The following is a 60,948-nucleotide window of genomic DNA, read 5'->3' on the forward strand; positions in this document are numbered from 1 at the left end:
ACGAAACACGCAATGTGCGCATGCGTAGGGTTAACTCTATTGCTAGACGTAATAGAGTTAACTCTTCATAGAGAGTGACAGTTTTCAGCCACAAATAAATTAATCCGCGAATATGCATGAAATGGCAATTTTCGCGAAATATAATACAAATAGAAAATACATTGAGGTCGGACTTTTCACTAGATGTTGCCTTTATTGTAAATGAATAACGAATGAATCCAGCCAGCAGTATGTCAGTCCTTCTATACTAAAACATTATTCCGGTAATTTCCACAAAAACAGCATTATTAGTCAGTTGCTAAAAATAGAATATTGCGTAATAACTGAGTAAGTGAACTGTGTTAATAAAGAAACAGTATAACTCAACCATGGATTGCGCAATACTACATCAGTTATTTAACTATTGCGCAACATGCATGTACAAAGTTAGCAGTCTGATGCAGATTATATTGACACTCCTTATTTATATAGGCTACATATATTATATATTATTATACATATTATTATATGTATATTGTTACGTATTATATATAATACATGATATATAATATATATACATATATACGTATTTATATTAAAATTTATCATTCGTGGAACTCAAACCACAGTATTCAACATAGAATGGAGTTTCGTGGGCAGTCATCAGGTAGACTGTCTACTGTCAACTCAACTGTAGACCTGAGATATACAGCCTGTGTGCATGCGTGTGCGTGCGTGTGTGTGTCCCAGGACAAGGTTCAATGTACTAGAGACTTTCAAGATTTTCAACTATTGAGTGATTTTCAATTTTATTTAAATTAGTGAAATATAATCAGATAGATCTCGTACTTCTTTTGGGTGGCAGCATTCCTCGAGTATACTGTAGAAGCCAAAGCCTTTGTATTCAATAGCAAGAAGGTTGTGTGTGGTCAAGATACAGAGATGATATTAACAGATATGGTAGTAAGGTACCAGCACCCGACTATAGCAGTAGTGATAGATCGACTACCAGTAATAGAATGTGATGCCAGCAGTGGTTTGGAGTTGTACTCCTAAAGGAGAGGAAAACTTATTTATTTTGTATCAAGAAGTCTATTCAATGCAGGGACTGAATACCCTACATTGAGGTCAGAATACTTAGCTACTTTATTTTCCTGTTAAAAGTCTGACCTTATTTGACTCTAGAGACTCAAGTCTGTAGTGAGGTAAGAAATGACACAATAACTGGTGAGACAAGAAAAAAGCAGATCGCAGCTTTACAGCTTTTACAACTTTACAGAGTTTCTGCGTGCATGTATGTTTCCGTGCATGTGCATGTGGGTGCATGTACGTGTGCGTGCATGTACGTGTGGGTGCTTGTGCATCTGTGTGCACGGACGCACACACAAGCGCACTTGAAAAACCAACATATTCGGATGGCAATGTAAAAATATTTCTTTGCTCGGCACTAATTAAGAGTTTTGTTGGTGAATCAAATAGAGACAAAAAAGCAAAAAAAGCATAAAACCTTTTTTGGCAAAAAACTGCTACATACTATCAAAAATTGCCACAAACTTCAACAAACTGCAACAAATTGTCAAAAACTGCATCAAACTGCAACAAACCATTAAAAACTACAACATACTGCAACAAATTGCAACATGTGTGAGTGAGAGTGTGCGGTGCGTGTGTGTGCGCGTGTGTGTGTGCGTGCGTGCAAGTGTGTGTGCGTGCATGTGCGTGCGTGTGTGTGTGTGCGTGCGTGAGTGAGTGTGCGTGCGTGTGTGTATGTGTGCGTGCGTGTGTGTGCGTGCGTGCGTGCGTGCGTGCGTGTGTGTGTGTGTGTGTGTGTGTGTGTGTGTGTGTGCGTGTGCATGTGTGTGTGCGTGTGCGTGTGTGTGCGTGTACGTGCATGCATGCGTGTGTGCATGCGTGCGTGCATGTGTGCGTGTGTGTGTGTTTTATTTCATCAATTAGTAGAAATATAACATTAAGCAAAAATGAATATATGGTTATAATATTGATTAGGTTAAACAAAATAAATGAAAGCTTAGTTCCTAAGTGTAAAGGCATGATGAGGCCCACAAGTGCAGTAGCACCGCAGCTAGTCGAGGGGCTGCGACCACAGGAATTGGCAAACTCAAACAGCAGGTCTGGATTAATCTAGGCTTAACAAATGGCTTTTAACATCAACTCTAAAACTAGTAAATGCAGAGGTTTTGCGTCAGTCAATTGGAAGACTGTTCCATTGTGATGGTACTCTGTATTCAATTGTTTTTTGACCTGAAGTAGTATAAAATAAGGTAAAGGTAGATTGGTTTCTAAAAATCTGGTGTTGTAGTGTGAACTTTTTTTGGTTTTGTCATCACTTGAATAAAATTTTACATGAGCTATCAAAAGAGTTTTATACTGATATATGGAGAGGAACTTGCTGGAAAGTGTATCAGCTGAGTATTGCAAGTGATTTTTGATTATCAGTTATTTATAAACTAGCAAAACTTCAGATTAGTCACGTTTAATTTTCAAAAAATCATTTTGTGAGAAGACCTGCGCATTCAGCTGGTATGGACAATAATCAGTTTCATTTTAAAAGGCATTTGACGGTCGCATTTTTTGTTATTTAAATTGGATATTCGATAATACAAGTTCCTAATTCAATGCCATTTCAGTGAACACTGGTGAACATTCCCACTACAAGTAATGCTATTGCAGTAACTATTTTATTTGAAGCAGAAATCTCTGAAAATTATACAAAGACTATCCACAACTACATCCCTTCATCAGTTGAATGTTATTGCAAGTTTATTTTCAAAAAAGTGGCTTTTCACTTTTTATATGTCCTTATCTCAGCAGCGCTTTTATGTAAACACTAACCAAAAAGCGGGCGTTGCACTGGTATTAATATTAATATTTTATGCTTTCTAGGGCTTTCTTTTTTCTTTTTCTTTTTTAGGGCTTTGTTTTACTTGATCATGCCGAGCACAACAAGGGGGTGGCTAACAAGTTGTCCGTTAATCCCAAACAGTCGCTAGTCATGCACCATAGTCTAGTTTATCACTGGCATATTGTGAAGTTGTCTTGTTGTCAGATTTCCTCTGGCACTACAAATCTGGTAGCAGAGTTAGCGAACAGATAGGAGAAGAGTTTAATTGTCTTAACCTTCTTCTTGTAAGATTATCTGGAGTAGATTATCTCTATGCCAGTTACCATCTATAAATAATTCAGTCTATACAAAGTGAATAATGTAGAAATAATATTTCTGTATTATAGGAACTAGCTGTTAACTATATCTATATCACTAAAATACCCAGTGGACAAGCAGGTAAAATTCATCCTTTTACTTGTTACTATTATTTTTAGATTGTTTATAATAGTCTAATAATAATGAATTCTTTAAAGATTGACTTGCAATAAAATTCAAATTACAGTCATTTGGTATCAAAAGATTCGCCATGTCTTACTCTGTTGTGTTGTAGGTGCCAAATATGTGAGAATGTTATTAAAAGCTCTTAAAAGCTCAAAAACGAACAGAAAATCGCAGCCACACGAGACCGTCCTAGTTTGGATTCGTTTTCCAAAACGGCTAAAATGTGACGTAGTTGTGCGAGATAGTTTATGTTAATACTTTCATGCATCCTTATTCGTCAAAATATTTTCACAAATATACTTCGCGCTTGCAATAAAAACCATGTCTATTGTTCTTACGCGTCTATTTTATCGGCATCGTAATGCTGCAACTTTGAGCAGTGATATCTCAAAACCTAGCATAAAAATATGTTTAATTTTTTAAACTTAGCTTGAACGATTGCATATCATCTTCTGACAAACATGATGAACTTTTTGTTTCGCTATGATGGTCAAAAAATGCTGTAGAAATTGTTCGCGCCATATGGCAGGAATTGTAAATCACATGATCAGATAATGTTAGTCTCAGTTCCAGTTTGATCTATCGCAAATAACAGACAGGCTTTCTCGTATTAAACTTGTTAATTTCAATTCGTCATAATGTCTAACGCGCCACATTGTGTTTGTGCAGCTGGCAGGCTGAGAAGCACCTTTTTTCTTGGCCAAGAGCAGAGAAAAGACCAGACCATCACCGGGCATAGAGCAACTGGGTGAAGCTGGATGTGACAAACTTTATTTATTCGCCTGCTTACTCTTACCTTTGTTTTCGCCATTTCAACGACGACATGTTTTCTAACCTGTTTGCATACTCCACATATCACCAAAGCACGTGAGTAATTTATTTTATGAACTACTTGTATTAGTAATAGTAACTCGGGTTATTTTCTAGTATTATCCTAATACTACTGTATTAATCTATATTTAATATTACAATATTAATGTCATTTAATTGTAATATGATATTATTAGTATTTTATCTTTTTAATTTTGTGTATTATTCTTATTATAATAACAAAACTAATTCATACTAATTCATAGATAGACATAATCTATCTGTAAAATATAAATATTAATCTATAATTGATAAAATAATGTTATAAGTTTCACTTGTACACTTACTACAGTAGAGAGTGTACTAGTTTTATGATTTTATTATATAAAGATCGAGATTATTTTGATGATCAGCAATTATTGTTTTTCAATAATTGTTTTGGTAGATAACCTATTCCCATTTGGAGAGCCATCGCCAAATGCTCGGAAAAGGTTGTGTGCATACCGCAAGCTTGTGTTTTGGCTTATGCCGCAAATTCGTTGCGGTGAGCGACGGCCTTTACCTGCCTGCTTGGTGTCTAAGATTCGGGGTCTTTTCCCACCAACGGATGATGAAGAAGAGTTTGCAGACTTGCAAACAAGATTTGCGGCATAAACCAAAACACAAGATTGCGGTATGCACACAACCTTTTCCGAGCATTTGGCGATGGCTCTCCAAATGGGAATAGGTTATCTACCAAAACAATTATTGAAAAACAATAATTGCTGATCATCAAAATAATCTCGATCTTTATATAATAAAATCATAAAACTAGTACACTCTCTACTGTAGTAAGTGTACAAGCCAAATATAACAATTCTCCTTGTGTTCCACGAGTTCAGAATATGTGTGTTCAACCGATGCATTAAATGTGTAACACAAGAGTTGTAGATAATGCTTGACACATTAGCATAGCTTTGGTGTTATTGGCATTAAATGAAAATCCAACTCACTATGATATCGCAGGTAATTATTCCACCCCAACTCAAGGGGTGCAGGCGCCACAAGTTCATCCACACCAGGATGCATACACAGGCATTCGTGCTCCCCGCGGTCATGGAGACGATGCGCAAACTCAGCATCATGGCAGCACAAACATTCAGGAAGAGATGGCATGTCTTGACACCGCTTGCAGACACACCACTCTGTAGCCGGTGGTGTTAGCTCTTAAAGAAATGAACAGATATATCTATGCAACCATAGCTAATACATCAGGTCGATGTTATCCAACAGTATATCAGTGCAGCACTAGATTTAAATATTAAAATTGTTAATGTTGTCATTCGAGAAAAATCTGTAATTATTTTTTCGCAATATGAAGCGATAATTATCATCATTAAAATCATATATATATAATAATATTCGTTTAATCACTCTCTAGCTAAAACTATTACTACTAGCTAGCTTGGTACATAAGAGCTGGCTAGTGGCGGTGCTTACTTGCTGAGAGGTTTGATTCTGTTGAGGATCTTCTTCAGATAGAGCGTCAGGCTCGAAACGCCAGGGTCTTAATTCTTCAGAATTTGACATTTTTTATGATCGCAACTTGGACATGTACACGTATGTTGAATTGTCGGGCGGAATGGCCAAGCTGAAACTGTAAAGTAGCGAGCATCTATATTTGATACGGGGTCTTAGGTAAGACCCGAAGTGTTTGTCATAAACTATTGCTACGATAAGTTTTATATTGAGCTTTTTATTGGCCTTTCAATTCACGCGAGAACATCACGTGACAAGACAATAACCAAACTCCGCGGATACGTCATCGAAATCAAGAGATTCCAATCTACGGCGGCTTTTCGTTTTTGAGCTTTTAAGAGCTTGTAATCACATTTCCACATATTTGGCACCTACAACACAACAGAGTAAGACATCTCGAATCTTTTGATACCAAATAACTGTAATGTGAATTTTGTTGCAAGTCAACCTTTAAGGTAACGCCCACAGAAATCGTAGGCAGACAAAATCCTTCGCAAATGTGTGTAGATTTATTTACTATTGAGCAGACCCTACAAACAAACTTAATCTAAAGACTGCAGCTCTGCAACTCACAACTCAACTCTGGCTTCTCTCCACTGCTTTTGAACATACAACAATTGATGAACTGGCAGGTGTTTCTGCTACCTGCAGAGGAATGGCGGGTTACTTGAACTATTCAGGGCCAAAGTGCTAAGCATTTTCGAGTTTAACATCTGACGTTTGTGGCTTGTCTGGTCACTTGACACGTACCAGAATGGTTGTACTACTCATGGGCTACTTGCTCTGTGTGAGACAAAAGGAATACAGAGGAACTTCGCCATACGATTTTAATTTGTTTCAGTGTTGGCATTGTAAGGCAAAAGCTATGAAAGTCATCAAAGTTTTATATACGTATGATGTATGTACATATTAAAAATAAGTAACAAAATAATATGTTAACTTTAGTAACTATAGTTACCTACAGTAACTTTAGTGTAATTAGTAGTTATAATATGCGATAAAATATAACATTACAATGTACTACATGCAGTATGTACCATAGAGTTCTTACCTTTGAGACAGATGTATAACATAAACGTTGAATTTAACTTAAGTGAATTGAGCTTACTAAACACATACTTGAAGTTAAGCTTTAGTCTGTATTTTTCTAAACTTAACTTCAACTTTGTCATCAGCTAAAATGTTATCACCAATATATTTCCGCTTTCGCCTTCACTATAACTTATAACAAATAACCCTGAGCTGAGAGAGCGCGAGAATCGTATTTTTTTCATGCATTGTGGGAGGGATTTCAGCGAATAGCATATCGGCAATCTCGTTATTCCGACGCGTATTGTACACCGACTGCCAATCTTGAACTTCGTAAAAAATTTTGGTTGATGGCGAAAAAATGTTGCGTGGCAAGGGCGAAAACATCGTGTTTCACATCGTAAGGCAAACAATATGTATAACAGGGTCATCGTACTCGAGGGTGCTCTGTACACATAATTGCTCTTTTGTTTATGAGGCAGTTTAATCTATGATACTGATGGAAATACCCGGATTCTGGAAGTTAAGCCTAATTAGTGGTTCTGCTAGAGCGTCAGGCTCAAAACGCCAGGGTCTTAACTCTTCAGAATTTGACATTTTTTATGATCGCAACTCGGACATGTACACGTATGTTGAATTGTCGGGCGGAATGGCCAAGCTGAAACTGTAAAGTAGCGAGCATCTAAATTTGATACGTGGTCTTAGGTAAGACCCGAAGTGTTTGTCATAAACTATTGCTACGATAAGTTTTATATTGAGCTTTTTATTGGCCTTTCAATTCACGCGAGAACATCACGTGACAAGACAATAACCAAACTCCGCGGATACGTCATCGAAATAAAGAGATTCCAATCTACGGCCGCTTTTCATTTTTGAGCTTTTAAGAGCTTATAATCACATTTCCACATATTTGTCACTTACAACACAACTGAGTAAGACATGGTGATTCTTCTGATACCAAATAACTGTAATGTGAATTTTGTTGCAAGTCAACCTTTAAAACAACTTACTGACAGAAGGACCTCCTATATGCTGCCATGATAACACATTTTAAAACATGTCTGCTAACCCTTAAATAAATAATAATGTGCTAAAATAATGAGCTTAAATAACATTAAATACTATATTTATAGGATGTTAGTTCTCCAGGTTACATGCAGTTCTTGTGAAAGGTGGCTAGTAATTTCAGTCAATTCTAAAATACTTGAAGTTACTCAATATATCCCCATAATCTATAGTCAATAATATTAATATTGATGAACAGGCAATAATGACACACAGTTGATCGGATTTCTTCACAGTGGTAGAAGTACTCAACCATTAAAATATTATATCCTTTTGAATTTTTCAACACAGACATGGTTTATTTAATAACAATGCTTGCTTTGCAAATCTTTACAAGTATAACAGCTGCGTTCCTCCGTTTGTTCAAAGCCATGGTTAGAAAACTCTCGGCTCTCAGTGTAGTAGATCAACGCTCTGTAAACAGGGCAACCAACTGCACTGATCTACAATCTACCGCTAATAATTGTACAGATAGTTATTAGAACTGATGATCTCTTCCAGTACTCTAGACTGGCAGGGTGCTAGTATTTATAGCTCTACACTGGCAGGGCGTTAGTATTTATAGCTCTAGACTAGCAGGATGCTAGTATTTATAGCTCTAGACTGGCAGGGTCCCAGAATTTATAGCTCTAGACTAATAGGGTGCTAGTATTTATAGCTGTAGCCTGGCAGGGTGCTAGTATTTATAGCTCTATACTGGCAGGGTGCTAGTATTTATAGCTCTAGACTGGCAGGGTGCTAGTATTTATAGCTCTATATATAGACTGGCAGGGTACTAGTATTTTTAGCTCTAGACTGGCAGGGTGCTAGTATTTATAGCTCTAGACTAGCAGGGTACTAGTATTTATAGCTTTAGATTGGCAGGGTACTAGTATTTATAGCTCTAGACTGGCAGGGTGTTAGTATTTATAGCTCTAGACTGGCAGGGTGCTAGTATTTATAGCTCTAGACTAGCAGGGTGCTAGTATTTATAGCTCTAGACTAGCAGGGTGCTAGAATTTATAGCTGTAGACTGGCAGGGTGGTAGTATTTATAGCTCTAGACTGGCAGGGTGCTAGAATTTATAGCTGTAGACTGGCAGGGTGCTAGTATTTATAGCTCTAGACTGGCAGGGTGCTAGTATTTATAGCTCTAGACTAGCAGGGTGCTAGAATTTATAGCTGTAGACTGGCAGGGTGCTAGTATTTATAGCTCTAGACTGGCATGGTGCTAGTATTTATAGCTCTAGACTAGCAGGGTGCTAGTATTTATAGCTTTAGACTGGCAGGGTGCTAGTATTTATAGCTCTAGACTGGCAGGGTGCTAGTATTTATAGCTCTAGACTAGCAGGGTGCTAGTATTTATAGCTTTAGACTGGCAGGGTGCTAGTATTTATAGCTCTAGACTAGCAGGGTGCTAGTATTTATAGCTTTACACTGGCAGGGTGCCAGTATTTTTAAAAAGTACTACTGATATTAGAAGAAGAAACTTCAGCTAAAAAGAAACAATGTGAAGATACACTCCCATTCATCAAGTTCAATGTCGTGAGTAAAAGACATCTATGAATGAACATGTTAGATAAGGAGAGGCTATTTTTACTAGGAGTTGTTATTTCTTGGAAGAATTAATTGGACTGTTTAAAAAGAGTCCCACACCACTTTGGCTAGTTCTTATTTTTATAAATGTTTGCAAGTTGAACCATGTATAATTGGATTTAAATGTAGCACTGCAGCTAATCAAGGCGCTGGGCCCACTGGAATTGGCACACTCAAACAGCAGGTCTTGATTAATCCAGGCTTAACAAATGGCTTTTAACATCAACTCTAAAACTAGTAAATGCAGAAGTTTTGCGTCAGTCTATTGGCTGACTGTTCCATTGTGATGGTACTCTGTATTCAATTGTTTTTTGACCTGAAGCAGTGTAAAATAATGGTAAATTTAGAATGGTTTCTAAAATTCTGGTGTTATAGTGTAAATCTTTTTTCGTTTTGTCATCACTTGAACAATTTTGATTGAGCTATTAGAGAGTTTTATTTTGGTATATGGAGAGGAACTTGCTGGAAAGTGTATCAGCTGAGTATTTCAAGGGATTTTTGATTATCAGTTGTTTAGAAACTAGCAAAACTTCAGATTATTCACGTTTAATTTTCAAAAAATCATTTTGTGAGAAGACCTGAGCATTCAGCTAGTATGGACAATAATCAGTTTCATTTTAAAAGGCGTTTGACAGTCGCATTTCTTGCCATTGAAATTGGATATTCGATAATACAAATCACTATTCCAATGTCATTTCTGTGAACACTGGTGAATATTCCCACTACAAGTTATGCTATTGCAGTAACTATTTTATTTGACGCAGAGTTTTCTGAAAATTATGCAAAGACTATCCACAACTTTGTCACTTTCCTAAAAGTCAACTCTGCCAGTGCTTCTCTCGGTGTTTGAGAACCTCTGATATCTGCTGGCCCAGTACAAACAACAAAGTGTAGCCATAGTGTGTTCAAAAAGTCTGTGTATTTAATTAAATGTTATGGCAAGGTTTTTAGTAGTTTATTAACAATTGATTGCCTTCTTTATCACAAACCCTCTCACACTTTATGTTCAATAAAAACTTCCTTGCTGAAAGCAATGTCATAATACTGTAAAGGTCTGTGCGACCTTCACTTTCCTCCACTAGTACAAGACTCGTGCATGAGTACAATGCAAATATTTCTGCTTAGTTCATCAAGGTGTACAAGAAAGAATCAAGTAACAGGCAATGAACAGGCCCAGAACAGCTCTGCTCTTCTACACAAATGTTCGAGCTTATATAGCTAGTAAGCTCTGCCTCCGTTCTACTTGGCTGGACAAGTAGAACGGAGGCATGGCTCCGTTCTACATGGCTCGGCTCAGCTCGGTCTTAACTCGGCACGGCTCTGGCTTGGCTTGGCTGAACTCCGACCTCATTAACACGCCTGACTGAACACAGCTTGGCTCGGCTTAACTCAGCCTTATGCTCAGCTCCCAGTGGACCCCATTCCACAACAATACTGCCATAGTGACAACTGTTTCCAGCCAGGGTTCCTGTCATGTGGTGAGAGTAGGTGCTCTGTAGAATGCAATAGATTATAAATGAGTTGTATCTTATTAAGTAAAGAACAAATGGAACAAATGGAACAGTTGAAAAGTAAAGAAGGGTTAATCCAATGAATACGAGTTTATATGACAACTAATAGTTACAACTGTATATGGGTAGCAAGCATGCAGCATCTAGAGAGTCGTTCTTGAGATTAATGGAATAGCTAAAAGCTACCACACCATCGCTAGCCTGCTGTTTGCAACCTTTCTAAAGTTCTGTAAATACAAATTTCAACTCTGACAGGTAAAGACAATCTTTGTAAAAAACCAACTGGATCGATAATATTCTAATCTTTAATATTTAACATTTAGTAATGTTAAATGTTTAACATTTTAACAACTAATAGTGAAGCTATAATTGCCACGTTTTTGGCACCTTTGTGTCTGCTTGCCACAGAGCAGAGAAATGTATGTGAAACATTCATCCCAGTAACAATCTGACTGAAGTGACATGCTGATACTCTCTGTTTTCCTTTGATATGTGTGCATTGATAAACAAGTAATGTGTCTGTGTTTTCAAAGCTCCTATTGTCTCCTCACTTACCCTCGTTCTAAAACCAAGTTACAATTCATAAATGAAAATTTGCTTAAGATTTAGTGAGTAGCTTGTTTTATTCTGGTCTAAACTAGAGCATAAACATTGTGAGTTTTTTTCTTTGTTGAATATAAAAAGATTCAGCTTATTAAAGATACGATGCAGATACGAGTTTTACAATTGCTTCCAACCTCTCCAACTTTTATGCCACACTATTATTCTTTATTTCATATTTATAATTCATAACCTCCTTTAGCATGGCCCAGTAGAACCCTGTGTAGCATTAAAAAGATTCCTGTCTGATACTTTTCCTGTTTGTCTTCTACAGATGACCTAGATAATTGTTGTAGGGAGTTGTCTCCCTTGAATAATGCAAAAGCGACAAATTTTACAACTTTCACGTTACTAATATTCCAAAAATAATATACGTGAGCAGGGTGCTAACAATATTGTTGAATAATAACAGGTACATGTATACCTGGTTGAGTGTACTGTGTACAAACAAGGGTTGTCTGTATATCTGGTAGAGTGTACTGCGCGATTGTGTACAACATAGAATGACTGATGCCAAATGATTTCCTTACCAGTTTTGTATTGACTGCTGACGGTAGGAAACTCAATAGAGTGATTGATTACTTAGCAATCCTAGGTACTTAGGTAATACCTACTAGGTAATACCTAGGTAATACTTGTTTTTCATTAAGTTATACATTTTGACCATGCTTTGACAACTCCTGTCACAAATACAGTTTGTCGCAGTTGGAGGAGCAGGTAAGAGTAAATTATGTAAATTGAACTCAATCCAAACAAGTAGTACAAGATAAATTACTAGAATTCAATTAGTAACTCTAGTTTTTATTATAAGAATTTATACTCAATTAGTGAAAATAAAATCAACAGAAAATAAGTGATGTTAATCAGGAAAAGATACAAATTAAAAGCAACTGCGAACTACTAAAGATTTGCTATATCGATCGTAGTTAATCACAAAAATATAGGTTTTGCAATGACCAATAAAATAGGAAGTCTTTGCAGACAATCTGAGCTAAGCTGGTAGGCTTTTTAAAGTCCAACATGATTCAACTCTCGAGCGAGCTGGCACATCGTGCATTGAGCACAACAAAGGATTGAGCAGTAATCACCGCAGATAGAGCCCTGCAAGTAACAGGTAGAGTCAGATTTTGCCTAATTTAAGAACTGCATATGTACACAGGGCTCACGATAATCAACTCTCTATTAATAGTCAATAATATTAATATTAATGAACAGGCAATAATGACACACAGTTGATTGGATTGCTTCATAATGGTAAAAGTACTCAATCATTAAAATATTCTGGCTTTTTGCACTTTTCAGTCAATACTGGGAGGAACTTGCTGAAAAGTGTATCAGCTGAGCATTTCAAGCGATTTTTGATTATCAGTTATTTATAAACTAGCAAAACTTCAGATTAATCCGTTCAATTTTCAAAAGATCATTTTGTGAGAAAACCTGAGCATTCAGCTAGTATGGACAATAATCAGTTTCATTTTAAAAGGCATTTGACGGTCGCATTTCTTGTTATTAAAATTGGATATTTGGTAATACAAATCACTATTCCAATGTCATTTCAGTGAACACTGGTGAACATTCCAACTACAAGTAATGCTATTGTAGTAACTATTTTATTTGAAGCAGAATTCTCTGAAAATTGTACAAAGACCATCCACAACTTCATCACTTCATCAGTTGAAAGTTATTGCAAGTTTTTTTAAAGTTCATTTTCAAAAAAGTGGCTTTCACTTTTTATATGTCCTTATCTCAGCAGCGTTGCTTTTATGTAAATACTAGCCAAATTCCCGGCATTGCACGGGTATTAAAAAACAGCTTATACACAGTTGCAGGAAATGTAGTTGCTATTAGTTAATTTGAGTTAGCTAGTATACATATTGCTAAACTTCCTAATAAGAACCGTGAAACTATGCTCTAGTAACGTTGCGTGTAACGCAGAGTCGCTATGCTTATTTTAACCTAGATATTGGCTATCTGCCAAATGAAACTAATGTATCCCGGGTAGCTTAATGGACTAGTTTGTCACTTTGTGAATGGAGTGTTCTGAGATCAAATCCTCTGCAATACAGATTTTTCAGTGATAAATTTTAATCACTATAACAAGACATAAGGTGTACAAAGAACAAACACTGAGATTTATATACGAGCATATAAAGTCCTGGATTGGAATTCTGAACTTGCCACTTTGATAGATACATGTATAAGCAACGGCTACGCAGATCGATTTGTGTATCACATGCACACTTCAGCCAATAAAACATTCGATATGACTCATGCATTTAGAACATAGCAGCAGTTGATTTGAAACTCCCAATCCATGAATGTTTGCATAAAAGTTTTAAATCAACTACTACTATGCTCTTAGTGCATAATGCGTATCAAATGTCTTATTGACTAGGATAGTCTAGGATGGTTGTCATGGCACATTTGCTATGATGAATAGACTGCATTATGTACGAGCCTACCAACTAGTTCACCTCTTTTCTTAGAAAAAAGTTTTTCAAGCATAAATAAACCGAGTTTGGAAAGGGACTTTTTTTCTTAGAAACCACCTCCGAATAATATTCATTAATTTTAAATATTATTAAACATCATGATGTTTATAAAAAATACATAAACAAATGCAGCAAGTAAGCTAACAAAACTCCATTGAAATGTCATAAGAAAGATCCGGAATGACTGAAGAAGAAATGCAGCATACCCATAACTCCTTTCGCTAGGGGAATTAGCAGAGGCAGAATTAAGTTCGAGCCTTTTTCTAAGATTTAAGAATTCTGAGAATGAAGAACATTTTTTCATCGGTTAACTTTGACCTTCTAGATGTTAGTATTATGACACTATCAAACTAAAACAAAAAATTATCAGTTCATGTAACTGTTATAATCAGTTCATGTTACTGCTATGATCAGTTCATGTTACTGCTATGATCAGTTCATGCTACTGTTATAATCAGTTCATGTTACTGCTATTATCAGTTCATGTTACTGCTATTATCAGTTCATGTTACTGCTATTATCAGTTCATGTTACTGCTATGATCAGTTCATGTTACTGCTATTATCAGTTCATGTTACTGCTATAATAAGTTCATGTTACTGCTATAATCATTTCATGTTACTGCTATTATCAGTTCATGTTACTGCTATTATCAGTTCATGTTACTGCTATTATCAGTTCATGTTACTGCTATTATCAGTTCATGTTACTGCTATGATCAGTTCATGTTACTGCTATTATCAGTTCATGTTACTGCTATTATCAGTTCATGTTACTGCTATTATCAGTTCATGTTACTGCTATTATCAGTTCAGGTTACTGCTATGATCAGTTCATGTTACTGCTATAATCAGTTCATGTTACTGCTATAATCATTTCATGTTACTGCTATTATCAGTTCATGTTACTGCTATTATCAGTTCATGTTACTGCTATTATCAGTTCATGTTACTGCTATTATCAGTTCATGTTACTGCTATGATCAGTTCATGTTACTGCTATTATCAGTTCATGTTACTGCTATTATCAGTTCATGTTACTGCTATTATCAGTTCATGTTACTGCTATTATCAGTTCAGGTTACTGCTATGATCAGTTCATGTTACTGCTATAATCAGTTCATGTTACTGCTATTATCAGTTCATGTTACTACTATTATCAGTTCATGTTACTGCTATTATCAGTTCAGGTTACTGCTATTATCAGTTCATGTTACTGCTATTATCAGTTCATGTTACTGCTATTATCAGTTCATGTTACTGCTATGATCAGTTCATGTTACTGCTATGATAAGTTCATGTTACTGCTATTATCAGTTCATGTTACGGCTATAATCAGTTCATGTTACTGCTATGATCAGTTCATGTTACTGCTATGATCAGTTCATGTTACTGCTATGATCAGTTCATGCTACTGCTATGATCAGTACATGTTACTGCTATTATCAGTTCATGTTACTGTTATTATCAGTTCATGTTACTGCTATTATCAGTTCATGTTACTGCTATGATCAGCTGATCTTCCTGCTATGATAAGTTCATGTTACTGCTATGATCAGTTCATGCTACTGCTATGATCAGTACATGTTACTGCTATTATCAGTTCATGTTACTGTTATTATCAGTTCATGTTACTGCTATTATCAGTTCATGTTACTGCTATGATCAGTTCATGTTACTGTTATGATCAGCTGATCTTCCTGCTATGATCAGTTCATGTTACTGTTACATGTTACATGTTACATTTTACGAAACATATTTAACAGGAAAGTCATGCCGCAAGACAGATTTCTGTCAAGACTCGTGATTTATGTACAAGAAGAAGTTTGGATGAATAATAGTGGATGTGTTAAATGGATTATCATAGGGCAGGCATGTAGGCAGATACTACGTAAATACCAATGAATTGAAACAAACATCTTGTTCCAGAAGATTATCAGAGCGATGACAATTTGGATGGGGAAAAGTGGAGCTTTGTGATTGATCCATCTCATGTTGAGTAGGATTACTAGCATTTTGCTATTTTATAAATATATCCTTATGCATCATATCATTTGGCTTTTTTACCGTAATTCAAATCTGTCTAGAATTCATGCCTTAAAAAGAGTCAACCTTGTATAAGTCGATAATGGATTTTTGGAAATGGATTCTTGAAATTTGGTGTCAAGTTTTCGACTTGTACGCGGGAACTTACAGCAAACTCTAAACAAGAGGCATAAAAATGGCAATGTATGACAAAGTTAATTACAGCACAATTTTAGACGAATGATGTCTTTGCTATTTGCTATATGAGTATAACGAAGAGTGACAATAAAGATGGACAGATGGACAGACGGACAGACGAATCGATGTAATAATGGCTGGTAATAGAGTAACAGATAATAGAGTTTACTATACATACATCGATATTATACATGCCTCTAACTTTCGATCTCATAGCGATCCATGTAGTGGGGGCGTAACAACAACCAACACAGCAGCAGCAATCCTCTCCCATCTTACTGGCTACTTGACAACCCAAGCAAGTGAGGCAGAAAAACCCACAAAGACCTATGAAACAACCGGCAAGCTTGCAGAAACATAAAGTTTTGGTATTTCAAAGAATCCCACATATATTCAAGGAAACTTGGCTAAACAAACAAACTTAAACAAGCAAACTTCATATCATGAAAAAAGTGTTTTTGTCCGTTCAAATAAACTAGGAGAAAAAACGAAACTACGGTAAAGGAATGTGAAATGCTAGTAATAATGGTTAAATAAAGTCTGTTTTGCTACAATTACAATGAAAAATTATTTGTTATACAATAATAGGATTTTCATTCACTTTTAGTGTTATCATCGCCAGGCGGAAATGTCGTATAGAGTGGTATAGAAACCAATAATAATTATCTAATGCAAACACCCTCTAGTAAAAATCATCAAAATTTTATATACATACTGTACATATTAAAAATTAGTATCAAAACAATATGTTAACCTTAGTAACTATATTTACCTACAGTAACTTTAGTGTATTTAATGGTTATGATTTGCAAAAAATGTAACATTACAATGTACTATGTGCAATACGTACCGCAGAGAGTTTTCACCTTTGAGACAGACGTATAACATAACCGTTGACTTTAACTTAAGTGAAACACATACTTAAAGATAGGTTTTAGTACGTATTTTACTAAATTAAACTTCAACTTTCTCATTAGCTGAAATTTTATCACAAATCTGTTTTTGGCTCGATTTTCACTAAAACTTATAACGAATAATTGTTATTCATTCTAAGTTTAGAACTGATATAGAAAACTGAACTGATTAAGAGCTGAACTGAGTAAGCATCGTATCTCTTTTCAGCGTTGCGAGAGGGATTTTGGCGAAGAGCATATTGCCATTTTTGTTATTTCGACTCAATCAGCACACCGATTGCCAAATTTCGATAATTTTAATTAATAGAATTAATTTTTAATTTCAATAAAAGTTTTTGCTAATATCGTATGACGGAAAAAAGTCGAAAAAATTTGTCCCTGTATGGCTAGGACAGAATATACTTCATTTTGTTTAACTATTCTTGCAGTTCAAAAACTGATATCATGTTTCGGGTAATAATGATACATAAATTGAAAAAAAACTCATTATGCACAATTATATTAAATTATTATGTAAACATTTGAATGTAAAAACTGAATGAACAAATTAATCATCAATAAAAAAGAGGTTTTTATTGTGACTTTGAATTTATATTTAGGACATAGTAGAGATATAGGTAGAGATATAGAAACAGCTACTCTTAGATATCTTTATAACTAAATATATTAAATGATTTTAACACCGATTGAAGACGTAGAAAAAAGACTAGTATTTAACAGTAATTGAAAACTGCTGAGAAAAATTCATGGGAACTAATTTTTAACCTTTTTGGTGTCTATCTATCAATGTCTTGTGTAATCTAGATATTCATGTACTTATACTTAATGCACACAGTTAATTGATATCATGCTAGATATATAATTGTGACTACATAAATCAGATGAAGAACTGCAATTGCAGAGAAAAACAGATATGTTAGAAATGAGTACATGTGTACATATGTAACGATGTACATATGTACTTACGATGTACATATGTACATCATTTAAAATAGATAAAACATTGGAAAAGCAATAGTGATGTCTCACAACATTACAAGAAAAAGGCTGAAATTTGTGATTCACTGAGCAGCATTTAAGCTCCATCCTATATTCGATGAAAAAAAGATATCGTGAGTCGACTATCTTGTCTTACCAACAATTAACAAGGTAGTGAAAAGTTGTGATGACAGAAAAACAAGTATTATTGGTTACAAGTTAGTCAAAATATGATGATGCGTCTTCCAGCTTTTGAAATCCAAATTTTAACAAAACATCACAGATTTGTTGGTAAAATGGCAGAAATAAAAACTATAATTAAAAAACAATAATAAATATACAAAGTCAACTAAATTCAATATCTAGTGTAAGATAATGTAGATTTCACATATTTCTGCTATTCACTTGATTGGTTAACGAATGCAGTTGAACCAGTACATCAAAGAACAATCAATTACAGGTCACTAATCTCATAGATGCATCGCAGCCCGAGGAATAGTATGAGAGACATTTTTACATTAGTCTTCTTTCTAAAAAAACTTTCAAAGAGAGTTTCTCACCTCTGATCAGATTTAACAAAATTAATTCTTTCATAAAATTAACTCTATATTAGCAGAAAATATTCTTTGTTAATTAAAGATATCAAAATTGATGCATTTGTCGTTAGCAACAGTAAACACTGCTTATATTATATATAACAATAAAGATTGCTTATAACATACATATATCATATATATTATATATAACCATAATACTTACAGATGCCGCAGTCAGCGCAGCAGTCACATAAGCCAGTCATGAATACCCTCTTATGCTGTTGTGCAACTATTACACCCGGATGATGTTGTACAGGCGGCGGTACACCCACATTTGTATGTACATTCACGAAAGCCACTAAAGCACAACGGCGAGATGACATGTATGCAAATATATCAAACTTACATTTCTAAACATTTTTGTTTTTAATATACTTAAGAGGCAGTTGTTCAAATAAATGGTGTCACATTAAAAAACTGAGAGCTCAGCTAATTATATGAATGAAGTTAAAATGATACTCAAGCTATAATAAAAAACAACCTGCGATTGTAAACATATAGTTGAAAATTGTAAGGGATTAAATGAATATCTAATCAGAATACTTGCTTTTTAGATTTAGTGGATGTTCCTGTGTGCCACAATCAACCTGCTATGGCTCCACCTTGTCTTACAATGCCGAGTTGGCCAGCATTGATCAGAGCAACATCATTATTTGGAAACAGCCGGTTTCTCTCAAAAGGTAGACAGCCAAATCTACTGAAAGAAACATTTAAGAATAATTCAATTTATTCATGAACAAAGGTGTGTATTATTTTTTAACGTAGTTGTAAATATCTTATTTAACAAAAATTGATAAAATAAATTGTAAATTTAAAATAAATCTGAAAGCATTTCTTTGTTAAACTTGAGTAAGGTGATATGCTAGGTAACTTATTATACAGGACAGTATTCATTAGATTATTAGATATTTTCACTTTAATAAGTTTGAGACCTTTACTTGTAAAATCATGTTTTACTTAATTAAATCTTGTTACTAAAAAGCCAAAGTTTTTTTCTGCCAGCCCACGGTTTTACTATCACCATAGGCTATAGCTGTAGTAATAGCAACTAGTGTTAGCCAATCACAAAAATCTTGCAGTTTACAAATTAGAATTTTCAATTTAAAAATGCTCTCTTAACTTTAGTTTGAATATTTTAAAATATTTTGTGTTCTAAATATAGCTATTTAATTGTTTTAGCTATTTAATTAATGTTAAACTGAAATATTTAAAACTATTAGCCAATATACATTCCTCTACAAGTATTTTCTTTCTGTAGTACTAACTATCCGGTGTATCGGCCATAATATTATTTTTGTCCCGCGCCACCCATCGAGTTATCTTCCCCTAATACATTACAACATTAATAATTATAGTTGTAATGTATGAATTAACTTAGTAGTAACAACTGTCTGAACTAGTTATAGTAAAGTATTCAAACCCTGTGGCAGTTGTTTGTAATGAATGAGTTTTCACTATTGTACATTGGCAGTATTTGGCTTGTAGGTCACTCCCCTTGATGCTTGTGCTAACTAATAAAAGGCCTAGGTCTATATTTATTCAGAGGTCTTCATTTTCAACAAAGCTTTTACTTGACAATTTAGTGACAATCATATGAAGACATCATTGCATACATATTTGTATTGAGTAATTTGTCCAGAGCACAAAAAAACAAGATGGCCGCTGCGCTTTCATGGCAACGTAGCAATATGGCGACGTGTTATCACTCTAGGAGAAGATAACTCTATGGTGCCACCAATGATATAAACCTCCCCCCAGGATAGGCGACGACTATCATTTGGGCGGGTTTAATGCTCGAGGTCTGTTGTGATGAATTCGCACATAGCACCAGAACAAAAAATATGCTGAATAAAGCCCCTTGCAAATTTACAAATATTATGAGCAATGGTGGATATTTTACTGATCTATTGGTTTCATTTTGTTGTTAAATAAATATAGTTGCCCAATATTGTCCCAGTTATGATCAGTCAGTTGCCATTCACAAGCATTCGTTATATTAATAGCCGCCATTGTGAAATAGCCCAAATTAGGTTTTATACATTTAGATTTTGAGTATGAAAACTACACTCCACAGCTTTGCCTGCTGTCCCATCTTATTGGCCAGGTAAAACAATGTGACAAGGATGAAAGACTGGCATTTTATATTAGGGGTGGCAAAATATTAATACCAGCATTTTAAACACCCATCTGATTAAAAACCCAAGAATGTAGTATTGTATGTATTAAGGACACATTCCCTCGACGTATGCACTCATGAATTGTTGCTCTGAAAGCAGTGTATCAATTTACATTGAAATATTACACCCATGATGCGAGCTATCTGTTTTTGAATAAAAAATCTCAGTATCGAGCATAATGCCAGTGCCTGATAATTTGGTAATGCTATCTTTCTATTCTAATCTCTTAATAAACATTTGTATGAAAGTTAAATGAGGTACATTTATTTGCTCAAACAATATGCGATGTGAGATTTTGACGAGATCTTGATACTAACAAGTGAATTTTAAAGGTAGCAAATAATGACTGCCTGACGTAAGTATTTTCTTTATTGTACAATTACCGAGCACTTCAAGGTGGGTCTGGTCAAACAATACCAGTGACAGTTGATAAATATCTTCTGATAATCACTTGCTGTTAATTGTAGATTCGCTGAGAATACTTCTTCAGTTTTTGAATTTTTTTCATTTAGTATCATATGATGACTTGAACAGCCTTTCTTAGTCATCAACCCACATAAATAATTTTTCATTTTTCTACGACCAAACACAAGCAGAGCGATTGTTTGGGAGATTTATGATAAATGCATGTGCACACAACTCATGAAAATTATTCATCAACACCGTCGCAAACCCTTGTACAGAAATCTCATGAGCAAATTTAACCATTTTTCAATGGAGTCGTTTAAGTATAATAACGATACAAAACACATATAAACCTATTTAAATATGTTACCAAGTCTTTGAAAATTGTCGACAATATCCTCAAACTTACCCATCTGATCAGATTATACACAAATAGACAGATTAATTTGGCCTGAAATCGTTATTAAAACTTGACAAGCCTTATTTTTATCAAAATTAAGACTGGCAAACGAAACGTCGAGCGACAGAGAATAGAACGATTAAGTCGTGCGCATTTCACAAAAAAAATTGTTGTATTATGGGATTTGTTAGGCTCAGGCTATATTGGTGTCTGAGCTCAAGGCAGTACAGGTGGTATTGGTAATTGTGACCCAGGCAGTCAGAATGTACAATCGTGCTAAAACCACATTTTTGAGTTATTTAAAGATTTAAAATTATCAAATTCTGAGGATTTTAATGCATTTTAAATTTTTTAAATTGGGTTATTTATGCCCAGGTTATGCAAGATTTAGTAGAGAAGGTCTCGTGATGAACTAAAACTGTTGTTTTGAGTTTAAGCAGGATAAAGTTGGTGCACTCACCGTAATTATTACGGTGAGAGCATAAAGCTGGATAAAGCTAGTGGGTAAAGCTAGTAGATTAGCTAGTGTAAGGCAGTATAGGGGAGGATATAAGGAAGTGTAATGCAAGGGCTCCTTGGACTTCTTCACATCAGTACATGTAAGTACATTGATTTATACAACAAATTTGCGCATTTCACCAGTCTATAGCATTGTCGAATTGCTGAAGGTTTCTAATATTTTTCTGTTTTTAATATCTTGCTAAAATATTTAATTATAAGAATAATTATTCGATTTTATAAAATTATCATAAGAATAATTATTCAAATTTATTTGTCCGAAGGTTCCTGTAATAAACGTAGACCGTTTGAGGCGTAGACCGATTTACAGGTACAGAATTGTGGTACACAGTCTATCAGGCTATGATTTTTCCCAATTACCGAAGGTTTCATTAAATTATTTAAAACGTTAGCCAAAATTCTTTACATCTTATGTACAAGCTAGGGCCGAACTACAACGCCCCTTTATGACAATAACATTTTTTTATTTTGCTCCAGTTTGCAGAGAACTTCCAGACGTGTAAACGCTCATACTTGCTTTCTGCTAGATCGCTATCAAAACCATTCTACATTCAACACAACCAACTTTCAAACTGTATATTACACAGCAGCTTGCCATTTTACTTCTAATATTGCATTTCAGAGATATAATAAACATATTTCCTTATTGCTGTTGTTAAATTACATACATTACAGTAGGTTAGGTCTACAGCTTTAATTAATATTTATTTTTTGTTGTAAAACATAGGTTTGAGATAGTAGTAGATTAGGTGTGAATTTTTTACAACCTTTTGTTTTGCATAATTGACTTTTGAATTTAATTTCAAAACAACTTGACAACTACCATGGACATACAACTTCCCAGAACATCACTTCGTGGCTGACGCATTGGCCGTCCACGTGTCTCTCAATTATTACAGCTCAATAGGAGGATAAATAGAAAGTCCTCGCAGCAACCAGCAACATCAAATGCTAATGTTCAACAACACTCTACTCAAATTAATAACAACAACTCATCTGATTCAGAGAATTCTTTAGTAGGTGTTGCAGGCGATGTAAGTGACATGGACTTGGCAGCCCCTTTGTTTCCAGATGATAATCATGATTTTATGGACATCATTGACCATGAAAATATTGAACAAAACAATATTGCTCCTCCCAATGCTGCCTCCCTTCATCGCATTCCTGATTTTCAATCTTTAGATTGTCCTGATTTTCAAGAACTGCGTAACAACTTTCTAGGCAGACTGGACAACAACATTTCACAGCTCACATGTACTAGATGTAATGAGAAACATTTCATTACATACAATGCTCAAATACAATTATGTCATACTTGTCAATGAGTTACCCTGTCAAATTCCTAGAGTACTAGATTTTCCTTTTTGAAGTCGTGCTCCCTCAAATTTATTTTATATCATCTCGAACAACTCTCATTTACGCTATACTCTGTCAATTCCTGCTGACAACTACTTTTTCAACAACCAGCAGTACCCTTTCTTTTTTCCATTATCACTTATTCCATCATCAGGTCGTGGGCTGTATGACAGGGGAATTTCTAGTTTATATGGATTATTGATATAATTTATATAACGAGTTGCTTCTGCATTTTTATTACATGTTTCAAAATCCTGTGTAAAGCAAACCAAAAGTATTTGGATTTACCTCCCCACACATATGACTAACATTGTTATTCCATAACACCAACAAGCTACATCCACCATAGTATGTTTCAATTTAGTAGCTTTCTGTTACTACAACCTACCATTCACTATCCTGACTCCACCACAATACTATTAGATTACTAACTTTTAAAACACGTTTGTTCAACTCACTCAATAGTTCCTAACTTCTGTATTTTTATTTCAGCTTTTAGCATGTGACGAAACACATCAGTTTGTTGATGATTACGAATGCGAATGAGATATTATGCATGTATACAATGTAATGTTTGTTATCATGTACTTATGACTAGTAGGTATCAAAATGAGTAAACTTTGCATATCAATGTTTGACTGCACATTTATTTTAGTTTGATGTGTATGTAGTTGACTTTTAAATAGAATTGCCCAATATTGGCTCTTCATTTTTATTGGCTACATTTTATTGACTAATGCCAAGCTTAGACCAAATGTACAATATTTCCATGACACGCATGATTCGCAAGTTTGAACCAATCCGCAAGTTAACCACATCATGGAAACTGCATAAATTCACAAGATAAGCGAGTTTTGCAATTCACAATTCCAAATTCCAGGTTAAATGCAGTTCTTGTGAAAGGTGGCTATTAAGTTCAGTCAATTCTAAAATACTTGAAGTTACTCAATATATTCCCATAATCTATAGTCAATAATATTAATGTTGATGAACAGGCAATAATGACACACAGTTGATCGGATTGTTTCACAATGGTAGAAGTACTCGACCATTAAATTATTCTGATTTGAATTTTGTGGGTGGGGGTGTGTGTTTGTGGTGTGTGCGTGTGTTTGTGGTGTGTGGTGCGTGCGTGTGTGTGTGTTTGTGGTGTGTGCGTGTGCGTGTTTGTGTGTGTGCGTGTGTTTGTGGTGTGTGGTGCGTGCGTGCGTGTGTGTGTGCGTGTGTTTGTGGTGTGTGGTGCGTGCGTGTGTGGGTGTGTTTGTGTGTGTGCATGGGTTTGTGGTGTGTGGTGCATGCGTGCGTGTGTTGGTGTGCGTGTGCTTGTGGTGTGTGGTGCGTGCGTGCGTGTGTGCGTGTGCGTGCATGTGTTTGTGTGTGTGCTTGTGTGTGTGCGTGTGTTTGTGGTGTGTGGTGCGTGCGTGCGTGCGTGGGTGTGCGTGTGTGTGTGAGTGTTTGTGGTGTGTGGTGCGTGTGTGTGGGTGGGTGTGTCCCAGAACAAGGTTCAATGTACTAGAGACATTCAAGATTTTCAACTATTGAGTGATATTCATTTTTTTAATATAGTGAAATATAATCAGATTGATCTCGTATTTCTTTTGGGTGGCAGCTTTACTCAAGTATACTGTAGAAGCCACAGCCTATGTTTTAGAGAGCAAGAAGGTTGCGTGGGGTCAAGATATAGAGATGATATTAGCAGATACGGTAGTAAGGTATTAGCACCTGGCTATAGCATTAGTGATAGACCGACTATACCAGTGATAGAATGTGATGCCAGCAGTGGTTTGGAGTTGTACTCCTCCAGGAGAGAAAAACTTATTTATTTTGTATCAAGAAGTTTATTCAATGCAGTGACTGAATACAATCCATGGAGGTAAGAATACTTAGCTGCTTTATTTTCCTGTTAAAAGTTTGACCTTATTTGACTCTAGAGGCTATTGTCCGTAATGAGGAAATAAATGACAAAATAACTGGTGAGATAAGAAAAAAGCATATAGCAGCTTTACGGGGTTGCCGTGTGTCTGCGTGTATCTGCGCGTGTGTGGGGGCGTGTGGGTGCGCGTGTGTGAGCGCATCGCCATCGGAGCACTACTAAATCTAACAGAAGAACCATTCTTCAGTGCCTTAATAGCTTCTCGACACGTGAAGCGCAGATGTACCCTGACAAACTTCTTTGCCACATGATGGCGAATGATGACGGCAGATGATGGCAGTGTGAGCTATGTAAGTGAAGTGTAAGTACAGTGCAAATGAAGTGTAAGTGCAGTGTAAGGGAAGCAGTTTTTTGTACTTGCAATTTCAACTCTGAGCTGTACGGTTCTATTATTTATATTTTTTGTAAGTAAGTAGTATTGCAATATATACTTAAAACATTTTAAGATAACGCTTTAATTGCAATTGCTGCTTTACTATTGCTTGAGCTGATAAGTACCTTGCGTACTTGTGAGACTGGCAGTTTAAGGAAAAACATTCTCATACTGTATTGGCCAGTATTCATATGAATATTGCCATCAGCCACTATGTTGTTATATCTGTTGACTGTTTAGCAGCAGCACTTAGAGTTTGTACACAGATGATAAAACATAGAATTACTCTAGAAAAACAAACCAATAACTGATTGAAGATACAAAAGCTAACAGATTCGAACTATATACCAATTTAAGTAAGACGTCGGCTTTGACTTGACCTTTAAAAGGGTTATCTTGTCTTAAATTATAAAATTATTGGCATCGTATTGTAGGAAGTTTTCCCCTCTTTCAAATGATATAGGTATTATAATCCATCCATCAACTTTAAAGCTATTCCAAATGGGAAATTTTTGTTTGTTAATATCGGAGCCTCCCACTTATGTAAAATAGTGGGGGGTTTTTTCTCTTGTTTGAAAACTAGCATTATTATTGTCGATATGCGACTCTTATACACAAACCCGGACTGACGATATTATACATTCTGGGCGCAGAATCTCTACTACATTCATGCGAGTAAGACAGAGTGTTGGTCCCCGAGCTAGCAATTAATATCCGCTCTTTTTGGCCGAAAGTAAATATTTAAATGTTATTTATCTTCTATGGCAATAACTAGCGAACTCTGACGTCTTATCGAACTACGTTATAAGCTTAATGCTCTGCGAATTACGTTTGGTGAGCAGAAATACGGCAACAGGTACATTAGACTCTTATGCAATAGTATCTCACGCTGGAAGGAAAAGGGTTTGCACAATTTTAATAGCCATTCTAAATTCAGGTTTTTTCAATAAATAAGTATAATTTGGTTATATACAAAATCTCAAACGATAATAGATTTCTACTGCAGATCTTGGGCCAATCGTTTTTTGTTTATTTTATTTGGTGAAGGAGGTAACCAACACCTCCTTCATTAAATGAAGGAGGTGTTGGTTATTTTACGAATACCTCCTTCATTGAATGAAGTTCCTGAGATATTCGTCAAATACTATTTATCTGCTTTCAGTTTATAGCTTTGAGACTGAAGTCACTGAACCCTTTAAATCTTGGATTGTCTAGCTTTGATCAAGTAGTTTTATGCACGACTTTTGTTATTTGTACAGTTGACTTCGAAAGTTAGCACATATAATTTTCGCGCTTAGGCCGAACGATTAGGCCTAAAGCTGCATAAACAATCAGATACTGCATATCCAATTTTTCTCGTTGGGCTATTTTTGGGTAAGTTCTAAATGCGACAAAAAGTGAAAGTTTTGGTTGTCGAAATACAATAAAAATCGTTTATCTCTGGCTAGGATTATGAGTTGATTTGAGAGAACCAGAAAATTATTGTGAACTAGTATAGCAAATGCTATGAATGTGTAAATGTTGCAAATCACGGATGTTACGTGCGTTGCGAAAGGCGGTAGGGGGGAAACTTCTTCATTGCTGCCTTTTTAGATGCACGTTGTGCCTGTGTTGCAAAAAGTTCTTAATACAGTGCATCCCTCCCCTCCCCATACGGCATTTATTCGTTCTGATGTTGGCATCATAGGGCGAAAATGTTGGATAGAGGGGTACAGAAAACCATAGTAATTATTTAATACAAATGTCCCGAGTAAAAAGCATTAAAATTTTATACACGTAGGCTACTGTAGGCTACATATTAAAATTTAGTATCAACATAGTATGTTAACTTTAGTAACAAGTTACCCACAGTAACCTTAGTGTATTTAGTGATTATGATTTGCAATAAAATGTAACATTATCTTGTACTATGTGCAGTATATACCGTGAGGAGTTCTTACTTTCAAGACAGTAGCATATAACATAGACTTTGAATTTAACTTGAATGAATTTAGCTTACTAAACACATATTTGAAGCTAAGTTTTAGTGTGTATTTAGCTAAATTAACTTTAATTTTGTTATCATCTAAAATTTTATCACCTATTTGTTTCCGGTTTTGTTTTCATTATAACTTACAACGAATAACGCTGAACTGAGAGAGTGAGCATTGTCTCTGGTTCAAGCGTTGTGGGAGGAATTTCGGCAGATATATCAGTATCTTTGTTATTCTGAAGTCTTCTGCACACCGACTGTCAAATTTGAAATTCGAGAGAAACTTTTGTTCATGTCATATGGCAAGAAAAATGTCGTATGGCTGAAGCGAAAAACTGTCAAACATTGACACTGTGACTCGGGAGGTGCTTTGCAGTGACCTTAGTGGCCAAACACGGTTATGTTATGGTTGCGAGCCTAACAATTTGAAGTGTTCATATACCTGCTTCAACTTCGCTATTAACAATACAGACTACGTGTGATATACCATAAATCGATTTACACAATAAGATAAAGCTTCAGCAGCTCTGTATGACCGATTTTTATCACCATGATTATTGAATGTATTATTTATATTAAAGGTTTACTTGCAACAAAATTCACATTTCAGTTATTTGGTATCAAAAGATTCACAATGTCTTACTGTGTTGTAGGTGCAAAATATGTGGAAATGTGATTACAAGCGCTTAAAGCTAAAAAACGAACAGTTTTTCGCAGCCATCACGAAAATGCTGTAGATTGATAACCCTTTCCAAAACGGCTCAAATGGATGTAGGTGAACACCATGACTTCTGTTTACACGTTCATGCAACCTCATTCGTCAAAATATTTTCACAAATATACTTCATACATTCAATAAAACCATGTCTATTGTCATTAGGCGTCTATTTTATCATCGTTGTAATGCTGTCACTTTGTGCACCAATATCTCAAAACCTACCATAAAAAATTGTTTAATTTTTCAACCTTAGCTCAAAGGAGTGCATATCATCTTCTGATAAACACAAGGAGCCTGTTGGTCAACTGTGATAGTTGAGAAATGCTGCAGAAATTGTCTGCGCCATTTGTCAGGAAGTATGGGTCACACGACCATATTACTACTAGACGATTAGACCAAGCTGAAACGAAACTGTAAAGTAGCGAACATCTATATTTGATACAGGCTTTCCGGTAAAACCCGAAGTGTTGGTCATAAACTAGTGCTATTAGGCGTTTTATCTTGAGCCTTTTATTGGTCTTTAATTTTAAGTGAGAACATCACGTGTCAAACAATTATCAAAATGTTTGAGAACTTCATCAAAATAGATTCCAAAGTATGGCGTTTTTGTGATGGCTGCGGTTAACTGTTCGTTTTTGAGCTTTTAAGAGCTTGTAATCACATTTCCAAATATTTTGCACCTACAACATGGCAGAGTATGACATTGTGAACCTTTTGATACCAAATAACTGTAATGTAAATTTTGTTGCAAGTAAACCTTTATATTATAAATGTAGTTTTACAATTCTTTAATATCCTAATGTGGATTTTGGCAGAGACTGCATATACTGGCACTAAAATGCACTTTATGGGATGCTGTGAGTTTGTTACTGTTACATGTGTACTACTTTTACATGTGTACTACTGTTACATGTGTACTACTGTTACATGTGTACTACTGTTACATGTGTACTACTGTTACATGTGTACTACTGTTACATGTGTACTACTGTTACATGTGTACTACTGTTACATGTGTATTTGTAAAGCATTTTAAAACTGCAGATGACTGATTAAAGAACAGGAAAGTATCGAAGTCCATCATTGGATTTATGTACGATTTTTCTGTTAGGTTTGCCTTTCATTACGAGAATAATTTATAGTATAAGAACATCAGTTTGTAAACTATTGTGATCTGTTAGTATTCCATGTACTGCATGCTATTGTGGATAGACAACTTTTAGACCAGTGGTTTTTAATCTTGTTGGACATACTGAAGTCCACCAGTTTCATATGCGCTTTCACTAAACCCTTTTTTATTGAAAAAATAAAATACGACTTTTCTTGGCATTCAAGGCATGTACCGGTATATGTTTTACTGGTGCACAAAATGAATTGTGTATTAACATGACTGTGTTCAAAGAACGAAACCAATATAATGTATGAATTCACAACAAATTACATATCTTTTCATAAAGACATGACCTCGTAAATCTGTGTAATTTCTGCTGTTACCTTTAAGAGATCTCCACCGAATCCCTGAGACTGTCTGAACACCTAAGGCTTGATCGAGCCCAGGTTAACAACCATTATTCTAGAGGTTTTAACAATATTAAAGCTCGTCCATATAGATTTTTTTTGTAAAATACCTCTTGCGAGCTGTGGTCATATTTTAGCTAGTGTTACCATTGCACATGTGTAAATTGGAGAGTTTATGTTGACAGTCTTGCACTAAAGACTGCCCAAATTAGAATTGGTCTTCAACTTACGTACTTACATAGACTTACTTTTATGTTCCAGCAAAATAAGTAGCTTTCATGTTTCAAATTTTTTGTATAGCTCCCTAAAAATTTGTGTTCATAAAAATACAATGTAGGTTTTAGTGTGTTTTCGCTGGCTAGTGCTGTAAATTTGTTGTAATTTTTCTTATAAATGTAAGGGACTTGTGTGTACATCAAGGCAGCACCGCTTGCTGCCCGTGCAGTTAAACCATAACTGTCACGAACAACGTTTATCGTATTTACTAGGTAAATCAGACACGCTGATTCCGATTTTGTACTCAAAATAAAGATTAGTCCACTAACCTTCAAAGTCATTTAGGCTTTTTTAAAGCGTTTCAATATCCGTTTCAAAAACAACACAATCGGCATTACAAGCTCCGCCCCTAAATATGTGACGAAACCTAGCTTTTTCAGAAACGGAAGTTGGGAATGTTTAGTCCGATTGAGAATAATAGAGATGGGTGTCTTAAAACCCATTATTTTCTAAATCCAGCCTGTAAAATAGTTTCAGTTTTTTATGAAAGGGGTATAAACTATTTAAAATTGCTCGCAGCTTGTTACATGACGTTTAAATGGGCTGGACGCCGAGAAAAATGAGCTCAAAAAGCGCGGTTTTATCACAAGCTAGCGTTGTTATTGCGCTTTTTAAATATGCAATGCTAAATAGCTTATCTACCTTTCAGAAAAGACTGATATTATTTTTAAGGCTGAATTTAGATATTAATGGATTTTAAAACACCCATCTCTATTATTCTAAATCGGTCTAAACATCCCTACGTAACTTCTGTTCCTAAAAAGCTAGGTTACGTCAAGTATTTATGGGCGGAGCTTGTTATGCCGATCGTGTTGTTTTCGAGACCGATATTAAAACGCTATAAAAAGTTCTTCATTACTCTGAAAGTTAGTGGCCTAATCTTTATTTTGATTACAAAATCGGAATCAGCATGTCTGATTTACCTAGTAAATATGATAAAAGTTGTTCGTGGCAGTTATGGTTTAAGATCTAATATGACACTCTATTATGCAAGATTGGCGACCTCTTATCACCTGTCTTTAGCTCTGTCATATAGTAAATTGCAAGGCGTGCACGCAAGTGTATAACAACTGAGTGAATTGATTATATATACAGGTTGTTAAGGTTGAGCTATCAGTCAGGGAAGCATAAGTGGTCATAGAAGGCACGGATGATGACAAACCAGCACAACAGTAAGTCATATGATAGGAGCTCTAGCTGTAGTTCTTGTTTGGTGCGTCGGTGCTTGTTCAGGGTAGCCTGCGAATCAATGTAACTTTCAGGACTAATTTTTTCTGTGTCAAGTGTGCCATTCACTAAATGCCAGGAGCAGTAGTTTCTATGTAGTTTGAAAATGTCGATAGCAAGTCTCATGACAACAGCTTTTGCCATTTTGGTATAAATCTTTGACAAAAGCAGTAACAAGCTTGGTTTAATGGATAACAAGGGAACATGCATTGAACTCAAATTTTCTTTTCATTTTGTAAGTTCTGTGGCAGCCATTTGAATACCAAAGATTAGGTGCCAGATGAATTATCTATGTATTTGGGAAATGAAATACGAGTGAAGATTTATAGATAAATTGGATAGGCCTCCAGAATCCAGATACTGCTAATGTATTTCTGTTGTGTGGGCTGCTTGATATGAGAATCAATTCAAGGTATTATTCTCTAATGGTTCAATTTTCTTACGGCTCATATTCCCCTTGTCTAGTGTGAACACAACTAGATATAATTCACAGCTTCCATATTCTCAATATATCATGTTTTGTCTAACACCGAGCTGTTTTTCTGTTACACGCTATATTTTCCAAGTGTTTTCTCATCACAGTAGTCATAACTCATGTATGATCCTGTAGTTTGGTGTTCATAGCTGTTCATAACTTATGTATGATCCTGTAGTTTGGTGTTCATAGCTGTTCATAACTTATGTATAATCCTCTAGTTTGGTGTTCATAGCTGTTCATAACTTATGTATAATCCTCTAGTTTGGTGTCCATAGCTGTTCATAACTTATGTATAATCCTCTAGTTTGGTGTTCATAGCTGTTCATAACTTATGTATAATCCTCTAGTTTGGTGTTCATAGCTGTTCATAACTTATGTATAATCCTCTAGTTTGGTGTTCATAGCTGTTCATAACTTATGTATAATCCTCTAGTTTGGTGTTCATAGCTGTTCATAACTTATGTATAATCCTCTAGTTTGGTGTTCATAGCTGTTCATAACTTATGTATAATCCTCTAGTTTGGTGTTCATAGCTGTTCATAACTTATGTATAATCCTCTAGTTTGGTGTTCATAGCTGTTCATAACTTATGTATAATCCTCTAGTTTGGTGTTCATAGCTGTTCATAACTTATGTATAATCCTCTAGTTTGGTGTTCATAGCTGTTCATAACTTATGTATAATCCTCTAGTTTGGTGTCCATAGCTGTTCATAACTTATGTATAATCCTCTAGTTTGGTGTTCATAGCTGTTCATAACTTATGTATAATCCTCTAGTTTGGTGTTCATAGGTGTTCATAGATGTTCATAGCTTATGTATAATCCTCTAGTTTGGTGTCCATAGCTGTTCATAACTTATGTGTAATGCTTTAGTTTGGTGTTCTTAGCTGTTCATAACTTATGTATGATCCTGTAGTTTGGTGGTCTTAGCTGTTCATAACTTATGTATGATCCTGTAATTTTGCTGTTCATGTCTGTTTTCCTCTACTAGTCATAGGTATTCTATTTAAAAGCTTGACTGATGAGACCAGAGCTTACTGAAAGTGAAAATTCATGCAAAATTTTTCCTTAACATTTTTGCATACCAAAATGTGTTGTAAATGGACTAAAATATAATAAAATATGTTTTTTATTTGTTTTCAAGTATTATATTTTTCCTGTAGTTTTGGCTTTTGATTTATCAATTTTTTGAGTATTCAGTTTTACTTGAAAATAAATTGTTTTTCTCTGATGTGTTACAAATCAATTGTAAAATATAACAATGACAATCAATGAGCCAATCACGCAAATGTAGCCGACCTGCATAAATATAACACACTGCTAAATAACTAGCATTCATTTCCACAGCATCAATTATACACGTGTACAGTTCTCTGTATTTTCCCAGAGCATCAATCCACATGTACAGTACTCTGTACTTTCCCACAGCATCAATACACGTGCACAGTACTCTGTACTCTCCCACAGCATCAATACACATGTACAGTTCTCTGTATTCTCCCACAGCATCAATACACATGTACCGTTCTCTGTATTCTCCCACAGCATCAATACACGTGTACATTTCTCTGTATTCTCTCACAGCATCAATACACATGTACAGTACTCTGTACTCTCCCACAGCATCAATACACGTGTACAGTACTCTGTACTCTCCCACAGCATCAATACACGTGTACAGTACTTTGTACTCTCCCACAGCATCAAAGTATTCATGTTGCTGGTCATTTGGTGTTAGATTAGACATAAAACATTCATCTGAGTTATTGTTACCTGCACTCTGCCTTACAGTAATCTAAAGCTATTTGCGTCAAAGTCTTTCTGTTTAATAAATACACCGCCCAACAACCGGTATCTGATAAGCTTTATTGCTAATATTTGAGAGGTGATGAAGAAAAATTGTATCCCTAGCCTCTATATTGATATTCTATTCATGGGCAATTGTTAAGCTATTGAGGTAAAGCAGGGATACGGTGTCACAACACACGGCCGCGTGTTTACCTTGTACACATTAGCTGTGTGTGCTTTCCACAACAAATAACATTTGCTTTGAACGGATCGATAGACTTAAATAAAAGATGAGGCATTCTTGTAGAGTTCACCAGTAATTGCCTGCTTGTTCTATTCAATTGTGTTTAGTGCAGCAAGGACTCCCAACTCATGTCCATGTAGTTTATGACATATTCAACTAGGATTATGAATGCATTGCGTTGTTTTATGGTAATACAGTAATAATAGTGATGCTCGTCTGTAATAAGGGCGTATTTTCATTAGTAAAGGCTGGTTTACACTATATCGGTGTTGACCTCTCGCCGATTATTCGTCAACTATACGCAGCCTAAACTGAAGGCATCGTTGAGGCAACACGGATACATCAGGACTGCTAGCAGGAGTCAAACTTTTCCGATAGACTGCCGAGCATTTACTACAGCCTACGCTATGTGTACCACTTCGGTGATTGGGATTGGTCGTCACAGATTGCTCAATCCATATTTTCTTTTATAACAGTTACTGCGGGACTAGTGTTTCATTGTTTCCATAACCACATTGTACAATGAGAGAACTATACTGTGGACATTTCGCTGATATAAATGCAGATAGGTTTGTGATAGTGTGAATATTGTTATTACGGAAGATCGTCGAAGTATTGTGTGTTTAACGCTGACACACAGCGATATAGTTTGCACCAGCCCTAAGTCCCCTCAGTCATTCTACTCCCAGTCCCGTCAGTCATTGTACTCCCAGTCCCCTCAGTCATTCTACTCCGTATGACTGAATGAATATGCTGCTAGGTCTAACCTAAAAAGCCCAGTTGTTTCACTCATGGATAAATATCAAGGTTTTCATAAGGCTTAATTATGAGTGTGCAGTATGCGTTGTGAGTGTATGCTGTAAACGTATGATGCACGTGTACGTTGTAACTGTACAGGGTGAATGGGGGCTGTAGTTGTGCACTGCAAGTGTATGCTGTGAGTGTACGCTCTGAGCATACACTTTGAGCGTACGCTATGAATGTACGCTATGAGTGTACGATGTAAGGGCACAGTGAGAGTGTATGCTGTAATTTTACAGTGTGAATGTACCGTTTGAGTGTGCTGTACATGTTTAGTGTGAGTGTACTTTGCGAGTGTACAGTGTGAGTGTACCTTGTGAGTGTACAGTGTGAAAGTGCTGTGAGGGTTTTTTGTAGTGACCTCATCAGACCAGCTGGTAGCAAGAGCTTGAGATTGTAAAAACTGCCAATGGAATCAATAAATAGAGACTTGCGCACACACGCATGTGTCCAAGTTGTACATCACTCCATACGCTGATTATATACAGTTTATTGTCTCCCTTTATCCATGTGATAGTAGCTCTCTGTTCACATAGTGTTGATTCAATTTCATATACAATGAATGAGTAAGTGCCTCATCCTTCATATCTTTAGATATTTTATAATTTGTGAAGCTGTCATTTAGGCAAATCAAAGACTGTTTCACTGCTTATCTTTTCAACAAGTTTACATGTTTTGCCAACAGATCTTTACCAGAATATTCAGTTATATTGTTTTTCTCTTTTCTTGTTTGCTGTTTTTTACTTTTTTTTATTTTATGACCATATATTAATCATAATATTTAGTATGTAATGTCAGGGCTAGTGTACAACATAATGTTTAAATAGCCTGAGAAACCAGCTTTGAAACGTAAAAGCCATTGAAGGGTGGGTGGTGTTGTCTGGGTTATCTCATCTGTAATAGCAGAGTTTTACCTAGTAATTTAGTATGCCTTTCCTGCATCAGCTTGCTGTGTTTAATCTATAGTCATAGAGGTGTGTTCAGTGTTGAAGCATGTGCGATCAGTGTTGGCAGTGTTACTGAGACAGCAAAGAACAAGACTCCTAGGCTGACCACTCTTTCATGGCTGTCTCAGGTATTGTTAATAAATGTGGTTTAAAGTGGAATCTACAACACACCATAAAGTAATTTGATCTGAAAGTCGCAGTAAAATAATATAAAGCAGATAAAAATAAAAACTGTTGAAGAGTACACACAATGAGCCTTGTACTAAATGTTGGCGTGTAAAACTGAAAAAGACAAGAGATTTCACAAACTGTCCACCTCTCGTTTCCTTTGCAGAACGGCTGCTGTAAAACTCCTAGCATCTCACATCTCCTTTTGTTGTTTTTTCCATTCTTCAGGACCAACAATTATTCCTGCTAAATAACGTCTCTAGTTATGGAGTGATTCTGTAATCCTAGCATAGAGTTATTATCAATCATCTTCATACTCGTGCAATGTACGCTGTATGTATAACTTGTATCTGTTGTGCTATGGAGTATAAAATGTTGTAGGAATATTGTTTTTCCGCTTGAGACATTGGTCATGGTCATCAACGTTCATTCGTAGAGAAATCATTCTATTTCTTATGACTGGTGTGCTACAAACATATCGAGAGATCAATTAAGTTGTTCTAGCTCTGATGGTGTTATTGTAGTCTTATATTGATGTATCTGTGTAACCAGCCATCGCAGACTTACATGTCAGGCCACGATGCTGTTGATATAGTAAATTATATTGTTGCTACAGGTGCTTGTCCTTTTCAATTAGTGGTAGAGTTCACTGGAGACCATGACCTTGTCGTGATCTTGTCAGCCCTTCTTTCCTTCTCATGATTTGTTCATTCTGAATGCTCTAGTCGGGTCAACTGATGGTATCTATAAATGGCATAATGGGGTCCTTTGATCGCTGGTTTGTGCATGTATTTGTATTTCACTATATAAATCAAGATGTCTATTTGAAACAGGTGTCGCAGCAAAGTCCATCAGCTACTAAAAGCTTTACTCTTCAGATTTACAACCAGTGTTGATCGATACGAAGATTAAAATCTACCTATAATCTATACCTATAATCTATATGCATTGAAAGTCAAAATACAGGACTTTCAATATTTTTGTGCAGGTACAAGCAAGAAGTTTCTGTATTCTGATGGCAAGAAAACGCAAGAAGAGGAAATAACATTTCACTCAAAGGGTTATCACCCACTCGGAGAGTCCCAGAAATGTTAGTACCCAAATGTTACTATGAATATCGCTTATGATCGTAGAGTTCTGTTCTCTATCATTAGTAGTCAAGAGGAAGAAGTAGGATGCAGATATACTGTATCGTATATGACTTATTTCATGGAGTATAATTATTGTATTATCCACAACGTAACATTATAGCACTGGAAAGACAACTTCTGTCTTCAAGGCTCATTTATGTTGCGTTGTTTTAGCATAAATAGTTTTGATATTTGAGGTTTGAGTCTCATCAAGGAATCGGATTAAATGAACAGTCGCAAGGAAATCATTAGAGTTTGCACGGGTTTTTGACCAGACAGTGACTAAAAATATTGTAATTGGAGTCATCTCTCTTGTTCAGTTGAATAATATTATTAATCACTTGACATTGGGAGGGAAGATAACTCCAGGTGTGAAGGTACTGGATGATTGCCCTTGGTGTCATCCTGTCAACGCCATGTCGCAGTTTTTTACTGGTGGACAGATATCAGGAGGGAACCTGAAAGTACTCAGGGATTATGTTCAAACTTTTAAGTGTTCCAACAGTACAAGAGCAAATAATCTGTAATATTATTTAAACTGGATATTTATCAACAAGGATTATTATACAATGGAACCTCTACATATAAAATACTATATACAAAATATTCAGTTTCGAAAAGTTTATCGGTAGAAATTTTGCGTCGACTTATGAAAGATGTTTCTAGGTCTGAAAAACTTTTCATACAATGGCTCAATTGTTAGCTGTGTGCATTTGGCGCACTTGCTTCCCATGGGTACCACTTGTAATCTGTCTCACTCAGTTTCTTTTACTAGCAAATGTCAATAAATGATAAATGCTTTGTTTTTAATCATTGTATCATTTGGAGGTATCATATCACATACTGAGTAGGACAAATTTTGTTTCTAGCTATTCAAGTTTTGTATGTTGCCAGTTTTTCAGTTCATGCCAATGTAAATTAATCTTTTTACTTTGATTCTTAAAACCATTTATTTTGACCAAAACTATGCCAAAACAACAATACAACACCCACCTGTTCTGCCTGCCCTCTTTTCTGGCCTTTTCTTAGCCTTGTGTAGACGGCCAAAGGTAAACAAACAAACTGAGTTCTGCAGAGACTTGAAATGGATTAGGTTGTTAACCCTTTCACTGCCATCCATGAACATATTTAGCTTTTAGTCTAGTGCCAGCCATTTTACTGAAAATTGCTGATATCGCTGCATGATATGTATACATTTTTTCTCAATTTTGAAGACTATCTAGAGCATTTTTGTTACATGTTTTATGTTGCCAACATGTTAATGACCAGAGTTATGCAAAAGATTTCATGTACTGTATCTATATTTTGTGCATTGCTAAAGCTATGTGAAGCTACGATTGCTACAAAGCTATAATGATCCTCTACAACAGGGGTGTCAAACCCATTTTCACCGAGGGCCACATCAGCGTAATGGCTGTCCTCAAAGGGCCAGATGTAACTTATAATTGTAACGAAATGTAATTGAATAATGTAAAATAAATTCAACTAGTTTTTGATATTAAATACCTCTGACTTTATTACTTAAGGTTGCAAACAGAACAGTTGCACAGCAAAAAATGCAGAACACTTGTTTTCGAAAAAAAAAATCAGAAAAATTACACAATACCCATTAACATGGGCATACTTCCAGTAAAATCAAAAATTACGAGCTTCTAAGAACATGAATTTGTTTGCATACACACATTAAACCTGCAAACACTAAATAGTTGCAACAGCAGCAACACAAAATCAATATGTAAGCAGCAAAAACCAAAAATTATTTGTTATTTGCTGAAACAAAGTTAGACTTGCACCAAAAAAAATTGCAAAATATACAGTGTTTGACTAAAATTACTTATTTATTACTTACAATACAAAGTTGTGAATATTATTTATACATATACAGTTAGTCATGAACATGAAAATCACGAAACTCTAATTTCTCCCACGAATTTTTCATCGCGAGTATTATCCTTCAAAGCATAGCAAATCTACATTCCAATATAACTCAAATAAACTGTCATAAGCATGTTTAAAATAACAAAAATATGTTCAGTAACTCTGTTCTTGACTTTTCAGACTTCAGGGGCAGCTCTAAGAATCAATATGATCCTATCGAGATTGAATGATAACTTTAGTCTGACTACGGCTGACAGCCTAAAAAGGGCATTTTTATTCGAGCATAACGATTCAAATTGATAAAATTAAAAGTTAGTAAACACTTTGAAGCATTAAAAATAATGTTTTGATTTGATTTATGCAGTCTTTCACTGTCTTACCCCTTCTGAATCTGCATATTTACTTCTGGAGTTAAAAAAAAAATTGATCGCGAACAGTAAATTTTAAAGTGACTGCGATGATTTTTGGTTTAGCTAGATGTCGAAATGGGTGTAATATTTTAGTTATAACTTTTGCCACAGAAATCATTGAGGCATACTTGTACGTTTGTTTGATTAGCCAGAAAATTTTATTTTTGACTAATCAAAATTATTCTTATGTAATTTAAAAATAACGATACAAGGAATAAATAAATTTCAGAGGCAAGATAACTCACGTTGGGTGCCTAGCAATGTTATAAATATGGCAGTTATCTCTGTCGCGTGCGAATGAGTAATTAAGCTCTCGCGCGCCACATAAAATGACATGACGGGCCACATAAAATGACATGACGGGCCACATAAGGCCCGCGGGCCATGTGTTTGACACCTGTGCTCTACGATATTCCTTACACTTACAAAATTATGCTTTTCACCATTATCAAAGTCATTGCTGTCACTTTCACTATCTGAGTATTTAATTAATTCTGAATCTGAATTGACTATAATGTCATCCACGCAATCTATTTTGATTCTAACATGAGATGTGCTTGCGGAAATCATATGACAACTAAAAAGTTTGATCACCAAAATAAAGTTCATTTTTGACTTGGAATTTCCAGATCAAAGCTTATAACTTGCTTCGTGAATATAGGCTAATTTTTCAGAGAATTATTCTCAGCCCCTTAGAAATACTAATGATAGTTGGTTACGTTATTATGAATCATTAATATTCAGTTTCTACGCAATCACAGTAAATTTTGCAAAATGCGTCTACCGCAGTCTATCAAAAAATTTGCTTAAAGAATAGAGAAAGCATAATATTATTATGCTTTATTAATTATCTTGAGGTGTTGACTGATGTTCTAAAAAAAGAACCAAGGAGATTGACCCACTAGAAGCTGAGATATAGCCAGCCAAACACTGGTCTACCTAATAACGAATCAGAGGAAAACCCTTCAAAAATCCTGAGAATTGTGACGTATGAAATCGACATATTGGTCATGTGCCGGAGTTGCGCACCCTTACCGCCGTTACGTATAATGATTGTTTTAGGCTACGAGATGCAAAACGCTTCTCGCGATAGTAAAGAATTTACAGACTAGCTCTGGTTTCTCAGGAAAATCAAGCAAACATTGTGTGGTAAAGGCATTTGCCCACAACCCCTCGCCATGATTTTTCAAAACAGAAGAGCAGATTTTTACTATTGTGCTTCAAATTTTAACGCGATCTCCACGGATATGCTCCGAAGATCCTCTGTTCAACGAACGGCGCGCATATAGTCTATATGCGACATCCGCGATTTGCAGTTTGTTTAGAATAAGAAATGGGAATGTGAATTTTTGTTCATTCATCATTTTTCTACTGTGTACCTACTGCAGCATTCAGTTGATTTTCATGATTATCATCACTATTAACAGACTGTAAGTTCACTACAGCCATAATTTTAAAAAGAATAACTTGACCGTGCTGCTCTTGCTGTAAGAAAAGAAAACGATAACTTTTGATTTGATTTTTCTATATATCTATTATCTTATCTATGATTATTTTTATGATTAATATAATAATCATAATGCATATTATACAAAATAATAATATAACTGCGTATAGAATAAATGACGTAACTAATATAATTTGTAGAAAATTCCAAATGATAACCGAGATTGATGATTGATTTAATTGATTCCATTTATTAGCTATAGTTAAAAAATCTGAACAGCGCTAAAGATGAGTCTGAATAGGGAAGCTAAGTAGGAGAACAACAAAACTGAGCTGAACTAGCAAGATAGCGAAATGTTGCGAAATAATAGATGCGTGTAATTATTTTATGCTAAAACTTATCTACACGTCAGAGGGACTGGTTCAGAATTCTCAGAGCAATGATTGCTAGGCCCAATTTGATTGTTCTATGCTTCCAAGGATTAAACCAATTAAAACGCCGTGATTGTTATAGGAGAGCGCATTAGTTGGCTTAATTGACCAATGGCACACAAGTTGATTTCATACGTCATATATTGATGATTACCAAAACACTTATGTTTTTTGGTAGACCTGTGTTTGGCTGGCTATATCTCAGCTTCTGGTTGGTCAATCTCCTTGATTCTTTTTTTAGAACATCAGTCAACACCTCAAGATAAATAATAAAGCATAATAATATTATGCTTTCTCTATTCTTTAAATATTTTTCTACTTAAAAAATTTTTTCATTACAAAATGGCTTCTGAAATGAATGAACCCAAGAGGAGGATCCACTGTACAGTAATCCCACACAAGTAGAGGGTCCACTGTACAGTAATCCCACACAAGTAGAGGGTCCACTGTATAGTAATATCTCACAAGTGTAGGGTCTACTGTATGTAGTAATCTCACACAAGTAGAGGGTCCACTGTACAGTAATCCCACACAAGTGAAGGGCCCACTGTACAGTAATCCCACACAAGTAGAGGGTCCAATGTACAGTAATCCCCACACAAGTGGAGAGTCCACTGTAGAGTAATCCCTCCCTACTTAGTGTTTCCGCTTTTGTTGCTTTAGCAGTTTGCGGTATAAAAAATAAAAAATTTAAAAAATAAAAAACTAAACTAAGTTACGTAAAATGCATAAATCTCTCTCATTCTCTGACCATTGAGATCCCCCTGTGAGCATCATTGTGATAGCAGTCTTGGTGGTTCGCTGTCTTTTTTCGTTCATTTTGTGAAACATGAAAGTACAAAGTGCTTGTGACATCCTGCATCTTAAATACCCTCAATTCTCAAAATCCTGGGATTTGTTTGTTTTTGTTGTTCCACCACCCTAAAAACTTAAGACGAATCCTTTATAGACGTTGCAGATAGTTTCACATCAATATTTTAAATGAATTATATGACAGAGAGAGAGTGCCAAATAGATTACTAAGCAATCGATAAAATGAAGTTTTTGTTAGTAGTTTACCTTGAAGACATGCAAATGAAACTATAGGGTGTCTAGGCAAGGGTCTAGGTAACAGTCAAACTGTAGTAGCATATTTATTTGTTAATATTGTTGGCGTTATATTATTTTCACTTTCACTGCTCTTCTGCTTGAGAAAGTGTTAAGTTTCAATAAAGGGTAAACTTCGCGCGTTAGAGTTTAAATCGAGTGATGAATTTAATACTGCTGACATTTTACGTTACATAGTAAAACTACAGTCAATGTACGAAGTTGTTGCCTTCTGATAATTCCTTCATATGTCAAAACTGTCGTATGCTGGAGCAAATATTTATATAAGAAAACATAGGATTTCGTTTGATTCGCTCTCAAGCCAAATAAATAATGATAAATACTTAACGTAGTTAAACATAGCACTCGAACAAATGCATAATATAAAACTATGTAAAAATGTAATGTATTGATAATATATAATAATATGACAATGTAAAAACCTAAATTATAAGGAATAAACTAATTGATGAATGAATAATCAGTAAAAAAGGTATTGCTAAACTAGTAGAATGTCCGGCGTTGCACGAGTATTGAAAATCAGCTTATAAACAATGAGAGGTAATGTTGTCGCCTGTCATTTGCTATTAGCCTGACACATTGCCTATGGATAATTTAAGCTTACTAATAAGAGCTAACTACTTGCATGCATAACATTACGGTGCAACGGAGAGGGGTAGCATATTTTCATTGACATAGCGACATATATCACCCAATAAATTCAACAATCTCGCGTAGCTAAATTGATAAGGCATTTGCCTGGCGATCTCGGGAGGTTCCGAAATCAAACCTGCTGCGATACAGATTCTTCATTCCAATATTTCAATAGCTATAGCTGGACAAACTACACTACATAAACACAGACTGAGATTTATAGATATAAATAGAGACATGTGAACAGAAATATGGTCTCAGCAGTAGGAAAGAGGTTTGGTAGGAAAGGGGGGTTAGAATTGTATGCTATTTGTTACCATGGAGTCCCATGAATGGAAGTGTAAGCTTGGCTATGCATAAGTTCAGTTATGGGAATATATGGCGTTACTTTATCTACCTTATGCTAAATATAGTATTTAAGTTAGGTATTGTTTTTTATTTTTATAGTTGATATGTAACAGCTACGCTTTCTCTATTTTCATTTGAAAATGCAATATTTTAAGAAACTTTCGGCTGTTCATGTTGGACATTACTTCGTACATGTTTGTTAATACAAATTTTTTCTCGAATTTTTTCATCATGTGACTAAAAATTCGTCTAGATAAGGGATCACATCTCACTGTTTGACTGTAGGCTAGAATATGTGGAAATTTTACTGTATAGACCTTGACTTCAGGTTAGCAAGAGGAGACAATTGTGAATGACAGAAATAACTCTGTTTAGAATGAACCATAGACATATTCGCTTGAATTGCAGCATCCATTGCTTTATAGCATCTGTTTCATTTGATAAACTGCAATTTTTAGGAATATATAGTAAAATAAATAACACTTGCAAGCTTTAAGTCATTAGCACCTAATAGCATTTCCCGAGCACGTATTATCTTACTTTCATACCAGGTGGGGTTCATGATACATCAATATAACTCACTTCAGGCTGTTATTGGGGAATTAGTTATCCAATGGTGGTCAAAGTAGATATTATTGTATTGAAATATTTGAAATGGATCAAGACTTCTGAATTAATTGGTTTTTGTTTGTCGTTATACTTGCGAGTTCAACATTTTACCAGCTATTGAGTTACCAGAGGGTTAGCGCTAAGGGATAATAATCTCCGTGGTCACATATCTTAGTTCCAGGGGAGGGGGATAATCTGAATATTCATATATCTCAGTCTCGGGGGAGGGGGATAATCTCAATATTCACATACCTCAGTCCCAATCTTCTCATCGGTGATGACAAGGCAAATACATAGCACTTACAGAGCGCATGTACACCACATACCTCAGTCCCAATCTTCTCATCGGTGATGACAAGGCAAATACATAGCACTTACAGAGCACATGTACACCACATACCTCAGTCCCAATCTTCTCATCGGTGATGACAAGGCAAATACATAGCACTTACAGAGCACATGTACACCACATACCTCAGTCCCAATCTTCTCATCGGTGATGACAAGGCAAATACATAGCACTTACAGAGCGCATGTACACCACATACCTCAGTCCCAATCTTCTCATCGGTGATGACAAGGCAAATACATAGCACTTACAGAGCACATGTACACCACATACCTCAGTCCCAATCTTCTCATCGGTGATGACAAGGCAAATACATAGCACTTACAGAGCACATGTACACCTGAGATGGTTTTGAATGTTTTTGTCTGCCTTTGAATAACTTATGGAATAAATTTGTGATTTGTTCACTAAATGCTTTGTAAATGTTCTTTTAGCAAGTTTGTTAGGCCGAGTTTCTATGAGCAGGTTGGGTATAGATGACAAGTAGCTGTAGTAGTTGAAATATGTCAAAACTTCTGTAGCTCGTGCAATATTAGAAATAGAGCAGATAACTCCTATTGTAGAGTTGTATTTTATTATTGTGCATCAAACTCAAGGAACATTTGTTTTGACCAATGGTATTAAAGTGTTTCAGCTTGATCATTCAGTCAATAGACCCATAAATATTGTAACATTGTGCAGTTGTGTATATATGTGAAATTCATTCTCTCATGCTGTCCTTTGCCCTGCTGACAGTAATAGACTTGGAGAAGGTTTGGAGTGTCAAGGATCTGATACTTGACAGCGGACTCAAGCCTGTGTCAGCAGAACTTAGAGCTAACGCCAGCACCAGCTACTACTCCCGACATGGCCAATACAAGAGCACAAAAGAGACAGGTGAGTAATACTTTATACTGTGAGTCGTGTGCATCATCGTTTTCTGAGTGGACAACTCCTGATTTGTACAAGTGTAAAGAAAATGTTGCTTTTAAGTGGAGGAATCGTTTTCCGTGACTAACTTGAGTATTAAAACTGATTACGAAATAAAGCTAACAGTTTTATTGCCCTGAATACTAAAACACCTTTATTTGTATTTCTCATCTAGCTGCGGTTTTCATTTTGCTGAGCCGTTTCCTTTGATTTCCAGAATCTCTTGCATTGTCTTACGGCTTCTTTGTTTTAGATTGAGATTCAGCAATACATTGCCTGTTGTTTATACATATTTGGGATCATAATTATTCGCAATGTGGTTTTTGTTGTTTCTATTAAGGAAAGAAGGTCTCCTCGAGTGCAACTTTGACACATTTTTTGCTGTACTTGGAATATGAATACTGTGGTTAACTTTAGCTGCAGACAAAAAAGAATCAGAAACCTGTTCTTGAACATGCGTACCATTTGAGTTTATCATTACGTAGGTGTCATCTGAAGATTTACTCTGCCGTTAAATTTTATAGGGTTTAAACGATTATTTCATTAGGTTTAATTCATTGAAAATTTGTTTATTTTTAGAAAAGTCAGCCCCATCTGGATCTTCGCCAGCCACGTGGAACAGCAAGAATGAGTTGAACAATAGAAAGACCGACAATAGTAATTCTAGCAACCCTTTTGATTTCTAGATCAGTCAAGCAAAACTAATCATTGGAGTTGTCCTTCTTTTGCTTGCAATTGCAATAGGAGTTAATTACCACAGCTACCTTCTTCTGGTAGCGGTTTTCTACGCTTACAAATATTTTAACAGGCAGTTGTTATACACACTTTGCTATCCGTCCATGTATTAGACTTGACTCGGCAAGTATTGAAACTTTCTAGATTTACGAATACATTTATTATAGCACAAAGGTACAAGTTGTCCTGCATTGTTTAATGTCTGCCATTTATTATAGCACAAGAGTACAAGTTGTCCTGCATTGATTACTCTCTGCTTCAATCTATGAATAGCTTTGCTTTTTAATACTCATCTAGATTTTATTTATTTTTGTATTCTACATTTAATTCATTTTATTTAAATGTTATGTTTGTATAATATATATTTTTTAGCTTAAAGACATCGAACAACAAAATGAGTCAGAAAATGCATGATAAAACAAAAATATATATATATGTGAAATGTTGGAGGTCTCTATCGGGATTTGTCTAGTCTAGCTCGATATAATAATAAAATAAAATCGCTATGTAAATACAATACTGTTCGGTAGGTTTCGGCTGGTTTTAAATGAAACTAGATGGATACATAGATATCAGTATGTAATTCTTTGTGGACATCATTAAGTTACTGCTACCATATACTGTATATCATATAGGCATAACTTTAGGCATGACAGCATAGATTATCCTGAAACTACAGTAAGGGCAAGCAATTTGAAGGCTGATATTTGCTGTTATTGTAAAAACAACTTGAAATAATACTTTTAAATATCGATGTGAAATAACTGCTTAGTAAACTTCCAGTGTTGCGTGAGAAGGCTCGCACCAATTTTACAACGTTAGGTATATGTGGAGTTGTATGCACAATGTTTAGTAGCAGCCAAGCCTGTAGTGCTATTTCAAGCAGTCTGATGAATATATCATTTCAGTCTCCAGCTAGTCGCTCTTTGAAAATACTCTTTAGGGTCAGTAATTGCTGCCAGCTGTTTAGCTCTCTCCTGTATCGTCAGATCGCATAAAATACTTTTAAATTCTTCCGAAGCGTCTACTGGCTGAAGTTTGTGTATCGTTTCTAAGCTATCTGAATCGGTGTTATCCGCTGATGGAGAGTCGCTGTCAGAATTGATGTAGCTAGTCGTCTTTCTTTCAGGTGAAGGCCAACGGTCTCTCCCAGGACTCCCGATCAATGCGTAGGCTACACTTGACTTGGCTCTACAAAGATAAACGCACCTTTAATGTTGAAGTAGAACAGCTTAGATAGCGTGTCACGCATAATTTATAATACTGACAACTTTAGGAACCCGAAGTGCTAATCGTTGACTATGAATATGATAGAGCCCTAATGCTTGTTCAGCTGTTGATTATAATGTACTCTTTATCTGTTGTGCACTAGGTCATCCCATCAGGTGGACCTCGGCGAAGAAAACATGCAGGATGCAAGTGTGAACAGCTCTACTCACAAAATATTGGCTCTGCATAACGCTGAACATGCGTTCAGTGGCCTTGCAAATGCTGCGTTCAGCCACTGAACCTCCTATGACCCCACAATTGGTCATTTAATGTCTGTAAACTAGCGAGGTAGACCAGCCTAGCTCTAGCTATTTCAGTTGTCAATGAATTAGATTCTTTTAATAGTAAGAGAGAGAGTGAAATTGAAGAATTAGTGATTGATTGCGAGCCTTAACTGATGGCAAAGTGGAGAAGTTCGTTTTAAAAATAACTAAAAATAAGGGAAGAGTTGAGTGCAAAGTTTTAAATTTTGGTCATCATTACGATCCAGTAATTATACAATGAGATACTTTCTCATGGCCGCCAACGAGCCAGACCTCAAAGACATATATGAAACACATACTAACGTATTATGTTACTACTATGCAGTCAAAATCTGCTAGCGGCAGCTGTCTGTTATAGCATGAGCTCCCTAAATAGCAACACGTCTGAGTGTTGATCATAAGAAAACAATATAAGATATTTCCAAAGGCTATTGACAACCCTTTAGAAATCGGGCCCGCTGTCAATGTTCATTCATCTTAATCGGCAGCAAGAATCATAAGGCCTTGACAAGTCAATTGTATTGTCATGATTGTGTTTGCACCGACAGCAAACAATCTCGAAAGAAAAGAACAAAGAAGATTTAGCGTGGCGGTTAGGTCGGTAAAGCGCTATGTAAACGCTACAAGGCATGATAAATCATGACAATGTCTTGAAACACCTTTGTAGGTCGTTGTACGACAGCATGTGACGCACAAATGACAAATTTATGAGGGCCTATTGAGACACGTTGGCTTGTTTGTTTTGATCAGGTTTCAGGCAGTAAATGCTGACATGATTTAGAGAGGTTTTGTTTACAGCGGCCAAGTTTATCTATGGTTGAGTTAGTAGTTGGTGAGTTGAAATATAAAAGATGACTCATGTTTCTTTGCTGCACGACCCTTGATTACTCTTTATCTCTGATGAAATTATGTTTCCATTAAACAATTGCAAAAGTTCCTTATTGAAAAGTTTGTGATTCATAATAGCCTGTAGTTCTCTGATGTTGGGAAAGGACAACAATTCAACAAATATGCACCAGAGTAAGCCCAACAGTCACAAGAGATGGTTTCCCAATTAGTTAACTTTTGAAACGAAGCATTGCGAGAAGAGTCAAGCAGGTAGTGTTTTTGAGATTCGAACACATTTAAACGACAAGATAAAGCTTTCTAATCCATTTCGTACAATGGCGATTGTAAAAAAGATTATCATTTTCACTTTAAGACACATAGACTTGAGTTGCTGGTTAATAATTTTCATCATCCTTGTGTTTACCAAAACTCGGCTCAACTGAGCTCGCTCTCATATACTTGAAGGTAGGAAAAACTGCTACATACTCTTTTAGCATCCGAAGTGGCAAGTTTTTAGGCGATTGTACTTGAGTCTTGAGAGGGAATGCTCCAGGTAGAGAGTTGGTTCTCGCCCGGGCTGGCTCCTTTAGTATTGAGATGGCCGGATGTGTTACTAACGCTTCATGGGATAGATTTCTATTCACTAGCGTTTTATTTCTAGTTATTCGTTTTTCAGGAGTACCCGGATTAGAAACAATTGATTCGCTAGACTTCCTCCTTATGATTGGATGATGTAGTTTGATGTCAGACGGTTTAGCGGTTAATGGGGAACCATGCTTGACTCTTTCTAAAATTAAAAAGTGGCCTGCTTGATGTGCTTGAAAAAAAATGATGGTCTGAAAGCTCATTTTCCTTCATGATTTATAAATTTCTTTAAAGCAATTGAATATGAAGTTTTGTAAGAAAACACTGGTTTCGAATTTACCTTTAATATTTTCTACACTTTAATAATTTACAGTTGAACCTTAATAAGCAAGGTAGAATTGTCCACACTTGACATACTTGTGCGAAAATATGCTGTACGGAAGCAGAACTGTAAAAAAATTTCTCTGCTTAAGTGTTAATCATTGACAGTAGTAAGACTAATAACAACATATAATAATAATATAATAAGGGTTATATAAAACTATAACACAGCTAAATATTCTCCTCTACCTGTCACCACTTGACATGTTTCATACCTATGGGCTATGACTAATAAATATATAAGTTGTACCTTAGCAGAAATTACTCAAAAAGTTTTGGAGGAATTGCTGGTTCACATGAATTCCGTGATCGTAATGTGAACACTGTCATGCTAGAGTCTGCATGACCATTATTAATGCTATAACAAAGTCTAGCGAGAGGGTCAAAGGTGTTTTAACATTCACATGAGCAGCTCACAAAGCACTGTTCTCAAATTTTCCTACCTCTAGTGTGCAAGTGCCTCCTGTTTATTAAAATTGTCTTCAAGTTGCATCAATGTTTGTGTGTATCACTAGCTAATCTCTGACAAGCAAGAACTTTCATTCAACTGCATATCTCAGCAATTTAAGTCACTGTAAACTGCAAGTGTGAGCGGGAGCAAGGTGTAGTACACTCTACACAAGACAGTAAATTTTAAGTAAACCATGAACGAACTCAGAGGCCATGACCATATCCGAGTAGTAATAGATTTTAAGATCCAGCAAGTGCTGTAAAATCGTGATATGTAAGTTGTTGACAGCCTGCGGCCACTATCACTTCAGCATACAAAGCTACTTTAACCAAAATGTTTATTGCTTATATATTTCACTCCATTCCAGTTATACTTTATATACTTCACTTCGACACAATTATACTTTATATACTTCACTTCGACACAGTTATACTTTATATACTTCACTTCAACACAGTTATACTTTATATACTTCACTTCAACACAATTATACTTTACATACTTCACTTCGACACAGTTATACTTTATATACTTCACTTCAACACAGTTATACTTTATATACTTCACTTCAACACAATTATACTTTATATACTTCACTTCAACACAGTTATACTTTATATACTTCACTTCAACACAATTATACTTTATATACTTCACTTCAACACAATTATACTTTATATACTTCACTTCAACACAATTATACTTTATATATTTCACTTCAACACAATTATACTTTATATACTTCACTTCAACACAATTATATTTTATATATTTCACTTCAACACAATTATACTTTATATACTTCACTTTAACACAATTATACTTTATATACTTCACTTCAACACAGTTATACTTTATATACTTCACTTGCTCATTGTTCACTTTGTGTACAACAACGCTGGCTGATTTTGGGCACATGCACTCTTTTGATGAATCTTATTGATTACTACAAGATATCAGCTAATGATGACAGCTGTCAGCTAATGATGACAGCTGCCAAACCTGCCACGTTCTGTCAATAGAGACTAAAGCTCACCAGAGTGGCTGGAAGAAAGCGGCATTCCTGGTATTGCCCCATTAGGACTGTTCAGAGCTATTTTTTCTTCAAGTTCTTTACTGTTGGTTCGTCGAAGTACTCTGTGGCCTGAGGTTGAAGCCGGTTTGTTTTTGTTAAGTTCATTTAGTTTGTCTTTTGGTGGACTTGGATGCATAGCGGGTGACGATGGTTTCACCAAAGGTGATTCTTTCTTTTCTTCAGCTTTCTTTTTTAGCAAAGCTGAGTACTTGTTTGGATCACTGCAACAATCAACATATTTTTTCCTGTATATCCTTTGTATATCCTCTGCTCCAAAATCAACTTACAATCAGAATATTCAGCAAAGAGAAAAAACTCAGAGTTGTCTTCTACGTTTTACATTAAAACTTGAAGCAAAATCTTGCCACATCTTCGGTTTCTTTTAAACCACCATAAAAATAATTGATGAAATGTGTTAATAGGTTTTTGCCTCATATTGAAGTAAACAATGTATGTAATAAAAATCTAGGTTTTTGCTGGTGGATTTCTATTTAAGCCTAATAAGGCAAAAAAATAGAAAAGCCGAAGATGCCAAAACAACTAATCTTTAAAGATTTGAACTGCAACATTCGGCTCTGCACTCCTAGATCGAAACTAATAGATATGAGGTGAAACAACAATAAATATTTGTAAAAACAAACTCTCATCACATCAACCCACCTGGGATAGACAAGCTCTAATCACACCAACCCACCTGAGATAGACAAGTTCTCATCACACCAACCCACCTGGGATAGACAAACTCTCATCACACCAACCCACCTGGGATAGACAAGCTCTAATCACACCAACCCACCTGGGATAGACAAGTTCTCATCACACCAACCCACCTGGGATAGACAAGCTCTCATCACACCAACCCACCTGGGATAGACAAGCTCTCATCACACCAACTCACCTGGGATAGACAAGCTCTCATCACACCAACCCACCTAGGATAGACAAGCTCTAATCACACCAACCCACCTGGGATAGACAAGTTCTCATCACACCAACCCACCTGGGATAGGCAAACTCTCATCGCACCAACCCACCTGGGATAGACAAGCTCTCATCACACCAACCCACCTGGGATAGACAAGCTATAATCATACCAACCCACCTGGGATAGACAAGCTCTCATCACACCAACCCACCTAGAATAGACAAGCTCTAATCACACCAACCCACCTGGGATAGACAAGCTCTCATCACACCAACCCACCTAGGATAGACAAGCTCTAATCACACCAACTCACCTGGGATAGACAAGTTCTCATCACACCAACCCACCTGGGATAGACAAACTCTCATTGCACCAACCCACCTGGGATAGACAAGCTCTAATCACACCAACCCACCTAGGATAGACAAGCTCTAATCACACCAACCCACCTGGGATAGACAAGCTCTCATCACTTAACCCACCTGTGGGCTCGTTGTCTCATCTCTGGAAGCTCTTCATCAGAGAACCTTTGTATCGGTGGCAGCACCTGATGAGGTGAGAGCCTTGAGCTGTCTCTGAGGTGTGTGGTTGAGTATTTGTGGGTATCCTGAAGAACCATATTCTCTGGTATACACTCTAGTGACCGAGACCCTCCAGCATTGATTCTTCTTGAGAAACCTAAAATATAATTATAATATTACTAACACTACAATGTTGGAGCTTCAGGTACAACCTATAATCTTCCCCATCTGACATTTCCCCCACACATTGGAATCAATTGCAGTTATATCATGGTCGTCACCATCAAAAAAAGAAAGTTGCTTCTTTCAGTCTCAGATAATTCTAACTCAAATACATGTATTAGATTTGGTACATTTACGAGCATATGTTTACAGATGATGGTGCCAGGGTTTATATCACTACTACAAGAGTAGGCTGTAAGCTTTCTCTTACATGCAAACATTTTGTTACCATTTATAATATTTCAAGGACAGTTCATGTTTCAATAAGCAGATAATTGTATAATGGTGGTATGAACATTAATAATACGGTACCAATAATCATAACAACAAAACTACAAGCATTAACAATAGGAAAAGTACTGAAAACACTTTTATATATTTTTATGATTCATATATGTGCCATTTCAACATCAGATGATTGGTAGCACTTGTACAAATAAGAGATGAAAAGAACACTAAAATGCTGCCTCGAATTCTGTTCTTGTTAAAATCATCTGGCCCTCAGCTTACCGTAATGAACTTTATGAATGTTATGTAAAATGCATGGCTAGTTCCATAATATCCGCTCTCATTATCCTAATGAATTTTATTGTGTTTACTATATAGCAAATCAGCTAATGTAATAGAAATTCATAATTGTATCAGCCATGCTCGTAGAATCATCCTGCATTAAAATCAATAGGGTAAGGGAGACGATTTATTTTATAGCTAGCATGGTACATGTATATATAACTCTAATCAACTTTCTATATAGACAAATATTGTTGACGCTTGATTGTGACATGGTGATGATGCGTTTTATTGATTGCGTGAACAGTTTGCGACTTGGAAGATTTCTAACAGCACCACAAAGATTTTAAACTTTTTTTGCCAGAACTCGTAAAAAGCTTTTTTGTAATGAATGAGATTGAACTGAGATTTTAGGAATAGCCTTAGGCCTCTGTATTCATACTTACATTTACTTTTTGTTGGAAATTCTTCATACACATCGGAAAGTCTTGGAGATGCAGCCTGGGCCACAGGCTTTTGCCACGGAGGTGATTTGAAGACTGTTATTTTTGGTACATCCATCGGAGTCAGTTTCTCATTAGGTTTCTGTGAATATCATAAGATTATTTAAACTAGATAGATATATATAGATATATTGCAGTGCTGACATTCAGTTCTATAAGGCTCTGGCCTGCTTGCAAGACATGATGGCAGAGTTGTAAATAAATAAAAGTATTAAATTGCAAGGTAATTCCATAGAAGAGCGTGAATTGTCTCAGTCTGATGGTTAAATCTATGAATTACAGCTACAGAGGTTTAGTTGGAGCTTAGCTTGGCTAAAGCCTAATGCTGTTATAAAAAGGCGGAAATCTAGCCAGCGGACCTAAAGCTGTTGTAAACATTTCAAAGATTAGTCTGAAGCACAGGCTTTTTAATTTAATGTTAGCTTGTGAACCTCTGGTTGTTATAAACATACTCAGAGCTAGCCTGTAGATTAAAGGCAGTTACAGACACACTTCAAGTTTGCCTGTGTACATAAAAGGCTGTTACAATACATACACAGCTTACTGATACTTAATGCAAATAATTTATTTTTCGAAGAACATTGCGTGTGGACCAATTATGCCTGATAACATTTGTCAACAAATTTGGCACCTTCGGCTAGTGTGTGTTTTAAAAGCCTTTGACAAAGAAACCTGTCACGTGAAGCCATGCTTTATGTTAATGATTCCGACGTCTCTCTTTAAAAAGCATTGTTATCTCCGAAGCATACTAATTCTCCTTGCCATGAGTTTGACATGACCTTGACATGACCTTGAGGCCGGTGACCCACTAACCCACTAACCATAAGTTTGAGTTAACTCAGACCCTGTCAGTTGGATGAACAACTTCACAGCCTTTCTACTAGGTTGACTAAGTACAAAGCAAAAGAAAACATGAACCTCTTCGATTGTCTCGACAACAATGTAGTATTTCTTTGCATTGTTACTAATGCCTATTTTTAGCCTTGCGGTATATTTATAGCCACTCGCTCAAGTTGTGGATCAATACAATTTGATCGATACATCAGACTTTAACATTAGAGTTCGATATGAAAAACTGACATGATAGATAAAATGGCCAGACACCTCCTAAGGAGAAGTTGTCTCCCTTGATCAGCATCGCATTTTAATAATAGATGAAAGAAGGAATAGTCTGGATTAATTAGAATGTTGAAGTATTGAGAGTAGTATTTTTATTGTTATGAAATTACTGAAAGAAATACAGAAAGGTTACTTGAAATCACTATGAGCCATCACGTGTTTTCTATTTATAGATATACTAGCTGTGCTACCCGGCGTTGCCCGGGTAATAAAAAAGTCTTTGGTCAGAAAATTGATTTGTATGTATTTAACATATAACAAAATTTCCCATTCTAACTTTCAAATTGCATATCATGAGAGAAGTGTTTTGTGTAGTTGAAATAAATTGAAAGAAAAATAAAAACTGTAAAGGTTTGAAAACTTTGTCAAACAACTGTAACTTTCAAGCTGTTAGCCAAGCACACTGCCAATGGAAAATTCTAGTGAGCTGCTTAATAAAATAGTCTTCTAATGGTGGTAAGCCATGATTTTGGTCTGCATTGTTGTCCAGCTACAACCATTCTAACAATTGCTATAGCCGGACAATCAAACCTAAAATACACATACGGACATATTTTGAGAAATATAGATATATTATAGGTTTGATGTGGTTGACAATGCTGATATCTCAGTAGAAGCCCTTTGTTAGCATATTTTCCTTGCTAAAGCACTGTCTAAACAGGAGTGAGCAACATTCGCTGCTGCGTAGGCATTACCATGGCTTATACCATCTTTGTGGTAAGCAATAACCACGGCATAGCTGCTGGTCCATAAAGGTCAGCAACATCAGTTGATGAATGACCATAAATTATGTTTTCTATTTTGTTAACGGTCTGATGAAAACGTTGCATGCCTCCCTGCTGATGCAATTAGCTCTTATATTCCTTACTCCTACAATCTCTCACCCACTGGGAAAAGATAATAGGGAAAAGAGCTTGCGATAGAAGCTGCCAAGATATTCTAGGCTGTTTTCAGAGGTAATTTAATAGTGTCTAATATTGGGGCTTTATAGCTCTGCTCCATCAATTATTGATGAGAAGTGAAAGTAATGGAAGCAAATGGATATGAACCTAAATTTTCTGATAAAGATATAAACAGTGTTGGATATGTTTGACATTTGAGTTAGTCTGTAGGTTGAAGGGCAGCAGCGAAGCAGACACCTGATACAAATGTACTAGAGGGTAATGAATATAGCATCTTAGCATACAGCAAGTATATCAAGAATGCCTTTCATATCATCAGTGAACCATTTCGCAACTCAAAGTTCAGTACCGTTACAAACTTTGTGTTTAAAATGCGTTGATCAGTTTACTAGCAGAGAAGAAATGCAGCAAGAGATAGCGCTAATACTAAAGCTGATAGTAACAACTTTAATAGGTTATAATTGAAAATATTGATTGCATTTAAGAGTAATTATGCGCAGCGGTGTGTATAGTTTGTTAAAGCAACCACATTGGTTTTTCAGTTTAAACATGGTTAGCAAGAGAAAGTATTATACATGTATATTGTCCACTTGTTCAACTTGACTACAATGCCTTGCAATTTATATACATGCCGATATAGTTTAATAGACTTACTTTGTTACGGCTACTAACAGTTGAATAATCTTTATATAGACATATGTATTCAATATTGAAATTTAAATTATCTGTTACTTGAAATTCCTGCAAGACCCAGTGGCATGGTATCCATATGATAATCACTTCAGTTTAATTTTGAACTGTGCACGTGTTCACATGTAGCTTTTAATTTTTATATGTTAGATTGAGTCAAATATCTATAGACCTATAGTCAAGAAGGTAATTTATTCTGAGATATGCTTCATTTGTTAAATCCTCAGGTCTTATTAGAACAAATATTTTTATAAGAATTCATTACCTAACCCAAAAACTTATAATAATTTTTTAATAAATACTATATACAATCACATACAGTATTCAAACGATAAATTATATAAAACTATGTAAAAGTGTAAAAAATAAATTATATGTAATAAAATAAGTTAATAAAGTAATAATTAATATAATAAAGGTTTATTTTCTTATTAAATTACCAGAAAGAAATGCTAATTGAAGTGTAGTCTTGATGATATATAGATTTATAGGCAAGTATATAGGTATATGTAGAGATATACAAAGTAGCTTACACGGACTTATACTAGGGGAAGTTTAAAGTAGCTTAGTTTGTCTATTTTATTACCAATTCTCGTTTTATCTTATGTTCTCTCTTTCACTTTCATTTACACATCTGTAATCTTACGTAAACCTTAAAACATCGTACATTAGAAAGGAATATATATAAAGAAAATAAAAGCAAATATTTGCTCAAATATTGCTTGTATATTATATGTTAAAATGATTTTAAGCGTCACATTTATACTTGAAAAGAGTTATCACATAAGTTATATAACGTAATTGCGCTTGAAAGTATATCACTGATTAAAGATGAGATGGTACTAAGTGGTTTGTTTATGCCTGAAATCTTACTTCAACATCCGTCACACGATCGCTTCTCCCCACTCCCCGAGGTCTTGGTGTTGTTTGCGCAGTCAAGCGCTTGTTTATTGCGTCTCAACTGTTCCTGATAGTTTACTAGAGATGTAAACTACTGCCTAGTGCAAACAGCTTGTGCTTGCTGTTTGCATTTAGCAGATGCAGTAGCTGAGGATAGAAAGAAAGCCAGACCTTATGAACACTCCGCTTAGGACAAACTCTGCTTACGGAGCTGCTCATCTCATTCTTTAAAATCAATAAAATCTAATCAATCCTTTCTGCAGGAAATTTGTTTTGTCCACCGTGATGATGTTAGTTAAATTACCTACACCGTAAAATCTATAACTAATTTGCTAGACTACTCTAGTTTTTCTCTGAACAACTTGCTAGTGCTGAAGAGAAACTTTCATCAATAACTAAGCAAAGGCATTTGACAATAACAACATACAGGTTCTTTTAGAAAGCTTCTAAATAATTTGTTATTTAACACAAAGTTTGAATGTGAGTTCTAATTTGGATAAACCTTCTCATTTACTTTGATGTATTAGTGGCATGTTGGTCACCTATTTGTATTAGATTGATGGCATGCTAGTTACCTATTTATGTTAGGTTGGTGACATATTAATTGCCCATTTATGCGAAATGTTGCTTACATCTTTTGGTTATCATGAATGACCTTAGTTGTGATATAAAAATAAATAATAACATTATATTCATCTGATAGTCTTTTCAAACTCCATGCAGAGTGCTAGAACCCAAATAGGGACCTTCACTCAAAAATTAATTATTGCATTTACTTAATTGATTGAGAAAGAAACATTCGTACTTGAACCAATTTTCTTTTGGAAAGACAAGTCTACAAATTTTCTAAATTTTGTTCTAAGCACTCTTAAAAAGTTGAACAAGTGTATATTTTTTGTTCTCTCTCTCCTATCTCTTCTCTTTCTCCTTTCTCCTTTCTCCTCTCTTTCTCTCTCTCTCTCTCTCTCTCTCTCTCTCTCTCTCCCTCCCTCCCTCCCTCTCTCTCTCTCTCTCTCTTTCTTTCTTTCTCTCTCTATCCTCTCTTTCTATCTCTCCTCTCTCTGTCTTCTCTCCCTATCTCTCCCTATCTCTCTTTATGTCTACCTCTATTTCTTTCTCTTTACTCTCCCTCTGTTTCTCCTCTTTCTACCTCATCGTATTGAATAATAATTTTATGTTTTAAAGACTAATAAATGTTAAGTTCAATCTGTGACCAAAAATAAATTCTGGCAAATTTTAAATGTTCATATATTTACAGATAAATACATGTACAGCTTACTTACCACTTTTGTGTCAAGGATTCCAGGTTGGTTACAGGAATCAAACTCAGCTACCATTATGTTTTAAACTAGCACTCGCAGCCACTTGTCAGTAGGTGTCTTAAGCGTGTTATGAATGATCCTCCACCCGGCAAGTCAAGCATCTAGCATTGCTCTAATAAAACGTATCAATGGTCCACTCACCTCATTATCTCTAACCAACCAATCAAAGCCTTGAGTGGTTTTATTTGTTTAACGGTAAGTGTTATTGCAATTTAAAGAATAATGACGAATCTTTCTAGTATTATGTATGAGTGTTTAAGACGATGACGTCCTTGCATAGCGGCCAAGAACTAGCTGGAAACTGTTGCGACAACATATTTACAACAATCGTAATCATTCAATCAACATGTTTGCTTTCCACACACAGCTTCACTACTATAATTTCGTCTATTAAAGCTACGCACAAAAGCTAGTTCATTGCCTTTACAGAATTCATTTATCAGCGTATATGTTTATCTCAAGTCGCTGTGAAATGCATGTTCAATGGCCATTCAAAGTAATTCGTTTACACAGCAGAAACAATGTTTGTTTTACTGGTAGATATTTGAACTTTTGCCAATTTACGTTTAAGTTTGAGTCTGAGTTACAAAGTAATCTTAGAATGGTCAGAGTGTGGTGAGTTTCTGACAGCTAGTTTCAAATTATCTAGTAGATGTACACAAAAACTGCTATGCAAAAACACCAAGCGCTTCCTTAAATTAAGAAAATAAAATATGGACTTGGTTGTTGAAATTTCACAACCCGAGTCTTACCTACTTCGTTCTAGATTTGAAACTCGACACGCTATCATTTGTGTGGTGCACAAAAGACTTGATTGAGAGTGTTTAGAGAACACAGACTATTCTCAACTGCTCATATTGTTACTGAAGATTAAGAGAAAGCAACCCTGTCAGCCTAACCATCGTCATTGGCTAGGTGCTTTTTAGCTTTGTAATTGACTTGAGTTTAGCTGTTGTTAGGTTTAGGTAGTTATATTGGAAGTAATTTTAAACTCCTTTTCATTTGACTTGAGTTAATCAGAATGAGCGATAATTTTTAACCTCAGGTTAAACATTGCGAATAGCTGGCACAAACTTCTTACTAGAATCACAGAATCAAGATCATAGTCAAAGTATTAAATTCCTAATAGTTGATGGATCTGTATTGACATGTAATAGGAGAAGTCAGCCTGTACGCATTATTTTACAAGGAAACCAAAATCAAAATGGTAATGAAGCTTATTTCATAATTAGCAAAGACCATACAAAGTCCTATCTATGAATTACAAATCGCTAGGTGATGGAATAACACCGTTGAGTGATGGCTAAAAAAGGAGTAATCGCAGTACTACCTGCACAAAGTAATTGTTCCGTTATCGTTTTATTCATAACTCTGTTTTGTGATTACATAATATATTTATTTTTGGTGTTTTATAAGATTGCCAAAGACAAATATTTAAGCACTTTTTTTATTATCCTTATATCACATTCTCTTTAAGTAGTTTTCTAGATTCAACATGCATGTACTAGGCTGTAGCATTACCATATACCTGTTTATATCTTAAAGTTTCTATAAAATAATCAGAGATTATTGTTGTTGTTTTTATTATTATCATCATATGTAATATCATCATTATCATCAGTATCAAATTATCGCTGTTACTTTTACTACTATTATTATGACTAGTAGGCTGGCAGTTCCTTATGCTATGAGAGATCATCGTATGTAGTAACTATGTGCATAATTAATTATCATGTAGTAAGATGTTTGGGTGGTGCAGCTGGTAGGGTGAATGGATGGTAAGCCTAATATCCAAGTTCAATTCTAGTCTGAGACATTTTTTCCCAACTTCTAAGCGTGGCTTCAGATGGACAAACAGACAGACAAACAAACAGCTCTTCTTATAGTAAAGATTTATATTATTCTTGTAATTATTATTGTTGTTTTGTTGGTTTTTATTATCATTTATGGTATCATATTTTTTATTGTTACTATTTTTGAAAAAATTATACTTATTATTAACATTGCCACTATAGTTATTATTGTAATAATTAATAATAAGTAGTATTATAATTATTGGTAGTATTATTATTATTAAATTACCCTTATGATATTGAGACCATGTTATTTCTAAAAGAATTAAAAATACCTATACAAGCTTGTGATCATTGTAGGTACACATGGAAGCACACTTCATACAACTGTATGTTATCCTAGCTAATTGGAATGACTTGTATCTGCTTTACATATGCCAGTATATTTAATACATATTACTATGATGTGAATAGTTTTAATGCGAGTAAGATAAAGCTAAAAATATTTTTAGTTATAATAAAAAAGGTTTGCAAGATATGTTATTTTTGTATGAGATTATTGTAGGTAGTTGTATAGTCATGCATTGAGCAATAAAACTAACACAAATTCCTATTATAAATGAAGAGTTAAATGTGTCACTAGTCAAAAGGAATCTCTTGTCTTTAACCAAATATACAAATTTTGTTATTTATGTTTAACTTTTTGCAGCAACCGTAGATCAAATTGCAAATGTAAGTGCAAAAATAAGCACAAGATATTACCTCATTT

The 60,948-nt window shown here is 35.4% G+C and overlaps 2 protein-coding genes across 4 annotated transcripts; one reads left to right on the forward strand and one right to left on the reverse strand.

Moving 5' to 3' along the window:
* The first annotated feature begins 26,524 nt into the window (after nt 1–26,524).
* Nucleotides 26,525–46,120, forward strand: LOC137403672 (uncharacterized). Of its 2 annotated transcripts, none has more exons than XM_068089670.1 (5): nt 26,525–26,653; nt 31,377–31,453; nt 36,923–37,024; nt 45,012–45,152; nt 45,765–46,120. In XM_068089670.1, exons 2-5 carry the CDS (start codon nt 31,432–31,434, stop codon nt 45,869–45,871), a joined length of 372 nt encoding a protein of 123 aa, XP_067945771.1. In that variant the 5' UTR covers nt 26,525–26,653; nt 31,377–31,431; the 3' UTR covers nt 45,872–46,120. The 2 variants fall into 2 exon arrangements, with proteins under 2 accessions (XP_067945771.1, XP_067945772.1); XM_068089671.1 differs by having other exon boundaries at nt 26,545–26,631.
* Nucleotides 46,121–46,264: 144 nt separating this feature from the next.
* Nucleotides 46,265–58,664, reverse strand: LOC137403668 (uncharacterized). 2 transcript variants are annotated; one of them, XM_068089665.1, is made up of 6 exons: nt 58,528–58,664; nt 53,397–53,535; nt 52,180–52,375; nt 50,734–50,993; nt 48,767–49,067; nt 46,265–47,111 (listed from the first exon to the last, which is right to left on the reverse strand). In XM_068089665.1, the coding sequence occupies exons 2-6, from the start codon at nt 53,509–53,511 to the stop codon at nt 46,820–46,822; spliced, it is 1,164 nt and encodes a 387-aa protein (XP_067945766.1). In that variant the 5' UTR covers nt 53,512–53,535; nt 58,528–58,664; the 3' UTR covers nt 46,265–46,819. The 2 variants fall into 2 exon arrangements, with proteins under 2 accessions (XP_067945766.1, XP_067945765.1); XM_068089664.1 differs by lacking the exon at nt 58,528–58,664 and adding an exon at nt 58,348–58,485.
* Between the last annotated feature and the right edge of the window lie 2,284 nt (nt 58,665–60,948).

The sequence above is a fragment of the Watersipora subatra genome, chromosome 9 (assembly GCF_963576615.1).
Source record: "Watersipora subatra chromosome 9, tzWatSuba1.1, whole genome shotgun sequence".
Taxonomy (NCBI): Eukaryota; Metazoa; Bryozoa; class Gymnolaemata; order Cheilostomatida; family Watersiporidae; genus Watersipora; species Watersipora subatra.

What these genes read in the sequence shown, in the direction of transcription:
- LOC137403672 (XM_068089670.1), top strand. Translation starts at nt 31,432, where the DNA reads ATGATGACAAACCAGCACAACA. An exon ending in GATGACAAACCAGCACAACA is followed by an intron (nt 31,454 to 36,922) that starts GTAAGTCATATG and finishes ATTTTTGTGCAG; the next exon opens with GTACAAGCAAGAAGTTTCTG. An exon ending in ACTCGGAGAGTCCCAGAAAT is followed by an intron (nt 37,025 to 45,011) that starts GTTAGTACCCAA and finishes CCCTGCTGACAG; the next exon opens with TAATAGACTTGGAGAAGGTT.
- LOC137403668 (XM_068089664.1), bottom strand. Translation starts at nt 58,401, where the DNA reads ATGGTAGCTGAGTTTGATTCCTGTAACCAACCTGGAATCCTTGACACA. An exon ending in ATTTCCAACAAAAAGTAAAT is followed by an intron (nt 52,376 to 53,396) that starts GTAAGTATGAAT and finishes ATTATATTTTAG; the next exon opens with GTTTCTCAAGAAGAATCAAT. An exon ending in ATGAGACAACGAGCCCACAG is followed by an intron (nt 50,994 to 52,179) that starts GTGGGTTAAGTG and finishes TGATTGTTGCAG; the next exon opens with TGATCCAAACAAGTACTCAG.